Below are 72089 nucleotides of genomic sequence, written 5' to 3'. Positions count from 1 at the left end.
AAGGAGAAGGCACTGTAAAAGTCAGGAGACATCAGACCTACCAGAATCAAAGGAAGGCAACATCTGTACTAACCCAAACTCTAGCAGTACAGGGCGGAGGCGAGGAATGAAGACTAGTCAAGGTCATGATACCTCAGGTATTTCAAGACATCGATTAGTTAGCCGCTCGGGCAGCCCACAGTACGCCAGCTAGTATAAGACCGAACGACCGAGGCCCAGCTAAGCTACGCGGATCTAGGCCAAACATTGAGGCAGGGGTGGCCACGACCACTTCCCTCTGCCTTCACCGCACGCAGTGCAACGCCTCATGACCTTCCCTCCGTCCCAACCTCTAGGAGGGACGGGGAGAGATTAAGCCACGCCAAGCACGCCTGCTCTGACAAGAGCACACATGCCGTACTAACCCCACAAGGACCGAGGAGACAACAGTTCCCTCAGCTCGGTCAGACACCATCCCTGCACCACGCATCGTGGACAAGACAACATCGCTGAGCAGTGACGACCAGTACGGTGGCCCATCGTCCAAACACGGCCCGATAGGACAGACATACGACTCCACCTACTATGGGATGGGGGCCACGACAGCGACCTAGACTTATGAGGCCAACTAAGCCAACGAAGGCCATGACCCTAGAGCTCGGGATCATGGCCGCCGGCTCCACAAGCAGCAAGACGACTAACGACCTTGGGACGGCTACGAACTCCTATACGACGCCCCCCGGGAGATCAGGAGGCGATGACGAAGGCCACGGTGAGACCACGTCACGTAGGACGACTAGCGAAACACCACCGTGCCTATAGTGTCGCCACAACCAGCACAGTAGCACCACGCCACACCATGCCGCGATGTGGGCACAAGACCACGATGACAACCATGGCCGGACGTGCACCACAAGACGGCGTAACTTGCAAGCCAAGTTAGCTAGGCCGTCTCCCTTAGGCTCACGACCCCTCGGTCGAGAGAACCTTCTTCTTTGTATGTGACCTGACCCCAGACTCTATATAAGGCATCTAGGGCACCCTTCCAAGACATGATCGGACTCTCGAAGCTCTCATTCGGGCTAAGCCTGGGCATTTGGGTTACCCAAAAATTTCGGGTCAGGTAATTCAGGTTTTTAGAAATTTGGATTATCAAAAATGCTACCTGATGTTTGTCCCAAAACAGTATTACCCGAATTCTCGAGTACCCGATATTTCGGGTTCGGGTTCGGGTAGTACCCGTTATACCCAGAATTATAAAAAACACCAGTTTTAACAAAATTCTGGCTGCACTTTACAGCAATAAACAACAATTTTCTAACAACATTGCTAAGTAAAAAATATACAAGCACCAAACATTAGTTTTTTATTACATTTCTAGAAGACCAGAATAGATAAACATTACATAGATAACTAGATAGTCTCATGGACACTTCACAGTTTGGAACGGCCTTACTTAAAATTTGGGTCATATGGGTAGTTCGGGTACCCAGGCATATAACCCGAATTACCCAAAATAATTTTGGGTTTCCAGAGTTGGTATCCAAATTAGTGATTGGGTACTTCGGATCCGGGTTCGGATATTTCGGGTTTGGGTAATGGGTAACGGGTAATGTGCCCACGTTTAATTCGAGCAGTCCATCTCCTAGTTCTAGCTCTCCTACCTCTTCCACCATTCTTGCACCCCCATTGTAAGAACTTCAGAGCATTCAAGCGAGTAACACACACTCGATCATCTCTGAGACTGGACGTAGGACTCTGGCCTGAACCAGTATAACTTCTTGTGTCTTTTGGATGCTATCATCGTCTTCCTAGAGCAGCGCGATATTCATATAAATTCACTAGTCGATCTATAAAACACCGACAAGACCTCTCGGCTCCCTCCTCTCAGACAACTCCTCTCTCGGCCGCTTCTCGTTCGCCATTAGATCAGGGAGCGTCAGGACAATAAAGATAGCAAGGGGAAGGTGAGTTTGACAAAGATCGAAACACAATCGTACTTACCTCTCCTCTTCCTCTGTTTTATAATAGGAAATGTAGAGCGGATGATTGACTTCCTTGCGGTTACACCAGGAAACAATGGTTGTTAAGGCGAGGCCACGTCCCCACGATCTCAGTAGTGCACGCTTTTTCTACCGGGGTCATAACCCTGGGGTGCCTCAAGGCATCAATTAGTTAGCAGGACACGTGGCCCTCAACATAGTAGCTAGCAAAGGCCCGAACGACCGAGGCCCAGCTTTGCCAAGCAAATTAGGCTGAGTGATAAGCCAGGGCCAGCTATAGCCCCTTTCTCCTGCCTTAGCTGCATGGCGCTGAAAGGGCACATGACCTCTCCTCGTCGCGACCCCTAGAAGGGACGGGGAGAGGTCGAGCCCAGCCAAGCGTGCCTACCCCTGATAAGAACAAGCACACCGCACTAACCCCGCAAGGACCAAGGGGAAACAGTCACCTCAGTCCTATCAGACGCCATCCCTGTTCCATGCCACACAGACAAGACAATACTGCCCAAAGCAGTGACAACATGTACGATGACCACCGGCCAGATACAGCCTGACGAGACGAGAGTACGATCCTGCCCACTATGGAATGGGATCCGCGATGAGGGTCTTGACTTAGAGGCCATCTAGGCTAGCGGGAACCATGGTCCCAACGATAGAGATTGTGGCCCCCCGCTCCTCAAGACAACAAGGTGATCAATGACCTGGGGGTAGCTACCAACTCTTGTACGATGCCCTAGGAAACTAGGAGGCGGTGATGAAGACCACGACGGAGACCATGTCGCTTAGGACGGCTGGTGAACTACCATCATGCCTATAGTGCTGCCATGCCTGGCACAGTAGCATCATGCCACACCATGCCGTGACGTGGCCACAAGACCGTGATGATAGCTATGCCTAGACGTGCTCCATAAGATGGCGTAGCTTGCAAGCCAAGTTAGCTAGGCCCTTCCTCAGGCTCATGACCCCTCGGTTGGGAGAACCTATTGCTCTGTATGTGCCCTAGCCTTGAACTCTATATAAGAGCAGCCAAGGCAACCATCTCGGGGGATTCTCATCCTCTACCATTTCATTCATTCTCCATAGTAGTAGGTGATGAGGACATGACCTCCATACATATGACCATGTTTGGAGAACCATATAGAGACCAAGGAGATCAGCGAGGGTGTCCTAAGCAAGAAGGAGGCCCGAAGCTCATCCTGTTTGAGTCACCAAGGTGGAGGCCCAAATCAAGTTCGAGTCCATCTCGGCCTCTAGGACCAGTCTGCCTTAAACTGGTCACCCAGGACGCATCCGGACTCCGTTTTCGATGATCCACATATGGTTGGAAAGCTAATTTGATAAGGAAGCCAATCCAAGTAGTTTCACGTCAAAATACCTTAGGAATCAACAGGAATTGTCGAAACAAGTTAGCATCCAGAATCTGCCAGGGTGCTGCGACATCGTCTTTTGGTCTGTTGGACCTGTATCGTGTTTGGGCCCATTAGGGGGCGCGTCCAGGGGGGTGATGCCCAAGACTCTATAAATACCAGCCATCGCTCTCCTTAGGGTTTGGGTTTTGTTTAGTTCTTGATTTCCTCATGAAACAGACGTTGTTTTGCTGCAACTGTCGCCGCCAAGGCTGCTTGCTGTGAACCAGGGCCCCAGTTCTTGATCTTGTTCGCCTGTGGCGATTAGTCCTTTCGAATAAAGACTTGAACTCCTTCTTGTTATTATAAGCCTCATATTTATTTGCAATTTGAGATTGCGTTCATCTTGTTCTTGCTTGTGTTCTCGATTCGCTTGCTGGAAAGCCTTCTCGACGAGGTCAATCGCGTTCGCGTGATTGATAACCAACGGAGCAGTGGTGTAACGGTTGCGGGGGTCTGAATCAGTCTTGGTTCAAAGCCTAGATCATGAACGTCGAGTCTCCACTAATCGACGCTATCATACCTATCGAAAGATCGGGCCTAGTCTACATCAAGTGGTGTCAAAGACCTTGTTGCCCGTTAGGTATAACTTTGTTTTCCCCTTTAGATTGTTACTGTTTTTGCATTACCTATAGTCCACAAAAAGCCAAAAAAATATACATCGTCACATATTCCCTGTCCTATAGCCTCATTGTGCCGTGCAATTTCGTCTCTGTTTCGCGTTGTTGAGTTTGTGCCCTAGGTCAAGTTCTGGTTGCTGGTTTTAGATCGTTTTTAGTCCAGTTTGTGTTCTCCCTTTGTTTTTCATCATAATCTGTGAACATCTCCAAGTCTTGTTGAGTTTCCTTTGTATCCATCAAACCCTAGTCCACGCCATCTAATTTCCTACACTTGTTTTCACTGTTTCCATCAAATCATTGCTGTTGTGACCAATTTTGCGCGCATTGTTCCCGTTTTGTCCTCTAATTCGGAGTCCGTTCATAAAACTGGTCTAGTTTTTGCATACGAACTCGGATTTTGACGTTCCATATATCAAAATTGATCAGAAAAAATTTTTGGATCCGTCCATCCCCAAATTAGCTAGGGTCAGAGATTTTTATTTTGGTCAAAAAGTGGTCACAAGATCCACTTTTCATGATCATAGGATTTTTATCGATTTCGAGCACATCTTCTAAAAATTCCACAGGCCACGTCTTTCACTTGTTTAAGCTCATATTTTCTATGGTTACTTATTTTGTGCTCCTAAGTGAAGAAAAAATATCAAAAAATAAAAAGAAAAAGTCAAAAATTTTTCAAAAAAACAACGACAGCCCAAAAAATAGAAAAAAGAGAGAGGTAAAAGAGGAACAATATCTAGAGGAGCACATAGAGAGCGGCATTTGAGCTATGTTTGCGTGTGTTGATTTCTACCTTGTTCCTAATCATATTGCTGCTGTTCACATCACTTGATACATCTAGTACTTGGAACGTGAGTAGGTCAACAACTAAGACAAGTACTCGGGATACTTATTCAGCTTTGCTATTCAGTTGTAAATATTATTTTTCCTTGCTACTATATTGTGCCTGTCCAAGCTCCACTTTCTTCTAACCAAGTATAGGTTCGCCTTGTAACTGTTACACTCAAGCTACAATGGTATCACAGTCACCGACCGATTGCACCACCTGTTGCTTTGGTAAGAACACTTATAAGACCATGGTAAGACGCTTGAGAGTTGAGTGCCTTGTTTTTCCTTGTCTACAACCTAAGTAGTTGGTAGGGATAATACTGTTGTGTTGTCTTTTGCTATCTTCTAACAATGACAGGTTGTTCGTATCCATCAACTTATGATGGTATAGGTGCTGATGAGTACATGGAGTGGGAAATTGCCATAGATAACATATTTGCTACTCGCTTTATGTGTCCAAGGAGGAAGGTAAAAAATGCAGCTAGTGTTTTGAGATATTCTGCTTTATCTTGGTGGGAGTATTTAGATCCTTCTGATAAACCTCAAACTTGAAATGATATGAAACATCTTATGAGAGAAAATTTTGTTAATCCATCTCTTGTAATTAATTCAAATGATGAGGTACATCAACTAGATAAATCTCTTGTTATTCCTCCTGCTATGCCTAACCTTTTGCAGGACAATGTACAAAAGAGCGAGGATGATGTGACAGAAAAGGAGATGCTCATAGCCTCATGTGAAAATTCAGAACCATCAACTATTACTCCTGCTGAACATGAGAGCAAAGGTAATGCCCACGATTAGGGATGAAAATGGATCGGATACGGATGGATATCACCGATATTACATTTGTTTTCATATTTCTGTCCGGATTTGGATTCGAATACGGATAGTGTCAACTATGTCGGATAGGATACGATTGGATATCGACATCATAAATATGCGATTTGAGTATTTGGATACGGATACGGTATCGGATGTTGGATATCCAGACTCGGATACAGACAGATCTCAACCCCTCTAAACGGATTCGGTTTCGAATACGGTTGGAAAATATCCATACCGTTTTCATCCCTACCCACGATGCTAAACTCGTGGAAGGTGAGAGTTCTCTTGATGTGCTGAATTTTTCTACCAATCATGCTATGATAGAGCAAATTTTAGTGGAGCCTTCGCTTGATTTACCTTTGTCACAAGATGATTTGCTTGATGTTTCTTGTGATGAAGATGACTTGCATGATGATATTTATGTTATACCCATACAATCATTGAAGAATGATCATGCTATATGGGTGCTAAAATCGAGCACTTGTGATAAAAATAGACTTGTTATTCATAATGCTAGTGAAGTTGATGAGCTGAAATTGTTGTCTTCTTTAAATACTTTGGGTTACATTGAATTTCATGTTCCGTGTAATCTTAGTTCTTTAGAGGAGAAACTTTATGCATATGTTGATTTGCCATGGTTCTCTAGACATACATATCATGTTTTTGGTAAATATAATAACCAATGGCAATATTTGATACAACGAGTTTACATTTGTACAAATCCAAATTCTCCTTTTGTTGTGCAAAGTAATGATCAACTAGAGAACAGTAAAAATCAACACTGTTGTTATGCCATATTCCTCTAGTTTTGCTTTTCGAACACAAGTGGAATCCAAAGAAAGGGAGCATATGTTTCTTGTTAGTACTAATCTTTTGCAGGATAGTATTGGCAAAGATCATGTGTATTTCAATCGAGCAGACTACATGTCTGTAGGACAAGACATGCTACAAACCTGGACATATGGTCATATTATTTCTCACAACATTGTCCATTTCCATTATTTTGGAAACCTCATTTGTCCTCATGTTGTGCAGGATCGACTTCAAACAAAATCGACGTCGAGGACGGCTTTTCATCAAGAAAGGGAGGATGATGAGGACATGACCTCCATACATATGACCATGTTTGGAGAACCATATGGAGACCAAGGAGATGAGCGAGGGTGTCCTAAGCAAGAAGGAGGCCCGAAGCTCATCCAGTTCGAATCACCAAGGTGGAGGCCCAAATCAAGTTCGAGTCCATCTCGGCCTTCAGGACCAGTCTGCCTTAAACTGGTCACCCAGGACGCATCCGAACTCCGTTTTCGACGATCCATATATGGTTGGAAAGCTAATTTGATAAGGAAGCCAATCCAAGTGGTTTCACGTCAAAAGACCTTCAGAATCAATGGAAATAGTTGAAACAAGTCAGCATCCAGAATCTACCAGGGTGCTGCGACACCGTCTTTTGGTCTGTTGGACCGTGTATCGTGTTTGGGCCCATTAGGGGGCACGTCCAGAGGGGTGACACCCAAGACTCTATAAATACCAGCCATCGCTCTCCTTAGGGTTTGGGTTTTGTTTAGTTCTTGATTTCCTCGTGAAACAGACGTCGTTTTGCTGCAACTATCGCCGCCAAGGCCGCTTGCTGTGAATCAGGGCCCCAGTTCTTGATCTTGTTCGCCTATGGTGATTAGTCCTTTTGAATAAAGACTTGAACTCCTTCTCATTATTATAAGCCTTATATTTATTTGCAATTTCAGATTGCATTCATCTCGTTCTTGCTTGTGTTCTCGATTCGCTTGCAGGAAAGCCTTCTCGGTGAGGTCAATTGTGTTCGCGTGGTTGATAACCAACAGAGCAGTGGTGTAAGGGTTGTGGGGGTCTGAATCAGTCTTGGTTCGAAGCCTAGATCATGAACGTTAAGTCTCCACCAATCGACGCTATCATACCTATCAGAAGATCAGGCCTAGTCTACATCAGTAGAGCTCCTAGAGCTTCTCTTTAGGTAGTCCATCTCCTAGCTCTAGCTCTCCATCCTCTTCCACTATTCTTGCACCCCACTGTAAGAACTTTAGAGCATTCAAGCGTGGAACACGTACTCGATCATCTCTAAGACTGGACATAGGGCTCTGGCCTGAACCAATATAAATCCTCGTATCTTTTGGATGCTACCATCATCCTCCTAGAGTAGCGCGATAATCATATAAATTTACTAGTTTGGTTTACAAAATACCGATAGTTAGCGCGCCAGGTAGGGGATAGTCGTGCATTCTTGATTGTTGAGAAGGAAGAGATGGCTCCTCACACCGTCGGTGGATTCACCCATGGAATGGCCCATGGTGGCCACATCTGCCATGAAAACTGTGAGTTCATCGGCGCTGAAGGGTCAGCGCCCGTATCCGCTTTTAGTCATGGTCCTAACCTCTGCTTTGGAGAACTGGATTCTATAGTCTATGGGGCAGACTCACTCTAGGAACTACCCTCCACGGCAACATCCTAGAGTTCACCTATGTAAGGGGGCCATTACCCTCGCTCATCACCGACCATGGTCAGGTCTTCCGTCTAGGAAACCAGAGGTCCATGGTTTGTGATGAACTCCCTAGGGAATGGCCTCGTCCAGCCACATCCTTTTAGGAAACCATGCAGTTAACCACACCAAAGGGCCAGTGCCCGCATCCACCTTTAGCTGTGGCCTGGACCTCCACCCTAGAGGTCTACATCCCATGGTCCATGGTGGACATACTCTTAGAACTGCCCTTGGGGACTGCATCCTACAAAGGGGGACCAACACCCTCTTTCATCGCAGGCCATGACCAAAACTTCCACCCAGGAAGCTAGAGACCTGTGGCTCATGGTGAGCTCACCCAAGGAATCACCCACGATGGCCACATCCTTCTAGGGAATAACAAGATCGCTCAAACGAACAGATCAACGCCTGTCACTGGCTACTACCTAGTCCAGACTCGCCACGTGGGAAAATTGAACCCTATGGTAGAGCCATGCCTCAGACAGCGTCACCGCCGCCGACCGAACGCAACGAGCCAGGGCACACACAAGCAACAAAACTACAAGCCGCCATGCGGCATCATCACTAGTGATTAGGGGGCTAGCCAGCACCACGCCATGTAGGACCAAGCCTAGAACTAGGACCCCCCTGCATAATGGACAAACCGCATGACAACGTCGTCGCGCCATGAAGGCTTGAACATCAGAACACATAGGCCCTCCCGGCTAGAAGCTATAGCGGGCTGGACACAAAGAGGACGCCCTTGGGGGCTCATAGTCCTGCCAAGGATGTCAGGCCAGCAAAGGCTGACCCAAAGCCAACCGAGAGGTCGATCTGCACTGGTTACGTTCGCTCCAAGCATCGAAGAAGCACCTTCATTAGCTCACGGCCCAAAAACCACAACGACTTCATCACGAGTAGACACTCAGGGGCTCATTGCACCCCGAGCAATGGCAACCAATCCCACAATAGCTTCTAGTACATCGGTCAGTCACATCCACTTTGTCCTTAACCTCCTTGCCCAAGCACGTCCACATACACATACAAGCCCATCAACGGTTGTGGAAACTCAGGGCCAACCCATAGAGCAAACCAGATAGCATGAAGCCCACACACTGTATCTTAGTAGCGCTTAACTCCTGAGTGACTCGATTTGACTCATGCTCAAAAGCCGGACATGACTCACTTGCGGGGGCTACACACATGGGTATATACACGCAACCTGCAGCGCAACACTGCTTGTCATCATCCTAGTGACTGGTCCATTTCAAACCCCTTCTAATCATGCCTCTCGTCATGATGAACCGATGACCTGCACCTTGATTTCCTGCTTGTATGGGTCTGAAAGGAAATTGGGAATTCGCTCGAACAAGACAAAGGAAGCGAAAGGAAAGGAATCTTTTACTGCTCGATCGCTTTCTTGTCACATCATATAGGATCTGCGATCTACCCTCAATGCCTCATTGCTCCAACAATCACGCACCTTTTAGCCTTGTGGGCTAGCCCTCAGGTTAAAACATGCACCCACGAGGATAGGGCTAAGGGGAACAAAGCACATTCCAACTCGAATGAAAGGAAAAGCAAAAAGGTAGCAAGATAACAAGCGAATGTGCCAACCATGCACCATACACACATAAAACAAGGAACATGTCCACCATAGCTAGGTAATCCACACAACATCAAAACATCCACATCAAGGACATTCACACACCAGAAGACTAGTACTAGAGGCGGATGCTCGCAGCTGACATTTTTCTCGCAAGGACCTCTGTGCCTCAAGTGGTAGCACTGCCGATGGCGAGGACATCGCTCTTCCTCGTCCGATGGCATCAAAATTGATGCCACCATAATATGAGCCGACCGACATCAAGGTAGCATGAGCACCACAGTGAATTCCCTTAGAAATGAGAGAATCCACTTGGAAATGGGCCTCATCAAGGCGAGGCACTAGCTAGGCACTGCCCCGGCCAACACCAAGCACGACGTCACAAAAAGCCCGCCCAAGGGTGGTCAACGCTGCTAACTAATTATCCTTCTCTAGCACTCTCTGGTTCTTGGTCGCCTTCTCCTCCTGATCTGAAAGCACCCTCTTGCGCAGCCCTAAAGAAAGACATACCGGTTCACAACCAAGCACAATGACAAAATAGGGGCACAATGCAGAGTTGATGAAAGCTCACCACCATAGGCGGAGCATAGTCTCTAGCATTCAGCTTCGAGGTGTTGGCGCCCTTGCTCAGTCGCGTCCTGAGCAGCGCCAGCCGAGGTGAGCTCCATCTCTTGGGTAGCCATCATTCCCTTGAGGTCGGCCATCTAGGATGTTAGAGCCTTGATTTGGGATCAAGCCTACGCCTCATGGCGATTCGATTCCTCTTTTGACACCTAGGAAGCCTCCAACTCCTCGCGTAGGCGCCGCACTTTGGTCTCTGTCGCTTCTAGATGGCCATGGTCGGTGGTACCTCCTACCCATGTCTGATAGGCCAGGCGTAGGAACTGAGACTTCACCATCGAAGTCCTCATCAGCCCCTACATAATAGATGGGCGATCAGACGACAACAACATGAATAGAGCAAGCATGACGAAGATGGGAAGACCCATCTGTGCTTGGACCTCCACCTCGTTAGCCATCTAACACTGGGCCTCCACGCCCAGTCGAGCAACCATGACAATTGTGTCGCCCAATTTGGACAAGGTCTCCTTGACACCCTCATGACTCTATGAGGTGGCTTCCCCCGTGGCTCACTCGGCCACACCATCCACCACGAACAGAGCCTTTTGAGGGTCCATGGGGTACGACCAAATGGAAGGAGAGGGTCGATATGGCTGGCCCATCGAAGACCACATCCACAAACAAGGGGACAGTTGTGGGTGGCGGGCCTACATCCCCCTATTTACACCAAAATCTGGGAAGAAGAACGTGAGAACTTGAAGTTTCCAGGATTGTGTCATCAAGGAATCGATTAGATGTGAATCGGTATCAGCTGATTTAGATGCGATGTTAGAATTGTCTATTTTATATATGACGTCAGCAGACGACGTCAATGGGCTATGCTTGAATGGCGCAAGGAAGATGTGTCGGACTCTACAAATAAGGAAAATTAGGGTTTAAGTTATTATTAAGTTAGGAAGTTTTCTTTTATTCTAGGAATTGTAATGAGTCGTATTTGAGTAGCAGCTAATACTTAAAAGACATAAATCTAAAGACATACCTCAGGAATGCGATTGTTGGTCGCCATTGCAGTCGAATGGGATCTGAATCTAAGGAATGTTGTAGAAAGGTGGCTTGAACAACAGTTTGGCAGAGCAGAAAATTAGCTAGGGTTAAGGCTTTGGTGGTGGCAGTTTTGACTATTGAAGCTTGCTTAAGAGAAAAGGAGAAAGTAAGCAGGCCAAGCAAGTTAGAAATGATACTATTGGGGTATTATATAGAATTCGGCCTGAGAAATCAGGAGTCATGCGTATATTTCGGAATGAGTAGTCACAACACGGTGAGTAGATAAATAGAAATTTTGGAATAAAATTATTTTTATCCCAAAATTGGGGGCATGTGTTTACACCAAAAATTGGGAAGAAGAACGCGGGAACTCAAAGCTTCTAGGATTGTGTCATCAAGAAATCAATTAGATGTGAATCGGTATTAGCTGATTTAGATGCGATGTTAGAATCAACTATTTTATAGATAACGTCAGCAGACGGCGTCAATTGGCTATGCTTAAATGGCGACAGGAAGATGTGTCGGACTCTACAAATAAGGAAAATTAGGGTCCAAGTTATTATTAAGTTAGGAAGTTTTCTTTTATTCCAAGAATTTTAATGAGACATATTTGAGTAGAATCCATATTTAGGTTCTGGATATAAATATTAGACCCTGGTTATTGTAAAAAAATGAACACTCAATCAATACAATCTTTTTGGCTTTCGCCATCGCATTAGGAGTATGAGTACTATAGATCTCAGCAAGTTCTTCAGCAAATAGGGCTGCATCGACTGATCGACCTCCAGCTTGGTTGTGAGTACTGTCATGACTTGTATTATGCTTGTAAAGCTGCATCAGCTGATTGATCTTTTATGAGCCATAATATAAGTTAGTTATTGATCTGTATCATAGTTTGTAAGGATGCATCAACTGATTGATCTCTTACAAATCATAATATAGATCAAAGTTATCGATCTTGTGCTAAATAACTTATTGTTTAATACAATATCACCAGTTATCGAATCTACTAAGATTAGTAAGATTTTCCTTGCTATTTTTGGTTGATTCACCAGTAATCAATCTTGTTATAATTAATGTTTTATTAATTATAACAAATCATCTAATTGAGATTGAGATAGATCGGCATCATATCGTCTTAATTGGCCATCCTTTGATCTGGTCATGCTTTAAATCTTATAATTGATGGCTTAATTCTGCTAGATCGGCTGTTTTATCTCTATTCCAATCAAACATAGTATGCATCCAAAGACATGTTTCAATGTTGAATAAACTCACTAGTTAATGAGATCTAATCTAATGATACTACTATTGCTGCATCGATCCGGTCGAACCTCACCGGTAAGACTTTAAATTAGAAATTATCGATTAGTGGTTTTGTTCATGATCAAGATATGTACTCTGTTTGTTTGCTATGACTACATCGGCTATTTTAGCCGATTTGTCTATACTCTCATGCATATAGCATGTTTTTATGAATCTGTCAATATATAGATGGTTTTATAGATTCTTTGGCTTTGGTGTTATCATTATCATAGATACATCGATCTGATCAAACCTCACTATTGATGATGATAGATTAGATTCAAACTGTTTGTAGATTCATTTATATTAGACAGTCGATTTGTTCGCATGTTATACTCTTTTCATCAAAATTATCGGCTCGACACTTTATATCGATCATGTTCTATTTAGCCGATGATGCTTTCTTATATCGCTTCTTATGGATACGCCGGATATCGACTATTTAGTCGATAACCTTATTGAATCGGCTATCGAGTCGTACATTTGGAACTGTCTGGTGCGACACCGACATGTTCCACCTTAAATTACTGATAAGATTTTCTCTCCTTGTCAATTGCAGGTCAAATTGACTGGCATGTTGTTGGGTTTTTAGAATCGACTGGTTCTATATTGAAGCCAAGCAGATCTCTGGTCTCGTTCCACTCAGATCATCTGGCTTGCTGTGTGTTGATCATATCACCATATTTTGTGTCAACACCCCCTCCAAACTAAAGGCATCTTCGGGCCCTTCAACTCCATGCCAGCGCAAGGGCGGTCCCCCCACTAGAGCGGGACCCTCTCTAAGGGGTGAGCATAGGGTCACAATAGAGGGAAGCCTGGCCAACAGCCCAAAAACCACACCCTCGCTCAAGGACGGCTTCGGCCACGCAGGAGAACACACTGCGCCTGGCAACAGCTTTAGGGCCACGAGTTCTACTAGGGGTTCGCTGCATCGAGAGGCCATCAAGATCAGCTAAAGAAAAAACATTAGCAACCCCAACCGAAAGGGGAATAGTAGGAGCGTGACACACCTGGTGGAGCGTTCCACAAAAGGCAGAGCAATGCACCCTCCCTCGTACGACACTACTAGAGGAGTGAAACCACAGGGCCAGAAGCCGACGAGGCTACTTTGGCTGCAGTGGCGGTGCCAACATCTCCTACACCATGCCCCCTGCGGCCTCTGCCTCCACCATTTTGGACCCCTCTAAATGGGGTGCCGAGGAAGTAGGGCACTCAGTTTCCACATAAACAACAGGGAGCTAGAGTAGGACACCATGCTTCCCTCTAGACCCCTCTGAGGAGCAGCAGCCCAAGCTGTCCGCCCCTAGCCCGGTCCTCATCGCCATAGTGCCCTCAGCATCCTCCCCTTGGATGGAGACTTCGTCCCCCACAAAGGAAGGATGGACAGGGGCCACAGACAAGGAGCTTCGACCACCACCCATGATGGCGTAGGGGCACTTTGGACTTGACCCCCATGGTGGGGACATAGGCAGACACTTCCGCACGACACTCCCATCTAGAGCGCCCGCTGAACAACTAATACCGCTCGGTCTGGCAGCATCGCAGGATCCCTACAGAGCATCAAGGACCGCCAGGTCCTCATCCTTATCCTCGGCATCCTCGTCATCGTCACCATCATCATCCGATGGTGAGACCCCATGCTTCTAGCACACCTCTTATTTCCTCGCCTTCTTGTGGCAAAGCCTTTTCTTTTCCCCAGTAGTTGCCTTCTCCTATGTGGCACGCTTGGCACCCCCATGGCAAGGAAGGTGGAATCGATAGATGAATGAAGGCATAGGCTATGAAAATGGGACCAATGAGGTTAAGCACCCCAAAAGAAAGGAAGATACAGAAGAAGAAGACTCAACAGATTCGGTCGATAGGTGGCCGAGAAAGCCTCCATGACATTCTCGACAGTGACAATGGTGGCAGGGGTCACCAACCTAGTGACCCGCTTCATGACCTCACCGGCCTTGAGCACCTCCCGGGTCTACCAGGTCGGATCTCCAACCCTAGCATAGTCACACAACAAGCGCGCCCATAGCTTTAGTGGCTGAAACCACACCTCCTAGGTCTACTAGGTTAGATCTTCATTCAACCATGGTGTGCAGGACCACAACACCATTTAGGCCAGCTTACACATGGCCTTCAAGGATCTTGAGGGTCTCCAACACCCTCTTTGACTGACTCCACTCGCACCCCCAACTCCATGATTCCATCCTCATCGGTGCCATGTTGGAGAATCAAGGAAGAGGGGAGACGGCGTCGTCACAAATGTAGAACCAATTCTAATACTAGCTAGAGTTTGAATTCCTCAATGGTAGACATGGGTAGCTGCGTGATGCACCGTAGCGCATCTAGATGTTCATCCCACCCACTGGGGTGAGCACACCACCATCGGAGCCATGCGCCTTGCGGGTCTTGACCTCAAACACCCACCAGAACAGATCCTTGTTAGGCTCAATCCCTAGGAAGGCCTCACAGACAACAACAAAGCCCGCCAGCTACAACACCATGTTAGGAGGAAGGTGTGCAGTTAGATGCCATACTCGCTGAGGAATCCATGGAAGAAGTCAGATGCCGGGATTGTGAACCCACGCTCTTAAAAGTCGGTGAACGACACCACCTCACTAGGCAATGGGAATGGGAAGACATCCCCGGTGGTAGCCTTCCACATGGCGACCTCCTTCAGAGGAAGAAGGCCTTTCTCCACCAACCGCTGTAGCCTCGCCTTTGTCACCTTCGAAGGTACCTACTCACCCATTTCGCCGAGCAGGAGGAAAGCATGGCGACGATGATGGAACCAATAGGGGATGGCAAATATACCGTATGGTGGCAGGCTACAGCACGCTACCTAGGTAAAGCTCTCAGTCCCAACCTCCCAGTTCCCTTTCGCTCTTTTGCTTGCAATAGAGGGCAGTAGAAGGCAAAAGCAAAGGTAAGGGATGGGTCTAGGAAAAAGGGGCTATCTAAGTGGCGGCACCCCAAGACACATGAACCACATCCGCATGGAGTCTGTCCTAGAGCAGGTTCCATGGGCCCTAAAGAAATGAGGCGGCACACCACAACTCATGGTTACACGTGAGGACACCAGTAATAAGTCATGAAAAACCAGGGAGGTCAACTACCCCTAGGATTCACATTGAGTGACCCGTCGTTGTCATGACCAAGTGGCATAGCACCCGTTCACATGCAAGTGGTCACCATTTAAGCCGCGTAGTGACTAGGGAGGCAACAATCCCTTGAGTCCACGCGTAGAGCGACCACCACGCTCATGACCCCATGTTGTGTCTAAAAAAATTTCCCTTCGGCCAGCCCTTAGAAAGGCTTGAGGCCACCAAGAGATAGGGGTAGGATGAGATGGGCCCTAGTGGCTCTAATTAGTGGTGCGGAGCCTTGCAACTATCTCTTCCTATATTCGAGTCATCCACTGGGACGTCTCTAGATGAGGCACAACTGAACTCCACATCTATTGGGGAGGATATCGGGTCCCACTCGAATTACCCATTGACCTCGACAAGGCGCATCGCTCTGACCACCTAGTTATGATGGACAAGCCTCTCCTTGCATGGGGCAAAAACCAGATATGCCTGTAATAAGGCATCATGGCCCCTCAGGGTCAAAAAGAGCACTAGGAAAAAAGGAGTAAGGACCCCTTGATCCCATCCAAAGAAGGGACCAATCCATGACCAAACTCCTCCCTGTGTTTAGAGTTCCCAACCCATGGCTCACTCCATGACCTCACAACCAGGCAGGGGTCATCAACCCCTTCGAAGAGAAGTCAATGGGGCAAAGTGGCCAAAAACTCATGGCGACACTCTCTTTTGCAAGAGCAATACTTGCCCTATGAAAGAGAGGCCGCAACCCAACCTTGCATGATCAAAAGCATGAGATGGGCGCATTCAAGGCCAGGACGCTCAGGCCAGGATCGGTTGAGGACGACCCCACCACACGTGGTGGTAGACCAATGACCCACTCAAAAGTCCTAAAACTGAACTCTAGGTGCCCACGCTCGAGGACTCACTGTGGTCTTATGATGAATGTCACGACCTTCGAACAAAGGGACATCCTTTGCTCAAGGGCGGTGACCACAAGCATGGCCAAGCCATAAACTGCATCGAAATCCTGATGACACTAACATGGTGGAAGGGTTGTTGGCGGTCACTAATGACAACATTCAACCACCAATTATTATCCAAAATAGGAGAAATAAACAATCTTTTAACACATACGCCTTTACTATTGACCTAGTTCCACTTGTATTGGAGCAAACATGTTTTGCAGGACATACATTCGAATACAAGTGGAAAATAAACAAAACCAAGCAAAAGGCATAAAGAAGAAAGCGTAAAGCAGAAATGCGCAAAGGAAATACATGAAGAAGCCCACCTACACATCAAATCTGGGCTGAGCACCGACGTGTAAGGGGCCTAGGCCCACCTAGGAACCAACCACACAAAGGTGATCGTGAGCTGGCCCCACCTAGGTGTAGGCGCACCAGGGGTGCGGCCACACCCCTGCTGCTGCCTCGTGGGCCTGGCTTCCACCGACTGAAGCATGGCGGCATGGTATGGCGGTTCAGCATTGATTCCTATTTTTTCTACACCAAACCAACCATGCTTCACTATAAAAGAAGGGCTAGAGCTCATGTTCAACACACACCAACATTTGGAACCTCTACCTCACTACTCATCTCTTGAACACTTTTAGTTGTAGTAGTAGTATTGTGAGCAAGGCAAGAGCTACTAGGAGAGCTTTGAAAGCATCTAGACCCCTAGTTGGGTTTCGGTGATTAAATACAATACGAGATTACTATGACTAACGTGTGTTTTGCAGATACAATTAAGTTAGGTCATGGTAATGGCAATTGATTAGGCAATCATGGTGGTCATGCCCCTACGATGGAAATCGTTTTGGTTTTCAAAGGATGGATGACAAGGTTAAGGATGGACTATTTCTAAGTGTCGTTTGGTGTTGAGGAGACACTTAGAGTAGTTTAGGACTTTGTTTTTCCTTTGGCCATACTATTAAGGGGGGTATGGATGGGTAGCTTGACTTAGGTGAGTCTAGTGGGTTAGGTGTGGTGCACACTTGTCAAAACTAGCACTAGGTAGCTCTAAAATAGCCATAAGATCAATTGGAGCAAACTTCATTCACATATGATTGCGAGTTGGAAGGTAATGGAGGGTCAAATGCTGACCGAACGCTGGTTTTGGTGTGATCGGACGCTGGCGCAGAGTCCGATCAGTTCATTTGATCAAGGTGAAGTCGTCTAGATACGACCGGACGCTGAGAGGTGAGTGACCGGACGCTGGGTGCTAGAGTCCAGTCAACTCCAATAAGGTTCCAGAGAGGGAGAATCCTGATCAGATACGTCTGGTCAGTGCTGACCGAACGCTGGTTAGGTTCCAGCTACTGACCGGATGCTGAGCAGCAAAGTGACTGGACATTGGGTGCCAGAGTCCGATCAACATCAATAAGGCCCCAGAGGGCAGTTTTTGTGATCAAACATGTTCGGTCAGTGCTGACCGGATGTTGGCCAGTGTCTGGTCACAACTTAAACTGCACAGAGGTGGGTGAACTGACCAGAGCGTCCGGTCACCCCGTAGAGGCACATAATGGTTCATTTTGAATGAGGGGTTATAAATACTTCCTTTATTCACCGCAATAGAGTGTCAAAGAATCAACCCGTAGAGAGCACTTGATCCTTGCGCAGATCAAGGGGGAGCTACACCCTTGCATGGGTGCTCCAACGAGGACTAGTAGAGAGTGGCGACTCTCCGATATCTTGGCAAAACATCACCGCGTTCCTCCTTCTCTCTTTACTTTAAGCAATTCAATTCTTGTCTTTACATTCATAGAATTGCCATGCTAGAGTAGGATTGGAACATATGTTGCTAAACTTTTGTGCAGTAGAACAATAGAAACACTTTCTAGGCACAAGGGGTGAAGTGGGCTAACCGTAGGGTTTAATTATTGCAAAGAATTTTAGAATTAGCCCAATTCACCCCCCTCTTAGGCATCTTTATCCTTTCAATTGGTATCAGAGCCTCGTGCTCATGTATTTAGGCTTAACCACCTAAAGAAAGATGTCTCACAGGGATGGACCTCCTCCTATCTCTAAGGGGGGTGATTTTCCTTATTGGAAAATCTACATGGAGGCATATTTAGAAGCTCTAGGTATTCGAATACTTAGAGCCACCTCATAAGGATTCTCAAAACCTCGGGATCCCACTCACCTTCAAGGTGATGACGTGAACTATGAGAAATGGAATGCAAAGGCTCGAAACACCATCTTTAGAGGACTTTGCAAAGATGTGTTTAACCGGGTGAGGAACCACAAGGACGCCCATGCACTATGGTCAGACATTTGCGCACTCCATGAGGGAACTAAGAGCGAGCGTGAGGAACGCTATCATCTTGTTATGAAAAAGCTTAATTCTTTTGAGATGCTTCCTAAAGAGAGTGCTAATGAAATGTACTCACACTTGAATATTCTTGTAGAGGAAGTCAATGGGCTTGGACTCACTCAAATGCAACCATCCGATGTTGTAAGAAAAATCTTGAGTGTCCCCCCCATTGATAAATATGGGCATATTGTGATCGTGCTTCATCAAGGTGATCTTTCCACCGCTACACCGAGCCAAATCTTGGGAAAGATCAATGCTCATGAGATGTACATGCACATCACACCACAAGATGGCTCATCCTCTACCAAGAAGAAAGACAAAGACTTAGCATTCAAGGCTAGCTAAGAGAAGGGCAAAGCAAGAATTGAGTATGAGAGCTCAAGTGATGATGCAAGTCTTGCTCTCATGGTGAGAAGAACCACCAAGATGCTAAAGAAGCTCAATAAGAGTGGCATCAAGTTCGATGGCAAGAAAAAGAAGTTCTTCACTAGCATAAGAAGGAAGCCTATCTCCGAGATGGATTGCTACAATTATGGAGAACTTGATTGTCTAGCACACCAATGCACAAAGCCCAAGAAAGACAAGTACAAGAACAAGTACAAGGGCAAGAAAGATGACTCAAGTAATGAAGAAGAAGATGAGAAGAAGAAAAACAAGCCATACAAGAAGAAGGATGACAAGAAGGACTTTCACAAGAAAAAGAAGAATGGCAAGGCATACATCGTTGGTGATTAGCTCATGGACATTGATTCATCAAGTTGCTCATCCAATGATGATAGTGATAATGAGAAGGTGGCCGCCATTGTGATTGACTCTTCTTCATCTTCACCGACACCACCTCCATTATCCTCTACACACCTATGCCTTATGGCCAAAGGTGAACGCAAGGTATCAAATGATGATGATAGTAGTGGTGATGATCATGCTAACAATGATGATAGTGATAGTGATGAATATGAATCACCTTCTTATGATGATCTTGTTAAATTGCTAAATCAATACACTAAGATCATTAGAAAGACTAGAGCTAAGAATGAAAATCTAGAAGCTAAGAATGATTCTCTTTTAGCTAAATGTGATATAGCAGAAAAGGCTAGTGTGGAGCTTAGAGAAGTAAATGATGCTATGTCATCCAAACTTAAGGAGCTCAAATCTTCTAAGTAAGAGCTTAAAGATAAGCATGATAAACTTGAGAGGATACATAATGAGCTCATCACTAGCCATAATATGCTAAAAGAAGAATATACATCTCTCAAGATCAATCATGATAATCTTGTTATTGCTCAAGAATTTTTATCCAATGAGCCACATGATGGTACTAACGATGTTGTTAAGATTGATATAGCTACATCATGTGATGACTTAATTGTTGAGAGCATTAAGCAAGGATCTAGTGGCAAAGGCAAGTAAGTGGTTGAAACCAACAACTATGATGAGTATGTCAAGCTCAAGCATGATAATGAAAAGCTCAAGGAAGATCCTGAAGAGCTCAAAACCACCAACACTATAGTGCTAGAAACTCTTGATCATGATGGTGATTTGATTCTTGAGAATGAGAAGCTCAAAGAAGAGAACAAGAAACTCAAGGAAGAGAAAAATAATGATGCACTCAAGGAAGAGAACAAGAAGCTCAAGTTGGAGAAAAAACATCTCAAGATTGGATTGAGCAAGTTCACAAGAGGCAAGCATCTTCAAAGTGAGCTACTAATGAACATCGTCATGAAGATGGATAGAAGTGGCATTGGGTATTTGGCAAACCAAGAGAAGAAGGCTCAAGCTCAACAACAACAACACAAGTCAAAGCCAAAGCCAAAGAGATGTTTTGAGTGTGGACAAGAAGGCCACTTTGCCCATGAGTGTTAAACTCCACCACCACAACCCTTGCCCAAGCATGCTAGACCCTTTGCTTTCAATGCTCATTACATGCTTAGAAAGGACTCTAATGGAAAGATGAAAGTTATGTTCTTAGGACCTCCCAACAAGAATAGGCCTAAGAAAATTTGGGTAGCAAAGTCACTTGTTAAGAAGGTGAAGGGCCCTCAACAAGTTTGGGTTCCTAAAGCTTGATCTCTTGTGTGTAGGTAAACTACAAGACCGGTGGAAGTTATTGGGTAATTAATAGTGGTTGCACACAACATATGACCAATGATCCTCGTATGTTCACCTCACTAGATGAAGAAGTAGATGGACAAGAAAGAATTACATTTGGAGATAATTCAAAGGGCAAGGTTAAAGGATTGGACAAAGTGGCAATATCAAATGACCATTCAATCTCAAATGTGCTATATGTTGCTTCATTGAGTTTCAACTTGCTATCCATTGGATAATTGTGTGATCTTGGCTTTCAATGTCTATTTACCGAGAATGAAGTGGTTGTATCCAAGAAAGATGATGATCAAGTGATATTCAAGGTATTTAGATACAACAACCTATATCTAGTGGACTTCACCTCCGAAGATGCAAATTTGAAGACTTGCCTATTCACCAAAACAACACTTGGGTGGCTATGGCATAGAAGACTTGCTCATGTTGGGATGAGCTCACTGAAGAAGCTAATGAAGAATGATTTGGTGAGAGGGTTGAAGGATGTGAAGTTTGAGAAGGACAAGCTTTGTAGTGCATGTCAAGTCGGCAAACAAGTTGCAAACACTCATCCTACAAAAGCTTTCATGTCAACCACAAGAGTGCTAGAACTCCTTCACATGGACTTATTTGGACCAACAACATACAAGAGTTTGGGAGGAAATCTTTATTGTCTTGTGATTGTTGATGACTACTCAAGATACACATGGGTGTTCTTTCTTCATGACAAATCAGAAGTTGCATCATGCTTCAAGAAGTTTGCCAAGAGAGCACAAAATGAGTTTGAAGTGTAGCTCAAGTAGATTAGAAGGGACAATAAGAAAGAATTTGACAACACAAACATTGAAGCCTATTGTGATGAAGTTGTTATCAAGCATGAGGTCTCCGCAACATATACTCCTCAACAAAATGGTGTAGTTGAGAGAAAGAATTGGACATTGATCATACTAGCAAGAACAATGCTTGATGAGTACAACACTCCCAAAGCTCTATGGGTGGAAGCTATCAACACCGCATGTGATGCATCCAACTGCCTATTCCTTCAAAAGTTTCTTGGCAAGACACCTTTTGAGTCGCTCAATGGGAAGAAGTCGGACATCTCCTTCTTTAGGATGTTTGGTTGCAAATGCTACATCTACAAGAAGCGGCAACACCTAGGAAAGTTTCAAAGACATTGTGATATTAGCTTTCTTGTTGGTTACTCATCAAAGTCCAAAGCATATAGAGTATTTAATCATACCATCGGCTTGGTTGAAGAAACATATGATGTGGAATTTGATGAATCTAATGGCTCCCAAGGAGCACATGAGAATCTTGATGATGTAGGTGATGAACCATTGAGGGAGGCTATGAATAACATTCTAGTTGGAGACATCAAGCCACAAGATGATGAGGATGATGTACAAGTGATTAATCCATCTTCTTCATCAAATGTGCCACAAGATAGTGATAAAGATGGGAGAGTAGAAAATAAAGACACTCATATCTCCCAAGAGCAAATGGTGACACAAACACATGATGTTGATGCTCCACAACCTCCCCTCAAGTGGTTGATAGAAGAAATTCACCTCTACTACAAGCTCATCCATAAGATCTCATCATAGGGAGTCCATCAAAGGGAGTAATGACTCGCTCTCAAAGCTTGCTTTGTTTATTGAACATCACTCTTTTGTCTCTTGTTTTGAGCCTACTAAGGTAGAAGACGCTCTTCAAGATCCGGATTTGATAAATGCCATGCATGAAGAGTTGAACAACTTCACCCGCAATGAAGTTTAGACTCTTGAAGAGCGACCATAAGGCGCAAGAGTCATTGGAACAAAGTGGGTGTTCCGCAAACAAGCAAGATGATCAAGGCATTGTTGTGAGGAACAAGGCAAGACTAGTTGCAAAGGGGTTCTCTCAAGTTGAAGGGTTGGATTTTGGAGAGACCTTTGCATCGGTTGCAAGACTAGAAGCCATTCGTATCCTCCTTGCATATGCATCACATCATGAAATGAAACTATATCAAGTGGATGTGAAAATTGCATTTCTAAATGGCTTTATTAATGAACTAGTCTATGTTGACTAACCTCCAAGGTTTGAAGACCCTAGATATCCTAATCATGTTTATAGGTTGTCCAAGGCGCTATATGGGCTTAAGCAAGCCCCAAGGGCTTGGTATGAGCGTCTTTGGGACTTCCTCATTGAGAAGGGCTTTACCATTAGGAAGGTCGACACCACACTATTCACCAAGAATCTTGATGGATATATCTTCATTTGTCAAGTGTATGTTGATGATATCATATTTGGATCATCAAATGAAGATTCTTGCAAAGAGTTTGGTGAATTGATGTCGAAGGAGTTCGAGATGTCAATGATTGGAGAGCTTACATTCTTTCTTGGTTTTCAAGTTAAGCAAATGAGAGAAGACATTTTTATCTCTCAAGAGAAATATACTAATGATCTTCTCAATAGATTCAAAATGGATGAATGTAAGCCAATCAAGATACCAATGCCAACAAATGAACATCTCAACCTAGATGAGGGAGGTAACACGGTTAATCAAACTCTCTACTGCTCTATGATTGGTAGCTTGTTATATTTAACCGCATCTAGGCCCGACATCATGTTTAGTGTGCGTATGTGTGCTAGATTTTAAGCTAATCCTAAGGAAACTCATTTGATTGCTATTAAAAGAATCCTTAGGTATCTTAAGCACACACCAAGCATTGGCCTTTGGTATCCCAAAGGAGTTATATTTGAATTAGTTGGCTATTCCGATTCGGATTATGCCATTTGCAAAGTTGATAGAAAAAGCACATCCGGAGGGTGCCATTTGCTTGGTAGATCACTTGTGTCTTGGTCCTCCAAGAAACAAAATAGTGTGGCTTTGTCCACCGCCAAAGCGGAATACATTGCCACGGGTGCTTGTTGTGCACAAATACTTTACATGAAGCAAACTTTGCTAGTCTATGGTGTAGTTCTAGAAAAGGTACCTCTTTTGTGTGACACTGAGAGTGCGGTAAAACTTACTAATAATCCGGTTCAACACTCTCCCACCAAGCATATAGATATCCTCCATCACTTTCTTAGAGATCATGTTGCTAAGAATGATATTTCACTAGAAGGTGTAAGGACCGAGGATCAATTGGCAGATATCTTCACTAAACTGCTAGATGAGGCAACATTTTGTCAGTTGAGGAATGAGCTCAATGTGCTTGACTTTAGCAACTTCACTAGAAAATGAGCTTGTGTTGTCCCTTGCATTGCATTGTAGTATACAACATGTTTAATCTTTTGTAATGCATATAGGGCTTGTCTAACATGGTTAAGATAACCGCCGAAAAGCATGTGAAGAAGCTTAACCTTAGATCAAACTTGACAAGCAACTAGAATTACTTTCAAGTATTGCATTGAATATGCATGATGTTGTTTTGTCGTTTCTCTTCAAATCACTCTTTTATTGCCTATTTTCTTAAAAAGAATTATAGCCTAAGGCAAAATATTTTGAAAAAATTGAGGGTTTGAGAGAGGTCACTCACATCAGTCCCAATTGGTGTTTATTTGGATCTTATTGAAGTTGGGACTCGATTGGGAACAGGCAGCTCAAAGGACTTTGAAGAATTGCTAAAAAGGAGTGACCGGACGCTGGACCGGACTCTACTCCCCTGCATCTGGTCAGTTCATACGTGGTGAACCATTGCTACAAAGAAGTGACCAGATGCTAGAATAGTGTTCTCCCTACGTCTGATCAGAAGGTGATCCTGCGTCCGGTCAAGCGAAGGAAGAGAAGGCAGGATCGACCGAACTCTGGCCGCATCTGATCAGTTAGGATCGGATGCATTCGGTCACGACTCTAGGGGATTTGGACCTCTCTAGAGTCGACCAGACTCTGGGTGGCAGCATCCGGTCAGTAGAAAACGAATGGGATCTGAACTCTTTTCTATTTCCTTTTCTATTCTGTCTGGGGGCCACCATATAATGCACCGCCATGACCTAAGGCCACATAAAATATGCCATTGCGCCATCATCACTATCGTGCCACATGCCCTAGCTGTGCTCCACCGCTCGTTGCGCCGCCCTGCTCCCATGCACGCGCACTGCTCCCACGCTATCGTGCCCGTGCCCTTCACCAACGCCGCCGCTGAGCTCGTGCCCTGCTCTAGCACCGCCATCATGCCTGCACAGCCACGCCACAGCACCAGCCACCCGTAGCTCAACAGTGCCACTAGAGCCACCTCAATCACGCTGTTCCTCAACAAGTGCCGCTGATCCACATAACATTGCGCTGATTGGCCATCACCGAAACCCTAACCTACCGTTGCCGATCCGGTGATTCCCTGATTCGTTCCTCTTCTCATCGATTCACTGGTTCATTAGGTAGCAAGCCCTCGATTCTAATTTCGTATCTAATTGCTTGCTTCTTAGGGTTTCACATCTCTAGTTGTTTGTTTAAAATTATTCATATATATCCGATATATTCCATCATGTAGTGAGTCGGTGTTGTTGAGGTCTCATTGGCAGTTGTCAGTCAACTCAGGGCCAAGTTCACGAGTACGGATCAAGGCCAAGCCTCGGAAGTGTCAGTGATAGTTGTTTCTTGTCCAAGGCAGCAGATTGTTTCAGATGGCACGTGTCAAGAACACCAGAGGTGGTCCCGGTGATGAGGATCCGAGGCCTCTGTCTCGCTTGCCTACTGATGTGAAAGGCAAGGCGATGAAGAAGCTGGTGACAAAGAAGAGAAAGTATGCAGATGCTGACACACAGAGAGCAGCAGCAGTTGCAGCTGCTACAAATCATGTAGAGAGAGGAGGTGCTAGGAGTGGAGTACAGATTGCAGATCAGCTTTCACCAACACAGAGGGTAGCTATTGAGCAGGTTGAGCGTCATCATGGTAGTCCAGCTAGGACTGTCATGCTTGAGGGATGCCATGTTGCTCTGGAGGAGCCTCTCCCTTAGGGGGAGCCATAGCCAGTAGAGCAGACTCAGGAGGGAGAGCAGGCCAAGCAGGCTGAGGAGACAGAGCTAGCACCATAGCTTCGCCACTCTAGTCGTACCCATACCTAGGTGACACTGAGGGCAGAGACACAATGGAGGGGTTCTCATCTGCCTCCCATACCATAGGGTCCACCTCTAGTGACTCATCTGGATTTGAGGGCCGCCACGGGCAAGCAGGTGCAGCAGCTCAGATTTGTGCAATTTGAGGAGTGGTTCCCGCCTAGGAGGGATGAGCGTGCATTAGAGGGCTTCTACACACCATTGTAGGAGGATTTTTATAATGCATATCTTAATAGTGGGGCAGCATTCAGGTCTTAGAGGGTTTGCTCCATTGAGTCCATTATAGCAGCAGCTGGAGAGCATATTCATCCTTACCTATCTTACTTGCTAGGGCTAACAGACTTACTCGGATGGACAAACAGATATGTTCCATCATGGGTCCAAGAGTTCTATGCTACACTTTATATTGACCAGCAGCACAGATTTATACATTTTGCATTCACAGGCAGAGACTACAGGCTAATGAGCTTTAGGGTCAAGGAGATTCTTAGGCTTCAGGAGCAACCCATCTGGCTACATGAGGTTTGCTATGGTCAGACAATGCCTCCTAGACGTCCTCATGGTGGTCTTATGCCTCCTACAGATTTGGTCTGCCATTGCTTCATAGAGCCATTCGATGAGGGGTCGAGTAGGACACCCAGTGACCTCACTCCTACAGCTAGAGTGCTTGATGCTACCATGAGGAGGACCCTACTTTCGAGGATGGGATATCATGAGGGCTTGACTTGCATTCAGTTATGGCTACTAAACTCTCTGATGCAGCAGACTGTATTTGATATTTGGGATCTCTTACTATCAGAGATGGAGGATACTATTGCAGAGGGGTATAGATGTCATAGGCAGCTGCCATATTCTCACTGGATTACATTCTTGATTCATAGGGTAGTTACAGTGAGGCCTCCTAAGATGCTGGTTGTCACGGAACCGACCAATTTATAAGAGCACAAGTACAAAAACAATCGCCGGAACGATCAAATTCTCGAACTTAAGCCCATATAAACCCGGTAGTCAACCGAAATCTCGAAGGATTTCAAACCAACTTGCATACAACTAAGATCACAGTAATCCAACATAACATATCGTACGTTACAACATTTCACAGATGTTCGCAAATAGATTACATCATCACAGAGTCATTGTTATTACAAAACGAGTCTTGTAAAACATGCGGAAGCAATTAGTTTAACTCACACACCGAGTTCAAATACACATACTGGTTCGCTGATCACAGACCGCAAAAGCATTCAGATAAGAGAAAGGAGATCATGCCCATGATCTAGTCCTCATCACCCGCCGGGTGGAGGCAATACTTGCAGAAACCCTGATATAGAAGGTCATCTGCAACAAGAGGGAATAAACCCTGAGTACGGGAATGTACTCAGCTAGACTTACCCGTCGAAAACCAAACAAATGACACCAAGGATTATGCATAGCTTAAAGTAGTGGAGCTGGCTGACATTTTCTCTTTGCAGAAAAGCATAAGTAATAATGATCAACTCTTAACCTGAACTAGCAGTAACTTTTTAGCCATTAACCTGTCATCTATATTAGCACCTGTACTAAGCAATCATTTTATTAGGGTGCAAACATTAATAACCATATAAGGTATTCATTGTGGCAACCTTATCATCATCCATTTAACCATATCGTTAAATTAATTGAATCTACGTTGCCGCTGCTCAGTCAAGTTCTCACTATCCGGGAGAGACGGCGATTCGAATCGATTCCTATCCAGCTGGAGGGGTATTCCTAAACACAAACCCTGCTTCCCCCGTCAGGGTCGCAACAAGTCACCTTTGGTACAATTCAGGAGTCACGGGTCCGAACAGATCGGCATTCTCAGAGAACCACTCTGCCAAGGTTGTTCGGGACTCCAACCCGCCTTGGACTTATGCCAATGGCTCTCCGCACATCCTTACTACCTCTAGAGTGCCGCCACTGCTCGCGTTCCCAGCCTGAATCGAGCTACTAGGCTTCGCGGTCGGAACGACTTATCCGGCCAGCTAAGTGTTAGGCTGCGTTCAACATGACATGAGGACGTACAGCGTATCGGTCCTTAAACGACTCAGACGGAGTCACTATGTTCAAACCTACACAAGACCCCGCCCGGTCTTAATTCATTATTTACATGGTTCTTTTCCACGATAGCAAATATAGCCAACCGTGATCCACCTCATCCTAAGCTCGCAGGTGACAGGAAATCACCTAACTTCTACCGCACTAAGCATGGCTAAGCATTTAACCCGTCCTGGACTTAAATGGGATTCCAGTGCGATATCTGGACAAGGAAGGATATATAATGCAGCAATTGGTTCCAACCAATTCCTATACTTAATGCATCATCAACAATAAAAGATACTCAATGTATTTGTGAAAACATAGGAGGCTTAATATGCTCCGGGGCTTGCCTTTCAGGAACGAGGAAGGCTGGTGGTCAGGGCACTCGGGCAATTCCTCCGCGACGACTGCTTCGTCGGCTTCCTGCACTTCGGGTTCCTCCTCCTGGTTGGCTCCCTCGAACTCCAGCAACGTCACTCCCTCCGGCACACCTATTGCATGAATGCGCAAGATAAATATCATGGATGCACATGTACGAATGTCGGGGATGCTCGGGGAATGCACATGTTCGCTGTAGTTTGCATATTCCAACTTAAGCCCTATTCAAATCACTTTCACTTACCACGTTTATACAACCTAAGGTATAATTGCTCATCTTCCGTTAATGACCTAGCACCTGAACCTAAGCATATTCTTAAGTTAGGCTAACCCCTAAACAATCAACGAGAACCTTGCAACAACATACATTCAAGCATTTGTATTTCAGCAAAATAAATACTATGTAGCGGCGCAGTAAACTAGTCATAACTGAAGATTTATAAATCCAAATGATATGCAACAAGACAATCTGGAAAGCTTATAAAATTGTCTACAATACAATTTCAGACCTCAAAGCATGATTCAAACCTTTACCAGGTCGAATCCATCCATCAACAGAAGTCTATCCTCACAAGGCAGAGAATAAGCAAAATCTGCAACCTAACTTTAAACAGCTGTAGTTTCTAAACTACAAGGCCAATTGCCCTCAAATTTTGATAGGAGCTAGACACATACATTATATACAACTTTTGTATTCATCACAATCATAGAAAACCAAATTATCATGGGGAGCTTTCTAAAGTCCCCAGATCTGTCCAGAGGGACATAATGCAAACAAGTAATTAGCAACTTATGATGTACACATATAATTAGACAAAACCAACTTTACTATCTCATCACACATATCATAAGAACACCAGAAAGTAAAGTGTTCATCACCAAAACATTTCTTTTAATACCTTTCTTAATTTATTTAATTAATTAGTGGAAATAGTAAACATATATGAAAACTACCCCATTAATTCTACAAAAATTACAGTAGACACTACATGCTCTAAGTAGACTACCATAAAAATTTCACACCATTTTAGTAAGTACAACAGCCTACACAAAAATGGTAAGACAGAATGGCTTAAAATGGCATAATTAGGAAACCTTAGTGAAAAGTGTCAAGCAACAGATTTCATATTTTTCCTAGCATCTTTCAGGTACCAAGATACTACCTACCAAGTTTCATGGCCATAGGATTCATAATTAATTTACTAAAATTCACCCAAGTATCTACCAATGATAAAAGGAAAATCTATAACTCAAAAACTACACATGCAATGACTCTCAAATTTTAACCAGAGCTTCTACTATACAATACTAGCTTACCCACAAAATTTCATAATTTTTGGATCACAGAAACTCAAGATATGATTTAAACAATTTTGCATGCATACAAAAACACATTTCAAGTTCCTATTTAATTCATCCAAAATTTCTACATAAAGTGCTCAAGACATATTTTTCTTAAATACTAGACCTAACTGTGAGTCTAACAAAATTGGAATTACTCAATTTGGATCTACAAAACAGGAGATACAAAAATATCAAATCAGCATTCAAAACTGCATTTTTGAACTAGCTTAAGAATCCCTAGCCACTGACGTGTGGGACCCGGCTGTCAGCCGACCCCACAGGTCAGCGACAGCGAAGCAGAGGAGGCGGCTGCGACGCACGGAAGATGGCGTAGCTCGCCGACGGCAAGAGCTCCGGTGACACTAGGGTTACCTACATGATCTACGTGATGCGGTGAATCGATTGGTGCGACTAGCTCGAGCTATGACCTAACGGAGGTGGCTCGTCGCCGGTGATGGTGGCACGGCAGAGCTCCGGCGCGAGCTGCCGGCGATGGCAAGCCACGGCTAGCTCAACCAAGCACGGCGTGAGCTACCAGAAGTCGCCACGGTGCTAACACGGCAAAGAAACAGGGATAGGACGATTCCTAGCTACCCCGGCCACGGTGGCCTCATCTCCGGCGAGGTCACGCCCATGGCGGTGACGGCGGAAATGGTCACTGTGACCTTACCAAAGCACGAATGGCACAGCTAGGAGGTGGAGAAGGTAGAGGAGGACACGGCGGAGCTATGGTGAAGACGGAGTTCGCATTTTTGCAGTGGTTCGCGAGCTCGGCGACGGCGAAGCTCGCTCGGCAGCAATGGCGGGCGCTGAGCTCGGTCGCTGCTTGCGGTGGAGGCGATGCAAATGAAAATTTGAACTGCGAACTGGTCGGGCAGGTGCGTGTGAGTGTGCCCGTCGTGGCTGGCCTTGCCAGGGCGTCCGCGGCGCGTGGCAGCAAGCTCAGGCGACCGGCGACGCGCGGCACACACGCGTCGAGCGTTTTCTGAATCGGTGAACACTGTAGCTCGCCATTCAGTGCTCCATTCACCGACTGACAGCGTTAATTGATTGTGTTTGATTTCTCAATTCGTGGCGAATCAGTGGAAACAATGTTCATGAAAGTTGTAGAGTTATAGTAGGGCTACAACTTTGGTTTAGCAATCAACAGCCAGTTCTCCATGGATTAAGAGTTATATCAAGCCAAAGTCGGCCCATTCAAACTGAAATGGCAGTTAAGACTTAGCAAAATTTTCAAGTGTTGACTCCACCTTCAAATCTGACTTGTGGGACCTTTTTGAACATGTTGTGCACATTTTCAAGACTTGACTTCTAAACAAAGTTTGTTCCTTATATAATTCTCTACAACTTTGCTTTAGGTTGTCCAGACATGCAAACATCCTAAGCTACACTTTTTAAACAGTCAAACACAGGAGCTCTAGGGGTCCAAAATTGGTCAACCATGACTTGAAAACCTAATTAGTTAAAGTGACCAACATGAACAATGTTCCAAAAGACATTCTAGGTGTAACTAAGTTACTTAAGATGATTATTAACCACACCACACATTGGTCACACAAGAATCAAGCAAGGTATGTACTGAAACAATTAAAAACACATGAGATGTTACAATTGTTTCATAGTCATGTTTCACACGTTTCATGATCTTGTTGCATAGTATTAACTAATCTTGTTTCACTAAGTGAGTGGCACATGTTGCACTTATGTGTTGCACACTTTACATTTCATAAAAGAAACAACACACATAAACTATTCAACATGTTGCAATGTTTCGAAATCATGTTTCATGTGATATAAGCTCACGAAGGGATGCATGATGCTCATGTTCATGAAATGTAGTGCAAATGTGGAAGCTAAACACCAGGGGTGTTACAGCCTTCCCCCCTTATAAAAATCTCGTCCCGAGATTTGAAAAGTGTACCATTGTTGATAGAATTCCTTATAACCATCCCTCAATAGTCTTCCCTTTCCCACGTTGCATCGCGTTCACTACCCTGATTGCTCCACATGACTTTATAGAACTTGACTACCCGACTCCGAGTCACTCGCTCATGAGTGTCAATCACTCGAACCGGTTTTTCTTCAAAGGTCAAATTTGATTTTAACTCGATATCCCCCAATGGAACTCTCTCTTTAGGGACGCGAAGACATTTCTTTAATTGGGATACATGAAAGACATTGAAGATAGCACTCATCTCAGGAGGTAATTGAATCTTGTATGCCACTTTACCACTTTGTCTAATGATTTCAAATGGACCAACATATCTCGGCGCAAGCTTTCGCTTCACACCAAAGCGTTGGACACTTTTCATAGGTGAGACTTTCAGATAAACGAAGTCTCCAACTTCAAACTCAATAGGTTTCCTACGTCGATCAGCATAACTTTTCTGCCTAGCTTGAGCTGCGGCCATGTGGGTTTGGATAGTACGGACTTGTTCTTCGGCTTCTTGAACGAAATCAATTCCATAATATCTCCTTTCACCGGCTTCTACCCAGTTCAACGGGGTTCTACACTTCCGGCCATACAAAGCTTCAAACGGTGCCATCTTTATACTCTCTTGATAACTATTATTGTACGAAAATTCAGCTAGGGGTAACCATTTTTCCCATGAGCCCTTAGCCGAGATGACACAAGCTCTCAACATATCTTCCAAGATTTGATTTACTCGTTCAGTTTGCCCATTGGTTTGCGGATGATAGGCAGAACTTCTTACGAGCTTAGTCCCTAATAACCCGTGTAAGTGCTCCCAAAAGCGAGCAGTGAACTGAGGTCCTCTATCTGAGATAATAGTACGAGGGATCCCATGAAGTCGAACTATCTGGTTGAAGTACAACTCCGCGTAGTCGGTTGGACGAAAGTCTATGCGGACAGGAATAAAGTGTGCCGACTTGGTCAGTCGGTCCACAATTACCCAAATTGAGTTAAAATTCCTCTGAGTGGTAGGGAGTCCAACTATAAAATCCATACTTATCTCTTCCCATTTCCAACCTGGAATAGAGAGTGGCTGAAGTAATCCAGCTTTCATGTGCACAGCCTTGACCCGACAACAAGTGTCACACCTAGCCACATAAGCGGCTATCTCTTTCTTCATTTTGGTCCACCAAAATCGAGGCTTTAAATCATGATACATTTTACTACTACCAGGATGAATAGATAGTTTAGAGGAATGAGCTTCGGATATGATTTGGTTTCTGAGCTCTCTATCCTTCGGAACTACTAACCTATCCTTGAACCATAACACGCCTTCCTCATCTACTCGAAAATGTTTGGTTTCTTGCTCTTTCATCTTGCGCTTGATGTGAAACACACCTACATCTGTCTTCTGTAGCTCGATAATTCGACTCTGTAGAGTACAACTGACAGTGATGTTGTGCAGGACTGCAGGATGAAGGAGCTTTGACAAAGGGACATCACTCTCAATCAACGAGTGGTAATGAGACTTTCTGCTTAAGGCATCCGCGACGACATTTGCCTTGCCAGGGTGATAGTGCACTTGAAGGTTATAATCCTTGATCAACTCGAGCCATCTTCTCTGACGCATATTTAACTCTGGTTGAGTGAAGATGTACTTGAGGCTTTTGTGATCAGTGTAGATGTTGCACACATTGCCAAGCAGATAATGTCTCCAGGCCTTCAAAGCATGAACAACAGCAGCGAGTTCCAAGTCATGCGTTGGATAATTCACTTCATGCTTCCGAAGTTGGCGAGAGGTATAAGCGATGACTCTACCCTCTTGCATAAGAACACCTCCTAACCCAATACCTGATGCATCACAGAACACATCAAAAGGTTTCTCGATATCCGGTTGTGCCAAAACCGGAGCCGATGTTAGAAGAGTTCGCAGGGTATGGAAAGCCGCATCACACTCAGGAGTCCAGACAAACTTCATGTCTTTTTGCAGCAATCGAGTCATAGGCTTGGCTATTTTAGAGAAATCCGGGATGAAGCGACGATAATAGCTAGCCAACCCCAGAAAACTCCGAACCTCATGCACCGAGATGGGAGCCTTCCAGTTCAATACTTCTTGCACCTTGGTGGGATCAACCATAATTCCACCATCGGACAACACGTGTCCAAGAAAAGGTACCTCACGAAGCCAAAATTCACATTTGCTGAACTTTGCATACAGCTGGTGTTCTCGCAATCTAGTAAGAACCACCTGCAAATGTTCAACATGATCTCCTTCATTCTCAGAATAGACCAGGATATCATCTATGAATACCACCACAAATTTGTCCAACTCAGGCATAAACACTGAATTCATCAGATACGTAAAATGTGCGGGGGCATTGGTTAATCCAAAAGACATAACAAGGTATTCATACAGACCATATCTTGTAGAGAATGCAGTTTTTGGGACATCCTCAGGCCGAATTTTGATTTGATGATACCCAGATCTCAAATCAATCTTGGAAAAGACTTTTGCTTTAGATAACTGATCAAACAAGATATCTATGCGTGGCAGAGGGTACTTATTCTTGATTGTAACTGCATTCAAGGGTCTATAATCTACACACATGCGTAGAGATTGATCCTTCTTCTTCACAAAGATGGCTGGGCACCCCCACGGAGATGAACTAGGGCGGATAAGGCCTTTCTGTAGCAGTTCATTCAACTGGGTCTTGAGTTCAGCTAGTTCATTGGGAGGCATTCTATATGGCCTTCTAGATATGGGAGCTGTACCAGGAAGCAACTCTATCTTGAACTCTACTTCTCGATCCGGGGGCAATCCAGGCAAATCATCGGGAAAAACATCCGGAAAGTCACACACGACAGGGATATCTGCCATAGACTTTGCTTGCACCGCATTGGTCATGCAAGAAAGATTGATGTCCTTGGGTAACTGTACTAGAAAACCCTCCTGATTACCAGGATCTCTGAGCATGACTACTCTAGTTGACGTATCAATAAGCACTCCATGATGGCTCATCCAGTTCATTCTCAATATCACATCGATACCTAGCCCCGGTAAAACTACCAAATCAACCTGATAACTTCGCCCCTCTATCACAAATTGTACGTCCCCAACTACCAGCTTGGTTGGGATAATACCACTGGCAGCCCTAATACAATAACCCTCACCCTCAACAGTATATGTTTTTTGCATAAACTTAGATGCAAATGATGGACTAATGAAGGAATGCGAAGCACCTGAATCAAAGAGTACAACTGTGGGGTGTTGGTCAATCAGAAACTTACCGGCAGTCACTACCTCACCTGAAGGAATCTCAGTAATATTAGTGTGGTTCACTTGTCCTTGACGGCCAACCTAGTAATTATTCTTCTTAGGGTAAGGGCATTCCCTTGCCTAGTGGCCTGTCTTATTGCAGTTCCAGCACGGCATGTTGCTTGGTGGAGCCCTGGAACTGCCTTGACAGGTAGTGCCCTTGGGAAGAGCAACTGTAAATGCCTTGCGGAACCCAGTCTTGGCGGGATTCTTCTTCTGCGGGGGGCGAAACTTGGCGGCTGATGCTGGAGGACGGAATGGAGCCCTTTGTGCGACGGAAGCCTTAGATTGTGAGGCGCCCGCCTCATAGGCCCTCTTACGACTTTTTTGAAGCAGCATACACAGCATTGTTGTTCTTTTGCGATAAAGCATCACTCACAAACTCATTAAAATGAGCGCACTTGCAATTTCCCATGGTCTTCATCAGTTTGGGGCTAAGTCCCCGCTTGAAGCTTGCAATCTTCTTGGCATCTGTGTCCACAAACTCGGTAGCATACCTTGCAAGGTTGTTGAAAGCTTGCAGGTATTTGTTCAGGCTCTTGTTTCCCTGAGTCAGCTTCATGAACTCTATATGTTTGATCGCCATAAGACTAGGAGGAATGTAATTTCCCCTGAAAGCAGACTTGAACTGATCCCATGTGATTTGGGCATTAGCAGGCATAGTGGACCGATGATGACTCCACCAAATGCCAGCAGGCCCATGAAGTTGGTGCGATGCATACTCAGTTTTTAGCACCTCAGTCAAGCGGAGCAGACGGAACTTCTACTCGAGAGTGTTCAACCACTCATCAGCTTGTAGAGGCTCCTCAGCCTCCTTGAAGATTGGGGGTTTCGTGTCAAGGAAATCCTTGAAATCACTGTATTGATTTGGATCCGGTCCTTGGCGTGGACCATGGCCATCACGATTCGCAATCGTACGGAGGGCCTCGGCCATAGTGCGCTGTCCTTCCGCAAGCATTGCTATAAGTTCCATGGGTGTGGGTGGTGGTGGCGGAAGATCATCATCATCACTTGCACTGGTGGAACGAGTACGAGGCATCTGCACAATGCGCAACTAGTAATTATTGATGATGTTAGCACATTGGAGAGGAACAATATAATCGTGCCAAACTGTATTTACTGACGAGAATGAAAGCTTCATACAATAAACAGAGGCAATGATTCATTCCCCTAATCGCCACATCATCAAGTAGATTACTAGCGCCATGCGCAGTGCATTCCAACATGACAAGTTTTAAACTTCACCATTACAATATGCATCCCCAAGGGAGTGAATTAAAGTACATTACCAGTATGACTGCAAAAGCTTAACTCGTGAGACTTGCTAACAAACTACTCATCGAAGTGATTACTGTCCACATTGGAGACACCTTGGACTTCTTCTAGGTATTCCTCTCCTTCTACTTCTTGCTGAGAGATTTCACTTTATACTTGGGTTAAGCAATTATAAGGGAGGGAGTAATGCAATATGAATGTCATGAGTGAATATGATGCATGCTCGTTCCGTACGTCCTCCCAAACCTAAGAAAATTTAAGCTTTAGCGGACTATACGGTGGCATACATATGTTCTCTCAATTAGCGGTAACTAGTCGATCTACACGGTGCGTTGTTAGCGTACCTGCAGAAAAACTTCATTGCAGCCCAACCCAACAAGATATAATGCTAATTACACAAGTCATACTAAGATACTCTCCATATATACATCCCCCAATATATATACTTCGGTATCCAAGCTACCCGAGAAATGTACCCACAATTAAGTACTTTCATATATACATGTATGCAACATGTAATTACTCCAGTAACCACAACTAGCTCTCCCCTAGACCGACGGTTGGACGGTCATGCTCTCTCAACTCACACTTACCTTAGCGTAGAGGCAATTGATCCATACATTACCATTCAAACGAATGGCATCCATGCAATATCACGCCGCATGGACGACGAAATAGAGACAATCAATTCCCCCAAGTCAGTAATTATATATAAGCCACCTAGAAGTCCTTAAGTGGGCTATAAGGGATGTGATCACTAGTATACCATAAAAATTTTGATTTTTGAATACTTATATATATAATTATAAGTTTGAAAACCATTTTTACAACAAAAGCTTTTGTTTTAAATAGCCGTAAGACATGTTTAATGTTGAATCTAGCTCTGATACCAGCTGTCACGGAACCGACCAATTTATAAGAGCACAAGTACAAAAACAATCGCCGGAACGATCAAATTCTCGAACTTGAGCCCATATAAACCCGGTAGTCAACCGAAATCTCGAAGGATTTCAAACCAACTTGCATACAACCAAGATCACAGTAATCCAACATAACATATCGTACGTTACAACATTTCACAGATGTTCGCAAATAGATTACATCATCACAGAGTCATTGTTATTACAAAACGAGTCTTGTAAAACATGCGGAAGCAATTAGTTTAACTCACACACTGAGTTCAAATACACATACTGGTTCGCTGATCACAGACCACAAAAGCATTCAGATAAGAGAAAGGAGATCATGCCCATGATCTAGTCCTCATCACCCGCCGGGTGGAGGCAATACTTGCAGAAACCCTGATATAGAAGGTCATCTGCAACAAGAGGGAATAATCCCTGAGTATGGGAATGTACTCAGCTAGACTTACCTGTCGAAAACCAAACAAATGACACCAAGGATTATGCATAGCTTAAAGTAGTGGAGCTGGCTGACATTTTCTCTTTGCAGAAAAGCATAAGTAATAATGATCAACTCTTAACCTGAACTAGCAGTAACTTTTTAGCCATTAACCTGTCATCTATATTAGCACCTGTACTAAGCAATCATTTTATTAGGGTGCAAACATTAATAACCATATCAGGTATTCATTGTGGCAACCTTATCATCATCCATTTAACCATATCGTTAAATTAATTGAATCTACATTGCCGCTGCTCAGTCAAGTTCTCACTATCCGGGAGAGACGGCGATTCGAATCAATTCCTATCCAGCTGGAGGGGTATTCCTAAACACAAACCCTGCTTCCCCCGTCAGGGTCGCAACAAGTCACCTTTGGTACAATTCAGGAGTCACGGGTCCGAACAGATCGGCATTCTCAGAGAACCACTCTGCCAAGGTTGTTCGGGACTCCAACCCGCCTTGGACTTATGCCAATGGCTCTCCGCACATCCTTACTACCTCCAAAGTGCCGCCACTGCTCGCGTTCCTGGCCTGAATCGAGCTACTAGGCTTCGCGGTCGGAACGACTTATCCGGCCAGCTAAGTGTTAGGCTGCGTTCAACATGACATGAGGACGTACAGCGTATCGGTCCTTAAACGACTCAGACAGAGTCACTATGTTCAAACCTACACAAGACCCCGCCCGGTCTTAATTCATTATTTACATGGTTCTTTTCCACGATAGCAAATATAGCCAACCGTGATCCACCTCATCCTAAGCTCGCAGGTGATAGGAAATCACCTAACTTCTACCGCACTAAGCATGGCTAAGCATTTAACCCGTCCTGGACTTAAATGGGATTCCAGTGCGATATCTGGACAAGGAAGGATATATAATGCAGCAATTGGTTCCAACCAATTCCTATACTTAATGCATCATCAACAATAAAAGATACTCAATGTATTTGTGAAAACATAGGAGGCTTAATATGCTCCGGGGCTTGCCTTTCAGGAACGAGGAAGGCTGGTGGTCAGGGCACTCGGGCAATTCCTCCGCGACGACTGCTTCGTCGGCTTCCTGCACTTCGGGTTCCTCCTCCTGGTTGGCTCCCTCGAACTCCAGCAACGTCACTCCCTCTGGCACACCTATTGCATGAATGCGCAAGATAAATATCATGGATGCACATGTACGAATGTCGGGGATGCTCGGGGAATGCACATGTTCGCTGTAGTTTGCATATTCCAACTTAAGCCCTATTCAAATCACTTTCACTTACCACGTTTATACAACCTAAGGTATAATTGCTCATCTTCCGTTAATGACCTAGCACCTGCACCTAAGCATATTCTTAAGTTAGGCTAACCCCTAAACAATCAACGAGAACCTTGCAACAACATACATTCAAGCATTTGTATTTCAGCAAAATAAATACTATGTAGCGGCGCAGTAAACTAGTCATAACTGAAGATTTATAAATCCAAATGATATGCAACAAGACAATCTGGAAAGCTTATAAAATTGTCTACAATACAATTTCAGACCTCAAAGCATGATTCAAACCTTTACCAGGTTGAATCCATCCATCAACAGAAGTCTATCCTCACAAGGCAGAGAATAAGCAAAATCTGCAACCTAACTTTAAACAGCTGTAGTTTCTAAACTACTGGGCCAATTGCCCTCAAATTTTGATAGGAGCTAGACACATACATTATATACAACTTTTGTATTCATCACAATCATAGAAAACCAAATTATCATGGGGAGCTTTCTAAAGTCCCCAGATCTGTCCAGAGGGACATAATGCAAACAAGTAATTAGCAACTTATGATGTACACATATAATTAGACAAAACCAACTTTACTATCTCATCACACATATCATAAGAACACCAGAAAGTAAAGTGTTCATCACCAAAACATTTCTTTTAATACCTTTCTTAATTTATTTAATTAATTAGTGGAAATAGTAAACATATATGAAAACTACCCCATTAATTCTACAAAAATTACAGTAGACACTACATGCTCTAAGTAGACTACCATAAAAATTTCACACCATTTTAGTAAGTACAACAGCCTACACAAAAATGGTAAGACAGAATGGCTTAAAATGGCATAATTAGGAAACCTTAGTGAAAAGTGTCAAGCAACAGATTTCATATTTTTCCTAGCATCTTTCAGGTACCAAGATACTACCTACCAAGTTTCATGGCCATAGGATTCATAATTAATTTACTAAAATTCACCCAAGTATCTACCAATGATAAAAGGAAAATCTATAACTCAAAAACTACACATGCAATGACTCTCAAATTTTAACCAGAGCTTCTACTATACAATACTAGCTTACCCACAAAATTTCATAATTTTTGGATCACAGAAACTCAAGATATGATTTAAACAAGTTTGCATGCATACAAAAACACATTTCAAGTTCCTATTTAATTCATCCAAAATTTCTACATAAAGTGCTCAAGACATATTTTTCTTAAATACTAGACCTAACTGTGAGTCTAACAAAATTGGAATTACTCAATTTGGATCTACAAAACAGGAGATACAAAAATATCAAATCAGCATTCAAAACTGCATTTTTGAACTAGCTTAAGAATCCCTAGCCACCGACGTGTGGGACCCGGCTGTCAGCCGACCCCACAGGTCAGCGACAGCGAAGCAGAGGAGGCGGCTGCGACGCACGGAAGACGGCGTAGCTCACCGATGGCGAGAGCTCCGGTGACACCAGGGTTACCTACATGATCTACGTGATGCGGTGAATCGATTGGTGCGACTAGCTCGAGCTATGACCTAACGGAGGTGGCTCGTCGCCGGTGATGGCGGCACGGTAGAGCTCCGGCGCGAGCTGCCGGCGACGGCAAGCCACGGCTAGCTCAACCGAGCACGGCGTGAGCTACCAGAAGTCGCCACGGTGCTAACACGGCAAAGAAACAGGGACAGGACGATTCCTAGCTACCCCGGCCACGGCGGCCTCATCTCCGGCGAGGTCACGCCCATGGCGGTGACGGCGGAAATGGTCACTGTGACCTTACCAAAGCACGAATGGCGCAGCTAGGAGGTGGAGAAGGTAGAGGAGGACACGGCGGAGCTATGGTGAAGACGGAGTTCGCGTTTTTGCAGTGGTTCACGAGCTCGGCGACGGCGAAGCTCGCTCGGCAGCAATGGCGGGCGCTGAGCTCGGTCGCTGCTTGCGGTGGAGGCGATGCAAATGAAAATTTGAACTGCGAACTGGTCGGGCAGGTGCATGTGAGTGTGCCCATCGTGGCTGGCCTTGCCAGGGCGTCCGCGGCACGTGGCAGCAAGCTCAGGCGACCGGCGACGCGCGGCACACACGTGTCGAGCGTTTTCTGAATCGGTGAACACTGTAGCTCGCCATTCAGTGCTCCATTCACCGACTGACAGCGTTAATTGATTGTGTTTGATTTCTCAATTCGTGGCGAATCAGTGGAAACAATGTTCATGAAAGTTGTAGAGTTATAGTAGGGCTACAACTTTGGTTTAGCAATCAACAGCCAGTTCTCCATGGATTAAGAGTTATATCAAGCCAAAGTCGGCCCATTCAAACTGAAATGGCAGTTAAGACTTAGCAAAATTTTCAAGTGTTGACTCCACCTTCAAATCTGACTTGTGGGACCTTTTTGAACATGTTGTGCACATTTTCAAGACTTGACTTCTAAACAAAGTTTGTTCCTTATATAATTCTCTACAACTTTGCTTTAGGTTGTCCAGACATGCAAACATCCTAAGCTACACTTTTTAAACAGTCAAACACAGGAGCTCTAGGGGTCCAAAATTGGTCAACCATGACTTGAAAACCTAATTAGTTAAAGTGACCAACATGAACAATGTTCCAAAAGACATTCTAGGTGTAACTAAGTTACTTAAGATGATTATTAACCACACCACACATTGGTCACACAAGAATCAAGCAAGGTATGTACTGAAACAATTAAAAACACATGAGATGTTACAATTGTTTCATAGTCATGTTTCACACGTTTCATGATCTTGTTGCATAGTATTAACTAATCTTGTTTCACTAAGTGAGTGGCACATGTTGCACTTATGTGTTGCACACTTTACATTTCATAAAAGAAACAACACACATAAACTATTCAACATGTTGCAATGTTTCGAAATCATGTTTCATGTGATATAAGCTCACGAAGGGATGCATGATGCTCATGTTCATGAAATGTAGTGCAAATGTGGAAGCTAAACACCAGGGGTGTTACACTGGTAGAGTATTCTAGTGCTACTACAGAGTTTCCAGCTTATAATATGACCCAGATGCTTTGTCACAGCAGGCCAAGTGCACCTAGCCAGTCACGCCATCGCCAAGAGGTGCCTAAGACTGCAGCCCAGTAGGATGAGACCATTAGGGGTATAACAGCTACAGAGGAGGAGCAGCTTGATGCTCAGTAGGAGGGGATGGTCGAGAGCGACCCTAGTGACAATTCAGATGATGACTATCAGGATATCCCTTAGATGCCTCCTCGATGTCATGACCATGAGGCCGATAGCTCTAGTTTAGCTCCACCTGCACCATAGACAAACCCTGCTCTCCTTGCTATACTTGAGCAGATGAGGTAGGATCAGGCTTGCTAGGCTCAAGAGACCGCTGCTACATTTGCACAGTTCAGACCAGGCAGGATTAGTTCTAGCAATAACAACAGGCTATACAGTAGCAGTAGCAAGCCATGCATCAGCAGCAGCTCATCATGCAGCAACAGTTACTCAAATTTATGCAGCATGTAGTTACTGCTATTGGGGCTCCACCGCCACAACCTTCACCCTAGATCAGCCAGCCTGCCACCACTTCTATGACTCTAGCTTACAGCTCAGTGGGCTTCAAAGTCAGGGATAGCTAGCGACATAGTTTTCTTCACCTATAGAGTAGGTGTCCTAGTGGTTTGCCTCGCTAGTGCCAACCCCGTAGTTCACACCTCTTTAGATGGGCTTCACACCAGCTCAGACTTTCTCGCTGCTTGTGCCAAATACCTCAGTCTCCAGGAGCCTTGGTGCGACATTTAGTGAGTTAACAGGGTAGCCTACTCCACCATATCTACATGTCCCTAGTCTTTCCATAGTTGCTCCTATTATGGGGACTATAGAGACACTCCCTTCTTTAGTTGCTTCATCAGAGCCACCTGCTACAGTCATACCTGCAGAGTTATAGGCCGCACCAGTCCCTGATCCGACCTAGACCACTTCAATGTCACTTCTAGCTATAGAGGGTTATACAGCTCAGAGCTCAGGATCAGATGATGATGGCACACAGTTCCAACTTGCTCCTCATACCTTAGTGCCTGACTCATCCGCTGCAGCCCTGTCGACCGACCCTTAGGTTTTGGTGTTTGACACCAAAGGGGGAGAGGGATCGAGTATGTTAGACTTAGGTGAGCAACATATTTAGGGGGAGCTTATCTATTATATTTGGCTTTTTATGTGTGATACACTATTATGCATTCATGTGTTTACTTTCATGCATCGAACTATATTTATGTGATAGTGATATCTACGTGATCGTGATATTTATGTGATATGTGACATGTGTGCTCTCTATTTTGAATTATTTATGTCATATCACTTGTGTTATGCTCATTTGCTTTGCTTCCATGTTTTACTCCGATGCAAATGAGCTTTATTACTTATACTCATGCTTATTTCATATCTATTGAGTACATCATATTGGCTTGGATCATATAAGCTTGCCTAACTCTCTTGTTCTTATTATCAAAAGCTTATATGAACCAAGCATGTTGAAAACCTCATCTCTTTCACATACTCGAGATTGTATTGTCATCAATCACCAAAAAGGGGGAGATTGAAAGCATCTAGGCCCCTAGTTGGGTTTCGGTGATTAATGACAATATGAGATTACTATGACTAATGTGTGTTTTGCAGATGCAATTAAGTTAGGTCATGGTAATGGCAATTGATTGGGCAATCATGGTGGTCATGCCCCTACGATGGAAATCGTTTTAGTTTTCAAAGGATGGATGACAAGGTTAAGGATGGACTAGTTCTAAGTGTCGTTTGGTGTTGAGGAGACACTTAGAGTAGTTTAGGACTTTATTTTTCTTTGGCTATACTATTAAGGGGGGTATGGATAGGTAGCTTGACCTAGGTGAGTCTAGTGGGTTAGGTGTGGTGCACACTTGTCAAAACTAGCACTAGGTAGCTCCAAAATAGCCCTAAGATCAATTGGAGCGAACTTCATTCACATATGATTGCGAGTTTGAAGTGAATGGAGGGTCAAATGCTGACTGGACGCTGGTTCTGGTGTGATCGGACGCTGGCGCATAGTCTAATTAGTTCATTTGATCAAGGTGAAGTCATCTGTATGTGACCATACGCTGAGAGGTGAGTGACTGGACACTGGGTGCCAGAGTTCGGTCAACTCTAGTAAGGTTCTAGAGAGGGAGAATCCTGATCGGACATGTCCGATCAGTGCTGACTGGACGCTAGTCAGGTTTCGGCTACTGACCGGACACTGAGCAGCAAAGTGACCAGATGCTGGGTGCCAGAGTTTGGTCAACATCAGTAAGGTTCTAGAGGGTAGTTTTTGTGATCATACACGTCTGGTCTGTGCTGACCGGACGCTGGCCAGTGTCTAGTCACAACTTAAACTGCACAGAGGCAGGTGAACTAACCAGAGCATCCGGTCACCTTGACCAGAGCGGCCGGTCACCCTATAGAGGCACATAACAATTTGTTTTGAATGAGGGGTTATAAATACTTCCTCTATTCACTCAAGAGATTACTTTTACTCATTCCAACAGTTGAGAAACACCCTTGAGAGTGCCAAGAAGAGCAAGGTCCTAGTGAGGTGATTGAGATTTGAGAATCCAAGAGAGAGACCTCATTAGTGAAAGCAAGAGTAGCAAAGTGTGCATCCACCCTTCTCATTAGGCTTGTCGTGGTTAAGTGAGAGTTCATGCTTGTTACTCTTGGTGATTGCCATCACCTAGATGGCTTGGTGGTGATTGGGAGCTTGGTGATCATCCGGCAGAGCTTGTGGATGACCCAACTCAAGTTGTGAGCGGTTGTGGGTGATTCACCGCGACAGAGTGTCAAAGAATCAACCTGTAGAGAGCACTTGATCCTTGCATGGATCAAGGGGGAGCTACACCCTTGCGCGGGTGCTCCAACGAGGACTAGTGGGGAGTGGCGACTCTCCGATACCTTGGAAAAACATCACCGCGTTCCTCCTTCTCTCTTTACTTTGAGCAATTCAATTCTTGTCTTTACATTCATAGAATTGCCATGCTAGAGTAGGATTGGAACATAGGTTGCTAAACTTTTGCGCGGTAGAACAATAGAAACACTTTCTAGGCACAAGGGGTGAAGTGGGCTAACCGTAGGGTTTAATTATTGCAAAGAATTTTAGAATTAGCCCAATTCACCCCCCTCTTGGGCATCATGATCCTTTCAAGCTTGTCTCCTTGGAAGAAAAGAAACACTTGGTATGAATATAAAGAGTTCTTCCATTGTCACGCTCTCATATCATTTATATAGTAGTGCATATGAACTAGAGATAGTTGTCTTGTTATAATCATGATATATGAACTAGCATATAGTTTGTGCGTCATGATCTTAACATGTTCAACTTCATGCTTAATCATTCATATGATTTGTGTGAGTAGAAGTAGAGCTAGCGTTGGGGTGATGGTTTGTTGTTCCTTCGAGTTTGCCCATATTCTTGCTTGTCGAGTCCTAGGGGGATATGGGTAGTTTCCTTGTACATGGGTGTTGACGATCATTAACGTTCATCATAAACTATCAATATAACTTATATAAATGCATGAAAATGATTACCAAGATAGGTTTAAGGGTTTAAACTGACAAATTTCATGAGTTTTGGTGAATTTGTGTTTTGAGATGGGTTTATCTAGAAAATCGGCAAGGCGGACTTATTCATTAAAGCAAATCACGTTTATCCGCAACAATACCCATGTGGAAAGACTCTAGAACACTCCGAAAGGCAACTCACCAAAGCAGACCACAAGTGGATGACATGTGGGGTTAGTCGGCTCCACCTGTAGGCCAACCAGCCTGGTGGCCCCACATGTTAGCCTCCCTTTGTTACATCTATTCTCCACCGCCTCCTAGATTGCATCTCCGCCGTTCTTTCAAGTCGATTTGATCTGAGGGTCCAAAATTGATGCTTCGACCTATATATAGTAGCCCCTACCCCCCTCCCTAGAGGCATCCTAAAACCCTAATTCATATCTCTCATTCAGATCAACACACACCAGGAGGATTAGGATTAGAGCTCTCCAATGTAGTAGATTAGTAGCTCGGGAGTGAGGGTCGAGTTGGGCCCATGCTCAAGTTCCAGATCTAGTCTTGGAGGCTAGGCAAAGCCTTGTATCTTCACTTATACATCTTGTAAGACTTATTATCAATTTATCATATTCTTATCTATATGGCTATACTTACTTTGAATATATATCTTGCTTAGTTATGGTTATCATTACTTTTGTGTGTGGTTCATAGAGCGCTTAGCCTGCTAGTTTAGCGGTTAGGCTGAGTAGTCGAGTCTCATGTAACCATGGTGCTTATACGATGATCTGCCTATGAGCGCACCCTGTTCTCTAGTTGGGTGGTAGCAGCAGGAGGTGATAGCCCTGTCTATCCTTTGTAGTCCACTCTGAATTGAGAAGGTTCTAAAATTGTAGGACCATAGTCGCATCAGTAGAGTTATCTATTGTGGGTGCTCTACCATCTAAGCAGCATCCCAAAGTGCACAAGAGTAGAGTTACTCTTAGCTATAGTTGGATGTATATATACTTTGACCATGTAATAGGAATATCATATGAATCTACCTCACGCGTTGTTCTCCTGAGTTGACTAGTTTATATTATCTTAGTGATATATCCCCTGAGTGTCATTATGCTTTATTCCTATCATTACATTCACTCCTGCTTTAGCTATGCTGGTATGTTGATTAGTAGACATTCCTTTGTTATCCAATAAATCTTTACTCCATTGTTTCCCTATGATAAAATATAAATAATGATACCTAGAATACTCTAGGTAAAATGCTACAATCATATTCTATGTGCTTGTGGAAATCTTCATATTTTATTTGCACTTAATAAATACCAACAAACATTTTTGGCGCTGTTGCCGGGGAAACAATTGGCGTAAAGATTTAGATCATTAACATACCACTAGCTTTAGTAGGATTACTCTTGTTCTATTGAATTGTGGAATAAGACAGGACAACAGACGCCATTTCGACCTTTTAGCAAACATCCAAAAAGAAGAAGAACCTTAAAGAACCCAGGGTACCTGAACATTCAAGATTCATCTCACTGGTTTGTATAGACATATATATATATATATATATATATATATATATATATATATATATTCTCTAACCATATGTAGATTGGATAAAAAGGTCGACGTCACAAGAATTCAAATCACATCTCAAGTGATGAATATAGATGCTGCACTGCTCACAAATTTCATCACATGAGTCATGGTAAGTTTGATCAAGAAAGGTGAGATAGTCTTGCTCATGGACTTTAAACTTGATGAGTAGTTATCTTTAATTTTTGCATTCCACGTCATGTTTATAATCCATTCAACTATTTTGTTTAGTTTAAATGTTCTTCTATCAAACCTATAGCATGATTAGTTCCCTGCATATATCCATGGCACTTGCATCCTTTATAAAAAAATATATAAATATAATATTCCTCACCATGATCATACTTTTTCATCTCCAATTAAATAAATCTCTATAGTGCTTTCATGCTACCTTTGTTTGCCATAGTAAGTTTTGGTTTGGAAGTACTATACATACTTCCATTGGCTTTTAAATTAAGTGTGGTGCTTAGGTTAAAATGCCTTCCTTAATTAAAATTAGACATGGAGTCCAGTTTTGTTATTGAACTAAAAATTGCTTTAGTGGAGACTGGTTATTTTTGTTGGACTAACCCCTACAAGGAACTCTCAAATTTAATCAGGGTAAGTCAAGAGATAAATTTACATCAAAGATGAATCAAGGCATGTGATGAACTTCAACAAACTTTGCGCAGAGAAGACATAGCTCATCCTTCATGGATGGATGATCTATAAGTATCAAAGTTTATTTACTTTGTCTCTTGCTACAAGTTACTTTTTTCTTGAACCATGTTAGAATGCAACGGACAAATAAAATTTGTTATAAAAACATGATAAACAAAACCTATGCTAAAGTAATCCTAAAACCATCCTTTCATTAGCATAGATGAAAATCACACAAATTATTGATAACAACCCGTATTTCAAATTTGTTGTATTCTCTCGGGTATGTGTCCATTAGTATTTTGCAAGAAGAATGAATATAAACTATGCCTGTTCAAGGTTTGGTGTGAACCTACTCAACCACCACTACAGCTGTGGAAGTGAATGAACAAATCGCCAGGCTAAGAACAACGTCAAAAGATAACCTAGCATTAAGTTTTCCCAAGACTCAAGCTTGGATGCTGATGAGAAGCAGGATGCAACCCACCTTGTATTAGCTAGAATACACCTACTTTCATCATCTTTGAAAAGACCAGCTCGCACATCGACAATAAGGACCAAGATGACGGGACACCACCACATCATGGCATACATTCTCGATCAATGGTCTGCCTACGATGTCTCGTAAGGCCGTGAACGACCATGAACACACAAAAGACATGACTATGCCATTGGAGATGAAGTTGTCATGCGAGTACCAATGAAGTTCCTTCCTTGATCATCAAGACAGCTGGCGTATCGCTAACAAACAAAGAAGAACAACTCTCCACCATGCCGCTAGAAGATAAAGACAATCAAGGAGGAACTTAAGTTTGCATCTCCAATGAACCCCAACTCGTCGACCAAGGATCAACAAAAATCAAGAAAGGTTGATGGAAGAAGAGCATGCAATTGTTCGTATCTTCATCTCCAGGATTGGAAGGTGCAAAGAAAAGCTAAAGGCAAGAAGTGGTCCTACTCAATGGACCTAAAGCCATGAAGCCCTCACTGATTAGTACATCGGATAAGTTTCCTTCAAGTATATTTGTCACTAATCATTTCGATAAAACAAAGGAAAACATATGGTAGATTCAACCAAGTATTATGTAACATGGAATCACATTCATAGGAGAATTCTATCAGCCAAAGTTGATTCTGCATTCTGCAAAATTCAAGTATGGGGGATAGAGTTCTCTAAAAACATCTCATGTCATGTTGCTAATTTGTCTTGGTCAGCTCTACCTTTATGATGTGCTCAACCTACTAAATCTCTAATAATCATGCTCTTTGGGTCACCATACATATTCTTGTTTCTACTTAAATGAATCTATAAGCTTCCTTGTTCTATTATAAGTATGCTTTGGAATACTATTCAAACATAATCATTGAATCAAAACATATTTGTATAGAATTTGGTTGTATATGTGGACTAACCCTTGTAGGAAAATATTTAAATTTTGTTGGGAATATTTGGAGATCATTTGCAAAAACAAATCAAGGTTAGAGGAATTCTTCAAAACAATTTTGCTTACTTTGACCTTAGCCTTGTTGAAAGATTAAAGTAGTGGTGAATAATAAAGGCACATTATTTAAAATATGGGATACAGATGACCTTTAGCTCTATGACAACACTATCCTTGTTTTGAATCATTTGTATACTCTTTCGAGTATGTGTTGTCCACTAATCCTTTGTAGAGAAGAAACAATGAGTAGAGCAGGAGGTCCAAACAGAATGACAAGATCCACAAAAGAAAGAACAAAAAGATGGCATGACAAAAGAATGAGAAAGCAGGAGTGCAACATGGGAGACCAGATGCTCATGAACAGCTCAAGCAAGGAAAGCTTCAAGAGAAGGATACCACAAGTCATCTACCCTTCATCACATGGTGTCATCACACTCAAATAATGAAGGTAACATCTGAAGGTAAGTGGTCATCATTTTCCTCTTGATCTTGGTATGCACATAAATGAAGAAACAAACATGTTCAAGTTATAACTTTGCTTGATCCAACCTGATTAACTCAACATGTCTTGTTCCTTAATTTTGTTCATAGCACTACTTTCTTGATCTCGATCTTAATCAAATGAGCTAAAATGTTGCATATCTTATCTTTATAAGATGATAGTCATAACCATGTGATGAAGATGGATAATCTTTCCATAGGTTAAGCAACTCCACTCTTTTTGTCACAATCAAAATGCTACATTCATGATCATCCTTCTGATCTTATCACCCATGTTATAAATGAACAATGCACACAACATCAATCTTATCATAATTCAATGTGCCTAAGGCTAGAGAAGAATAAATAAGGTTTGGGTTCTATTGGTGTTTTCCCACCAATAGAGCCCATGCACTTGATCTCTATCTTGTCTTTATGAGCAGAACACACTTTGAGTAAAGTGTGTGGGCGTCGATCCCCCAAATTCTACAACTAGAAGTTCTAAATTCGACAACAGGCTCACAACCATTGATAGGAGGACAGCTGTAATCCAAGATATGTTACACAATCACATGTAATGGCAGGCTACTATGGGACACGAGGTGGCCAGCCTCCAGCAACAACAACAACAAAATCAAAATTGGGAGCTCTGTTCTAGCACCTCCACATCCGGTCACCTCGTTGAGCAACCACGACAACAACCAGCTTGGGGAAAAAGGCATTCCCCACGTATCTAGATAAGTATTTCTTTTCCTTTTTATTATTCTTAGTTTGCTTTATATATATATTAAAAAAATAAATAACTAAAAACAAAATAAAAAGTTATCTTTATAGAAATATATATATAGTTATAATGTGTGATCTAAAAAATGAAAACAAAATAAAGAGAGTGTGTCTAGTTTGCTTTAATCTATTTTTAGGAGATGAATAAAATAAAAAGGTCTCTGAAGATAATCTCTTAAAATAGAAATGATGAATAGTTGCTCTATTGTAATTCTTTTCAAGTACCTAGTTTTCAGCCTTGAATTCTCCCAATTTTTGGATAAGATTGTTTTCATATAAGGATTTACTCTGAACTTGAAACTCATGGGTAGCATATGCTTGATCTAAGTCTAGGTAATTGACAGATATGATATGAGAAGGTTTGAGCTACTATTTATCTTGTTCCAAGTAACACTAAAGTTTTAGAGATTTATCTTTTGAAAAATACAAAAATACTATATGATGAGGTCCTGTATGACAAAACTTGAATTCCCACCAGAGCCATACATGTTATTTAGGCTAGGAAAACTTCAACATATATGCTGCTTGCTATTGCATTAAGTTTTGTCAAGATTTGTTGACCCTTATGAGAGTTTTTTCATGCCCTTAAAATCAAGATCACATACACACCACATATACCTGCTGCTCCTACACTAGGAGTACGCAAAAGCATGTCTTCCATATAGATCCACCAAAAAATGTTCTACTCCTATATTGGGGGTGAACACAAAAACATGCTTGATAGGTTTTTCACCTACCAAATAAATGCTCCAAGTTCTTGTTACTATCTCTCTAAAGTTTTGTTATTGAAAAGAGACATGGGGCTATGCAAAAGTTATTCATAAAAAAAGAAAGAAAAAAAGAGATGAGAAAAATAGACAAGTGTCCAAAATATTGAAAACAATGGGTACTCAGATGCCCGCCTAAAAAAAGAGAAAGAGATGAATAAGATAGCCCCTGTTCTCTTGCAAAAATATTTCCAAGTTCCAAAAGAGAGATATATTTTCAAGGAGCATAGTAGAATTAGGTTAGCCACCATATATATCCACTATACATCCACACACATGCACATCTTGATTTAATTGTATGACTCAACTCTCTTTGAATCCTTTGTTTGACTTTATAATATATGCATTGCAAGTATGCTCTAGCTTTCTTCCTACCCAAGAACTCCACATAAGCCTTACTAGTAGGAAGAAAAAAGGCATAACATCATTACTGCCTTTGGTGAAGATCCACAAATACCACATATATTGAGAGACTTGAGAGTGTCATACAATGGAGTCTCTGAGTTTTATTTTGAAAATTTATAAAAACTCCAGAACAATGGTTGAACAAAGAACTTGAGACATAGTGCTTGACTTGATCGTTCTGTCTTTCAGTTACTCAAGACCCAAGTGAAGGCTAAGAAGCCCCATGGTTGAAGGTAATATGGGTAAGTTTAAAAGTCAGATTAGTTTATTTTAATCTAGTGGAGAATTTTTGATTGAACACCTGTGTACTTTTGAGGAGTGAAAGCATAGTAGCAACTCCTAATCCATTGCTGAGTTTAGCTTTGCTCAGGGACTAGTAAAGGTTAAGTGTGGGGGAGCTTGTTGACGGTCATTAACATTCATTATAAACCATCAATGTAACTTATATAAATGCATGAAAATGATCACCAAGATAGGTTTAGGGGTTTAAACTGACAAATTTCATGAGTTTTGGTGAATCTGTGCGTGGGTTCATAAAGCGCTTAGCCTGCTAGTTTACTGGTTAGGCTAAGTAGCTGGGTCTCATGTAAGCATGGTGCTTATATGATGCTCTGCCTATGAGTGCACCCTATTCTCTGGTTAGGTGGTAGCAGCGGGAGGTGACAACCCCATCCTTTGTAGTCCACTCCGAATTGAGCAGGTTCTTAAATTGTAGGACTATAGTCGCCTCAGTAGAGTTATCTATTGTGGGTGCTCTACCATCTAAGTGGTGTCCTGAAGTGCACAAGAGTAGAGTTAGTGTTAGCTATAGTTGGATGTATATATACTTTGACCATGTAATAGGAATATCATAGGAATCTACCTCACCCGTTATTCTCCCGAGTTGATTAGTTTACATTATCTTAGTGATCTATCCCCTAAGTGTCATTATGCTTTATTCCTATCATTACATTCACCCCTGCTTTAGCTATGCTGGTATGCTGATTAGTAGACATTCCTTTGTTATCTAATAAATCTTTACTCCATTGTTTTCCTGTGGTAAATATAAATAACGATACTTAGAATACTTCTGGTAAAATACTACAATAGTATTCTATGCGTTTGCGGAATCCTTCATATTCTATTTGCACTTAATAAATACCAACAACGGGCATGGTGCTCGGGTACACGAGAACCTTTGGATATGACGGTATCCCACGATTGAGGGATAGGCGGCAGGTGGTGACAGCCATGTCTGTCTCTTGTAATCCCCCACATCCGGGTATTGTGTAGGAGTTTTAAAGTCTCTCGCACTTGCTAGCAGACCAGTGCTCGGAGATCTCCCTATCCATCTCACACTTAGTTCTAACTTTAGTCATGTAACTTGTAGATCATTAACTATTCTTTGCATGGCTATATTAGAACATGCTGGCTTCGCGTAGGAACATTCTTTTATTCTTTGTTTTCCTTTTATCCTTGAGGTTGGCCCAGATGTGTGTCCACTATCATCAATATACCATTTTTACCCCTGTCATGCACTATGGTTCACTATGCAAGTATGTAATCTTGTTCATGCTCATGCTAGACTCTTATACCGTGCCCTCCTTTGAGATAATATAAATAACGATACCCTAAATACTTCTGGGTGAAATGCTACAACGATAGATCCGTGTGCTTGCGGATATTCTCTGTAATCGTTAAGAACTATCATAGTTGGTGTTTCTTGGTGGCATTGCTAAGATTAACTATATCTTAGTAATGGTGTTAAGAAATACTACCAGGCAAAGCTGACCAAAAGCCCAGTAAAGAGGGATGCCTCACAAACTCCGTCCAAGCATCACAACCAGCAAAGCTGAAGAGGCAAGGCGAAAAGTGGTAATGCCACTTTCGTCAGGATGAGGACAGGGTGATGAAACCATCCGAACCTTAGGACCACCTCGCTTATCTGGGCCAAAAGCCATGGAAGGCGAGGAGGCCACAAGGATACGGATTCAAGGGCCGCGCCCACTCATCCCCCCTCGCCTGCAAGTCCCCTTCTAGCACCTACTGTAGGAAGGGGTAGAAGACAACAACCCCCGAGGTCACATGCATGAAACCTTCATAGTTCTCGCCTAATCTCTCTCTCATCCCTTCGATAGGGAAACAAGGAATGATTTGTAGTTACAACAAAGAGTAGTTCAAACTGTAGGAAAGCCCTAACTTATAGGGCCAAGGGTGGATCAAATAACCTAAGATCCCCATGCCACGTGGTGAACAACGAGGGCTCATGACCAATGTCAGATGCCCACGTAAGGTCAAGGAAATTGGGACCCTCCCAAAGGTAGGGCCATGATAGGGTCGATAAGACCACTCGGCTCTTCCTAGGTCATGAACTCTGAAACATGGCACACTAACACGACAAGGCTCAGTAGTCACATACCACATCGTTAGGGCATCCTGACGGGGCAAAATAGAACGGCCACCTACCGCATTGAATGCACCAAGCCCGCAATGGGGCGAGCAACGAAGCTCGAATAGGCCACGACTATGAACCCACGCACAATGCACTCGCATCTCAATGCTTTTACGATCACTTCATGATCGTAAAAATGCTCAGGGGCTACTATCACGGTCATAACCCCGGGGTGCCTTGTAACACCTCTGGTGTTACGAGCTCGTTTAACACTGAGATTTAGGCCTAAGAAAAATTTTTAAAATGAGTTTCTCGGATTTTTGATTTAAAACATACTTGATGTGATAAGTGAATCTGCCATGACTTAGTTTTGTGGACTCAAATAAACGCCCAGGTTAAATTACTCAGTGCGTAAAGATATTTAGGAATGTCGGACAACAATTCTAGCAAATAGATAGTGAACGGTTTGTTCTATTAGATTAAGCATGAAAAGTAATTTTTATAAACAAAATAAAAATATAACTTGTATTTAGTACTTGAATAAATCTGGAGCGCAAGTTTAATAGATGAAAATGCAACTCTTGTTTTGGTGACATAGGCGGTGATGACCGAGCACCGAGGAGCGAGGAGTCCTCGGCGTCGCTAGCGATGACCGAGCACCGAGGAGCAAGGAGTCCCCGGCGTCGCTGGCGATGACCGAGCACCGAGGAGCGAGGAGTCCTCGGCGTCGCTGGTGATGTCCAAGCACCGAGGAGTGAGGAGTCCCCGGCATCCCTGGTGATGATCGAGCACCGAGGAGCGAGGAGTCCCCAGCGTCGCTGGTGATGACCAAGCACCGAGGAACGAGAAGTCCCCGTTGTCGCTGGTGATGTCCGAGCACCGAGGAGCAGGGAGTCCCCGGCATAGGCGGTGAGGTCCGAGCATTGAGGAGTCCCCGGCGTAGGCGACGATGTCCAAGTATCGAGGAGTCCTTGGCATAGGCGGCGAGGTCCGAGCACCAAGGAGTGCCCGACGTAGGCGGCGAGGTCTGAGCACCGACGTAGCTGATGACGTCCGTGTGGTGAAGTGTGCCCACTTAGTCCTCGAGCACGAAGAATCCGAGGGCCGAGGAGTAACCGACATCGCTGGCGATGAAGCACGAGCGACGAACAGTCTGGTCGACTGGTCGGCGGCGAAGTGAACATTGAGTAGAAACGACCAGTGAACAGTCCGATCAACTGGTCGGCGACAGAGTCCATGAACCAAGCAGGCCGACTAGTTGATCGGTGGAGAAGTCCAAGCACCAGGTGGTCCGATCACCTGGACGATGATCCTACAATACAAACATGTAGAACGGGTAGTACATGATGTACAAATAAATAAACTCCAGAGAAAAATCAGCAATGGTGATGAAATAGCATATGCAGTTCGGCGATTAGTTGGCATAAAAATACATTTATGTTTTAATATAAACCACTCGAACAGTTAGTGTATAGCTGAGTCTCTAGCCCTAGCTAGCCCATAGTCCATAACATCGAGCGCGGAGCCCGTGCACGTGTAGGAGGAATAGGCGTGATCAAGGAGCCACTGCCGACCACCCATAACGCAGAGCGCGGAGCCCGTAGCACGTGTAGGGAGGAGCCAGAGACAGGGCCATCTCTGGAGGCGTCCGAGCATCAACACAACTGTTCGGGGGTTCGAAAAATCATTTGGAGAGCAAATATGGAGAAAATAGTTCGAAGAAACATTGCGGCGATATATAAAGATTGGAGAATATTTAGAAGAATATTAAAGCGCGACTTAGCTTTAGATGGAGCGTCTAGTTGGTGACGTATGGTGTTATCTGGTTGGCGTTGATAGCGAACACCTGGTGGGCAGTGAGTTGTTGGTGAAGGCGACCTCGGAGGTGGTTCGGAGATCGGATCTGCTGTCGCAGGGGCTGGTGTAGCAGCGATGAATCATCATCGTCGACCGGCATGGATCTCCATGATGAGAATGCGTTATTGATTTGAGGTCCATCTGGCTCACCATGGATCAAGCGCACACCTCTACCTGGCGCGCCAACTGTAACAACCCAAAAATCCACACACCAAAAACCCCAACTACAATTTTTTTTTCAAAACCCCATGTGATGATGAGTGACATTTGTAGGAGCTAACCCTAAGTGTTGCATTAGTCAAAATCTAACTAAACAAACTCATAAGCATAGCATGTCACTTGTTGTATATGTGTGTGTTTAAGATCCCTAACACCTACATTCTTGCATGCATTTTAATTCTAAACAAGTGAGTTGCCTTTTTATTGATCTTTTGTTGTGCAAGTAAAAGTGACCACTTATAATTAATTTATTATGCAATAAATTAATCACCTAAGTACCACCTAAGTATGTGGGCCCCACCAACCAGCCCTAATCTCCACCCTTAATCAAGGTGCACACTTGTACATGAAACTAAATAAATCAAACCCTAACCAAATTGGCAACAAATAAAAGAGAAAGGAAAACAAATTAGAAAAAGAATAAGAAAAAGAGAAAGGAAAGAAGAGAGAGCAGTAGCAGCCCAGGCCTGCTCGGCCTTGCGAGCCAGCCCGCCTGCCCTCCCACCCACGCATGTGGCCCATGAAGCCGGCCCAGCAACACCCTACCGCCCGCACGCGCACAAGCCGCTGACAAGCCGGACCCACCCGTCAGCCGTCACGCACCACACGCCGCCGCATCAGGACAAGCTAACAAATGGGCCCCCTCTGTCAGCCGCCCAGCTACAGCGTCGTCGTCTTCCCCACGCTCCCTCTACCACACAACTGGGAGCCGACCGTGGAGTAGGCGCGGGCCCGGGGTCACGCACATCACATGACCCTATCCCCCACCTTAGCGCCACGCCCATGCAACCACCCCCACATGCGAGAGCCGTCCGATGCGCTCGGCACATCACCAGTCGCTCCGCCATCCACCATGGATGAGCATGGAGCTCGGCCTATAAAAGAAGGACCCCGAGCCCTAGCCCTCCATTCACCTCACCACCGCCATGTAGTTCGCACCAACATACTAAGCCGAGGGATGGGAGGAGAAGGAGTGGCACGGAGAAGGACGTCGCCGCTGCTACCGAGGCCCTACCACTGCCAGAGCCGAAGAAGGAGGGAGCACCACCATCATCATCCCGGGAGCTGCATGGCCACCACTACACGGCACCGCCACCGCCTTCAAACTCCCCACGGTGAGCACACTTCACTGAGACCACTCCTAGCCTCTCGTACGCCATGAATGGACCACGCCGGAGCACGAGCTCTTGCTCCGGCTTAGCCAACCGGTAGCCTAGAAGGACCACCACGACCCTCTTGTTGAGCCAAATAGAAACACGAAGCAAAGGGAAGAAAGGGGGTGATGCCGAGCCCTCTGCTTGGGAACGCTAGTGCTGAGCACACACCCGAGCACGCACCCGAGAATGCTAGCACCGATCACGCACCCGAGAACGCCAGCACCGAGCACGCACCTGAGCACGCACCCGAGCATGCACCCGAGCATGCACGCGAGCACGCACCCGAGCTTGCACGGGTGCACACACCATAGCCACGAACACGGCCATGGCAAAGCGGTTGCATCACCACGGTAGAGGTGACGCCACCACCTTGGCTAGCTCCTCGCCGCGGAACACGCCACGCTCGCGATCAGGGTAGATGAATCCCACTGGAGCACGGTGTTGCCGCACCGCACCTTGTCGGAGCACCACCGCCTCTACTTTGCCCCCACCACCATGGCCGAAGCCACTGGGAGCACCAGGAGCTCCTTCAACACGCCCACCATGGCCGTAGAAGCACCGTGGAGCTCACACGCTCCTCCAACTAGGCTCTCGCTACCACTGCAGCCCTGTCCATGCATGCCACCGAACCCACACCACCGTTCACCATTGCCAGAGCCCTAGGAAGCCCTAGCCGTCACCCTGACCCTACCGTCGTAGTCGCCATGGCCTGGCAATGCTTTTGCCTACCTTAATCGCGCACCAGTACCGCCCGTGAGGCTCGTCGGGGAGCTCACCACCGGTGGGAGCATGCCGGGAGGAAGCAGGGGATTTTCCCCTTGCTGGCCACACGTCCGTGCACTTGGTGCACGTGAACCGAACCCTGGGAAGGAGTAAGTGGACCAAGTCCTTCATGGACCGGCTCTGCGGTCTATCGACCAACGCAGGCGGGTTCACCATGAACCACGCCTCACCTGCGCCCATGGACCATGGCCTATTAGTGGCCTAGTAAGATGATGTGGTCGCACCAACGTGCGCCACGTGGCGGGCCAAAGCCCAGCCCGTATCCAGGCCCAACCGGCCCAGTTTGGACCCAGCCTGAGCTGACCATTGACCGGTCCCACAAGTCAGCGACATAGAGCCGCTGGGCCCACTTGTCAGTGGATGATGTTATGCTAACGTCATGCTGACATCATGCAGGTCCCACCTATCAGTGACAAACACAGACGAGCTGACGTCATGATGATGTCACGATGACGTCAGCTGCTGACGTCAGCAGCTCTAGACCCACCTGTCAGTACTAGAGCCGAGATGATGATGTCATGCTGACATCATACTGATGTCAGCATGCCACGTGGACCAATGGGAGCGTGACACGTGTCAGCACGATATTAATTCAGCCTTTTCCCATTTTTGGAAATGATTGAAACTTCGAAAATCCATAACTAATTCATACGAACTCAGAAAAATACAAGACCAGGACCAAAATTCATATAAAATCGATCTCTACGCAATGGACCCATGTTTGTGTGCATTTGGCTCTTTTGAATTTTTATTACTTCTTTGTGCTATTCTATAGATGTCGCTAACGCAACTATAATGCGATCGTTTGCAGACTCAGAGGAGAACCAGACGGACGAGGACTAAGAGTACCGTGAGGAGTATGGAGACGACTACACAGAAGGTGCCACATCCCACCCAATCTCGTAGCACCTATTACGCTTGGCTAATATAGAGCTGCTGTTGCTTTACTTTATTGTTATAATCACACTATGATAGGACTTGCATGGTAGTATGCTTACTTGATGGCCTTTACCTTGATGCAACCTTACCCCTGCTTACCCTGCTATTAGGCTAGACACACGCTTGCTGCTATATTTCATTACTCATTACTTCTACTATGCTTGTACTACACTAATGCGTGGTGGAAACTAGAGTTATCTGGACTATGGGGAGAGTGTTGCGTGTGTGACTTGGGTGTATAGAGGGTGAGGGTTGTGTCGACCAAGTTGGAGTATATGATGAGCCTAGGGCAAGTCTTGCCGTGGGGTGCTACCTGGGCACCCCTAGAATGGTTACCTGTGGTGGGTAAATGGTGATATGAGGTGGCCCTGGGTGTGAACCTATGACGGGAGGAGCCCGGGGTGGAGGTGCTATGGTGGCATGGTAAATGGAAACCTTAATGAAGACATTCTGGCTTGGTCATCCCTAAGGACTTACTAGTACTCAGATTCACCAGGAAGCCTTACGTACCACTCGCCCTATATGGTGCGGGACGGCCGGACTACTTGGTAGGATATTGCCACTACTGCTAGGTTGATAGCGGACAGTGCAAGGAGGTACGGGGGCACGGAGGATTTCCCCCCCACCCTTCTGAGACTTCATGGAGACCTTGTGGACCCGGCTCATGACTCACAGTTTCAGCCACCCCAGACTGGACTTAGGGTGTACCAGGGCTGAATGGTAGGGTGGCATTATCCTAGGCTAGCAAGTGGCCAGAATCAGCCTAGTTGACGACGGTCAGCGAGGAAGGCGGATCTTGTGGTTATGTAAAACCTTTACAGAGTGTATGGTTGATCGATCGATACATATGCCGACTAATCGGCTCTAGACCTTTCTTGGGTTTCGCTTAAACTAGATAGCGAGATGAGTCCTTCTCTTCTTCCCCAGTGAGAGAGTGTCGGTCATAGCCAGGGGCTATAGGCCATGAGACAGTGCTGAGAGGGAGTTGGCCTATCGACTGAGCGATGGTATGGTGGTGGTATGGAGATGGTGGTATATCGATCCCAAGATCGAAACCTAGCTCTGGACATAAATGGGGTGGAATAGGTGTGGGAATGGTGTTAAAACTTGACTAAACTATTATATACTTGATATGCTAATACATAGGGAACCCCAGCCTTATAGGTTCCTTTTGATTATATCCAACTTGCATCCAATTTCCATAAAGCATAGCTCATAGGGTGGGAGTGGCTAGTACAAATCGTACTGATAAATTTTGGCACACAGGTTCTGCTAAGGAGTATAGCTCTGAGGAGTTTGATGGTTGAGGGGTTCGTTCCTATGCTCGAGTTTGGCGATCTTATCTTCAAGCTGTTCTGAATGAATGCTACTTTTGATTCCGCCAATGCGGCGATGTAATAATTTATGTAATTCTGCACTATTTGTACTCTGATATTATGTTGTATGGATGTGATATTCGACTGGAATTTGGGTAATATGATTTACAATGGTCGTATTACATTTCAACTCTGTGGATTTTCCTTCGTAGAAATCAGGTCGTTTCAGTTGGTACCAGAGCCATACTTGACCCTAGGACGAAACCCTCAGAAATGGATGATAGAATAGGACATGGACAGCCCTTCTTTCGGTTATATACCGACCCTGCATTTACTTTTATGCAAGGTTTATCTATTTATTGACCTGCTAACACCTATTTCCTTAAAACATGTAGATGGCAACGAACGTCAAATGGCCGCCTCTAGGACCGCTACCTCTGGACCACGCCAAGCTTACCTTCGACCTAAATGAGCTCGGGGGTTTTGTACAGACCCTATGCCGAGTTCTCATCATGTTAGAAGTCCCTGATGAGCTTGTTAAGGTCACCTGCATTGGGAAGTCAGCTCAGGAAGGAGGAATCAAAGGACCGATTGTCACCTCAATCAAGTTCCTAGCTAGCACTACCTTACCTTCTGTCCTAGCTTTCACTGAGTTGACTATAGAGGACACAGTTGAGGAGGGACTACGAGCTATCTCACACAAGGCACTTCGTAGAGTGATGAGGGACCATTATGAGCACCTGAAGACGATAGAGTTCCATCTACTTCCCTAGGCCCTCGACCTCAGCCTTACCCCTAGTGAGCAGAGTTTCGTAGCCAGCAGAGTTATCTTTGTAGAGGAGGACAGATGCCTTCGCGTCTTGGCTATCCACCTATTAGAATAGGACAGGTACGTGACCTAGCTTGAGCAGAGGAGACATTAGGACCAGGCCCTTTTGTGGGAGTACCAGGAGTGAGCTAGTCTGCTTGAGACAGTTGCCAAGCTATAGGATGAGCTCAACCGTCATGAAGAAGTCCATAGAGCCAAGGTCGCTGACTTACAGAACAAAGCCGCTGACCTAGGCAATAGGAACTACTACCTCAACAGCAAGGTCTTGGAGTTGCAGAGAGAGTTGGACGACAAGAAGGCCGAGTTCAACTGTAGAGGAGACAGAGAGAGGTCCAAGGGGATTGATATGCTGAAAATCCAATCTAAGAACAAGACCATGACTCAGGAGATAGAGGAGTTCAGGAAGAAGGCCGTTCGCAACCAGGGTCACCTAATCGAGGCACTCAGGCAGAACGAGTATGTACAAGACAAGTGTGAGAGGACTTGGCAGGCTTGGCAGAAGTCTGACAAGAAGCGCCTTAGGGAGATGAAGGGTATGTGGGATTAACTACCTAAGGAGATTCGCAGCAAGACAAAGCCTAGGATAGAGGAGTTTGAGTTAGCCCCGACTCGCCTCAACCTAGACGCCTGCCCTACCCTACCTAGAGCCAAGCCTACTGAGGAGCTCGCTGAGGCCTTGAAGTACGTGTCCCGACTTCACAAGTCTAACGAGGAGATCGAGATCGAGAACAGTCGTATCCCAGCTACGGTGTACGAGTTAGAATAGATGACCCTGCGTGGTCATGAGTCATGTCAGTGGCTTCCATAAGTTGTACCCCATGATGTACCCCTTATGAGATGTAATATGAGACACTATGCATAGTACAATTCTCGTGAGTCTCCAAGTATAGCTACTTGAGATGATGCTATGTAATAAAACCCATGTAATGAATGTTTTGGATCTTATTGCATCTTATGGATCTTATTGCTTCTTTGTAATGAGTGTTGGATAGTATAAATGTTTTTCTTTAAATCATCAAAATCATGTAATCATACTGAATTATAAGCACTTATGGCACAAACACTAAAATTCCTATGATCCGTGTTGCAGATGTCGAACCACCGATCTGCTCGCCTAATGAACCATGGACGTACGCCCACCCCCAAACCAGTCAAACCAAATGGGGGGCATGGTGGCAACAACCGTGGCCGTGGCTGTGGGCATGGGTGTGGAGGGATACCCTTCAACCTAGAGAATACCCCACCGCTTGTTGAGGAGAATATTCCGCCACCACCACCACCGAACCTGGCAGAGGTGATGGCACAGCAGACCCCACTTCTTGCAGCTCTTGTTGATGGAGCAAACCATCACCAGGGAGGTCAGCATAATGACTTCTAGAGGAAGTTGGAGGGATTTCTGAAGCTAAGGCCACCTACCTATGATGGAACCGACCCTGACCCGCTTGTAGCCGATGACTGGCTCAAGGAGGTGGAAAAGAAGCTCAACCTCACCACCTTCACCGACGATGAGTGTGTTGGAGCTGCCACACACCAGCTCACAGGTGCAGCACGCGCTTGGTGGGACAGTTTCAGTGATACCCATGAGGACCCTGCCAACATATCGTGGGATGAGTTTGCCGAAGCATTCACTGAGTATCACATTCCCAAGGGTACCATGGAGGCCAAAGCCAAGGAGTTCCACAACATCAAGATGGGAAAGGATAGGGTGACTAAGTACACCACTCGCTTCACCAACCTTCTACGATATGCACCTTCCTATGTTGTGAACTCTAAGAAGGAGAAGCTGTACTATTACCACAAGGGACTTAACCTGCACATCAAGCTGAAGTTTGGCGGTATTAAGAGTAGCACGCTGCATGCTTTGGTGGATCACTGCATCCAGATCAAGAAGGACCATGCTAAAGCTAGAGAGGAGTATAGGGAGAGGAAGCGTAAGCCTAAGGAGTCCTTCCATGGCCGTGATTGCAAGAGGTTCCACAGAGATGCACCATCCAGGGAACGCTCGTGCCACAACAAGGATGACAACCCTAGATCGAGTAGGGGTGGTGGAGGCTACACCACCAAATACTCCCACCCTGTTCAGGATCGTTACACCCAGGACCATTATGCTCAGGACTACAACACTCAGGACCGTTCCAACCGTCCCCGCTCAGTGAATGAACACCCAGCACAGAACCGCTCTGCACCAAGCACTGGAAACTAGAAGGCACCCACGCCAACCCCTATAGGCGGTGCACCTTTCACCTGCTTCGCTTGTGGCTAATCAGGTCACAAAGCTACTGAGTGCCCTTAGAACTCAGCCGCTTAGAAGTCTTAGTTCAAGGGATCTGCTACTCATGGATGTCTCAACCATTTGGACGCTGAGGAAGCACAGGCTGCCCCTGACGTAGTGTACGGTATGTTTTTAGTTAATGGTAATACTACATCAGTTCTATTTGACTCTAGAGCAACTTGTTCTTACATATCATCCAAGTTTGCACAAGAGCATGACCTGCTTGTAACCCCATGTGGAAAGCCTATCATCACTAGCTCGCCTTTAGGAGACCTAAAGTGCACCCACATCTGTAAGGGAGTGAGTCTTACCATTGAGGGTCTTATCTTTGAAGCCGACCTAACCCTATTACCTTCCATGAGCCTAGATGTCATCTTAGGTATGGATTGGCTAACCATTCACTGAGGTATCATATCATGTTCACCTAGATACATCCAAATGACCCACCCATCAGGCCAAGTTATTAGGTGTGAACCTCAGTTCGGAAAGTCCACTTCTATCCCATGTGCCCTTAAAGCCAGTTCAGAATCACAAAAAGAGGAGAAGATAGTTCATGATGTGCCTATGGTCAGAGACTATCCCGGTGTATTCCCTAAAGAATTACTGGGTATGCCACCAGACCGTGATGTAGAGTTCATCATTGATCTTTTGCCGGGAACAGGACCCATTGCCAAGAGACCCTATCGCATGTCAGTTGATGAACTGGCCGAGCTCAAGAAACAGCTTGATGAGCTCATCTCGAAGGGATATATCAGACCTAGTGCTTTACCCTAGGGATCCCCTATTCTATTTGTTAAGAAGAAGGATGACTCAATGAGAATGTGCATTGATTACTAGAACTTGAACGCAGTCTCCATTAAGAACAAGTACCCCCTACCAAGGATTGATGATTTGCTTGATCAGCTTCGAGGTGCCAAGTATTTCTCCAAGATTGATCTCAAATCTGGCTATCATCAGATGAAGATTCGAGAGAGTGACATCCCGAAGACAGCTTTTGAGACTAGGTATGGGCAGTTTGAGTTCACTGTGGTGTCCTTTAGACTCACGAATGCTCCCGCATACTTCATGAATATGATGAATAAGGTTTTCATGGATGAACTGGATAAGTTCGTGGTAGTATTCATTGATGACATCCTTGTCTATTCACCCACCGCTGAAGAATATAAACATCATCTAAGAACTGTGCTTGAGAAACTAGCCCAACATCAGCTCTACGCAAAGTTCAACAAATGCAAATTTTGGCTACAGAAAGTTGCCTTCCTAGGCCATGTACTATCAGCTGAAGATATCAGAGTTGACCCAGCCAAGATTGAAGCTATGAAAGAATGGGATCAACCTCGTAACATGACAAAAGTCAGAAGTTTCTTGGGATTGGCTGGATATTATCGCCGATTCATTGAAAACTTCTCCAAGATAGCCCGTCCGATGACCAACCTTCTAAAGAAGACCAAGGAGTTTGAATGGACGCCTGAGTGCGAGCGAAGCTTCTAGGAATTGAAACAGAAGCTTACCACAACTCCTGTGCTAGCATTGCCTGATATCAGTAAAGATTTCGTGGTCTATTGTGATGCATCCCGTCAAGGACTTGGCTGTGTATTGATGCAAGGTGGAAGAGTGATAGCTTATGCTTCTCGATAGTTGAAAGAACATGAGAACCGTTACCCTACTCATGATCTTGAGTTAGCAGCAGTTGTGCATGCTTTGAAGATCTGGAGGCACTACTTGATAGGCAACAAGTGTGATATCTATACCGATCACAAGAGCTTGAAGTACTTTTTCACTCAGGAAGATTTGAATATGAGGCAACGCCGATGGCTAGAATTGATCAAGGACTATGACCTAGAAATTCACTATCATCCGAGAAAAGCTAATGTAGTCGCAGATGCTCTCAGTCGCAAGAGTTACTGTCACACTTTGATCACTGAATCCGTACCACCTGAGCTCAAGGAAGAGATTGAAGATTTCCAGCTTGAGATACTACCACATGGCTTGTTGAATGAGCTCCACATACAGTATGATCTCATAGATCACATCCGTTAAGCTCAAAAAAATTGTGAAGAGATCGAATATCTCCGTGGTCTGATGAAACTAGGCTACAAGACCAACAACCATGAAGATGAACAAGGAACCATCTAGTTCAAGGACAGAATATGTGTACCTTTAGATCCAGTGCTATGAGAGGAAATTCTGTCAGAAGCCCACGATTCTAAGTACTGTATTCACCCTAGAGGTTCAAAGATATATCAAGACTTGAAGAAACACTTTTGGTGGAAAGGTATGAAGACAGACATTGCAGGACATGTGGCACAATGTGACACCTGTAATAGAGTCAAGGCTAAACATCAAAGGCCTGTAGGATTGTTAAAGCCCCTTGACATTCCCGAGTGGAAATGGGAGAGCATATCCATGGATTTCATAGTTGGATTGCCCCGTTCACAGAAAGGCAATGATTCCATTTGGGTGATCGTTGATCGTTTGACCAAGGTTGCTCACTTTGTACCAGTTAAGACCAAGACCGATGTTGAAAAATTAGCAGATCTATATGTTGAGCATATCCTCAGACTGCATGGAGCTCCCTCTAGTATTGTATTTGATCGTGGTCCTCAGTTTATGTCCCGATTCTAGGAAGCCCTGCATAAGTCCATTGGAACCAAACTTGATTTCAGTACCACTTATCACCCACAGATAGATGGACAGACTGAATGAGTGAATCAGATCTTAGAAGACATGCTTCACGCTAGAGTACTGAATTATGGCTCTGATTGGGAGAAATGCCTACCCTATGCAGAGTTCTCTTACAACAACAGCTACCAAGCCAGCATCAAGATGTCACCGTTTGAAGCTCTGTATGGCAGACCTTGTAAGACACCTTTGATGTGGTCCCAACTGGGAAAAAGATCATTCTTTGACTCCACAAAGGAGTTGCTCAAGTAAAGGAGAATTTGAGAATTGCCCAAAGTCGATACAAGAGCTATGCTGACAAAAGAAGAAGAGAACTTGAGTTCAATGTGGGAGACTTCATCTATCTCAAGGTATCCCCACTATGTGGAACTGTAAGATTCCATGTGAAAGGAAAGCTTGCCCCTAGATTTGTTGGGCCATACAAGATTTGCAAGAGGATTGGAAAGCTCGCCTACAAACTTGAGCTACCTGAGGAATTGGCGGGTGTACATCCTGTATTCCATGTCTCACAGCTACGCAAGTGTTTGAGAGTGTCTGATGAAGTAATCCCAACTGATACACTTGACATTCAGAACACTCTTGAGTATAAAGAACATCCTATCCGAATTCTAGGTAGAGATACCAAAGAGACCCGAAGCAAAACTATTCCTATGTGCAAGGTCCAATGGAGCAATCACACTGAGAGAGAAGCAACATGGGAGAAAGAGTCTGACCTCTGGCTACAATATCCTTATCTCTTTGAAGAGTACATTATGCTTTAATCTCAGGGACGAGATTCTGTTAAAGGGGTAGGACTGTAACAACCCAAAAATCCACACACCAAAAACCCCAACTACAAAATTTTTCTTCAAAACCCCATGTGATGATGAGTGACATTTGTAGGAGCCAACCCTAAGTGTTGCATTAGTTGAAATCCAACTAAACAAACTCATAAGCATAGCATGTCACTTGTTGTATATGTGTGTGTTTAAGATCCCTAACACCTACATTCTTGCATGCATTTTAATTCTAAACAAGTGAGTTTCCTTTTTATTGATCTTTTGTTGTGCAAGTAAAAGTGACCACTTATAATTAATTTATTATGCAATAAATTAATCACCTAAGTACCACCTAAGTATGTGGGCCCCACCAACCAGCCCTAAGCTCCACCCTTAATCAAGGTGCACACTTGTACATGAAACTAAATAAATCAAACCCTAACCAAATTGGCAACAAATAAAAGAGAAAGGAAAACAAATTAGAAAAAGAACAAGAAAAAGAGAAAGGAAAGAAGAGAGAGCAGCAGCAGCCCAGGCTTGCTTGGCCTTGCGAGCCAGCCCGCCTACCCTCCCACCCGCGCACGTGGCCCATGAAGCCGGCCCAGCAACACCCTAACGCCCCCGCGCGCACAAGCCGCTGACGAGCCGGACCCGCCCATCAGCCGTCACGCACCGCACGCTGCCGCATCAGGACAAGCTGATAAATGGGCCCCCTCTATCAGCCGCCTAGCTACAGCATCGTCGTCTTCGCCATGCTCCCTCCACCACGCGACCAAGAGCCAACCACGGAGCAAGCGCAGGCCCGGGGTCACGCACATTGCATGACCCTGTCCCCCACCTTAGCGCCACACCCACGCAACCGTCCCCGCACGCGAGAGCCGTCCGATGCGCTCGGCGCATCACCAGCCGCTCCACCATCCGCCATGGATGAGCATGGAGCTTGGCCTAAAAAAGGAGGACCCCAAGCCCTAGCCCTCCATTCACCTCGCCGCCGTAGTGCGGTTCACATCAACACACTAAGCCAAGGGATAGGAGGAGAAGGAGTGGCGCGGAGACGGACACCGCCGCTACTGCTGGGGCCCTGCTGCTGCTAGAGCCGAAGAAGGAGGGAGCACCACCGTCGTCGTCCTGGGAGCTGCACGACCACCGCTACATGGCACCGCCACCATCTTCAATCTCCCCATTGTGAGCACACTTCACTGAGACCACTCCAAGCCTCTCGGACGCCATGAATGGACCACGTCGGAGCACGAGCTCTTACTCCGGCTTAGCCAACTGGTAGCCTAGAAGGACCACCACGACCCTTTTGTTGAGCCAAACGGAAACACGAAGCAAAGGGAAGAAAGGGGTGACGTCGAGCCCTCTACTCGGGAACACCAGCACCGAGCATGCTGTTGATGCAAAAGTGGATCTGCAAACACAAAGGGCTAATACCCGAATCGGTATCCAAGGCGTGCCAGTCGATTTGACCTGTTAATCGACAAGGATGAAGATACGAGCACTTTGGTCCTGACAACAGCGATACGCCCGGAAGTCACGGCCAAGAGGTACTCACGCGGAACTCGAGGATCGCCGAAGGTCGCACTGAAGCGATGCAGCTCGCCGAATCAATGAGAACTCGTAAAAAGAAAATAATGCAAATTGACGAAGTCGCCGAAAAGTAAGTAGATGCAAATAGGAGTAAAAATTGGTTTTGATATTGATTGATATATCTATTTACATTGCCCCTCACTCCATATTTATACCCTGATCTAAAGAGACACAACCAAACACAACTAGGACACCAAGCCCATATCTAAGGAAACACGTGACTCTTACATGAATCATACTCTAACAAATATAGAAAAGGAAATCAACTCCTATCTATTTCCCTATCCGCCTTAATTACGATGGAAATCTCACTGTCCTTCTTCCCATCGGCATACCCTCTATTTCATCGGCAATAGTCTTCAAGTCTTCCCTCATCAGCATACTCCTTATTTCATCGGCAGAAGTCTTCAAGCCTCCCTTCATCGGCATCACCAGCTATCGGCAACCATCTTTACAAGCTGGCTTTCATCGGCTATCAAAGTATACAGTAACTTTCCCCTCGCCGATTAGTCCACTCCGAACATTTTAACACGTGTAAAAAATGGTGTCAACACATGCCCCCCAATTTCGGAGTATAAAACCATTAATGCTCCGAAATTTACTCCAGATTACCGTAACTTATTCTCCAAGCCAAAACCTGATCTGTTATCAAATCCAATCAAATCTAATCCTGATTCACGCACTTCAGTAAATATCGCACAATCGCCAACCACTCTTGCCTTGATTATGGTTAAGATACTGAAACAATAACCCATCGGCAAGATCTTAACATGATAATGCTGTCATTTTCAGAATTAAAATATCCTGTACCGATATCTCTTCCAAGTCATGATTACTTGCCATCAACCCATCTGTACAATCCCCTGATCATCGTGCAAACAGTTACCATATCCATCTGAACCACTTCGACCTACATGCGTGCGGCATAGAGATAAGTCCGAAATACCCCTACTCCAAGCGGCTTATAAATAGATTCCTCCGGAACACTTGTCTTCTACCCTCAGACTCCATTCTTTGACATTTTCTCTCTCCGGCGGCGACTCCGATGAACCACTGCACGACCTCAACCAACAAGAACCCTTCTCCAGCGTTACCTCAAGTCTCCAGCTCGTGCCCTCATCTTCCTCAAGATAATGGCAATTAACTTCGATGTCCCCACGGTTCGCTTCACTTCCATTACCTTTTACTTTGATTCCCCTAGTTTTTGCAAGTCTACACAGTTGGTGATTTTTCCTTTCTTTTGTTTTCTGGATTCTTTAAACTTTAGGAACTGCGCAACAAACTAGTTATTCCAACCGATCAGCCACATGTCCAATGCCTAGGACCAATGGGCAACCCAGATCCAACCGATCTGATTAATGCAGAAGTTAACAGAATCCCCTTTAGAGCCCAAAATTTCTCTCTAAATTTATGGAAAGACACATTCCGATCTTGGCCCAAAACCACCAAAGGGTGGAAAGATTGGTACTTGAGGGTTAATAGATTGATGCAAGTATACTGGGCAGAACGGAAATTAGACCAATGCATTAGGCTATCTATTGCCGATATGTAGAAGAATGAATCGATGATGATTGTAGCTGCTTACTTCTGGTCAGACACAACAAACACTTTTATGTTTGGACATGGCCCAGCTACTCCTACACTTGCTGATGTCCACATGCTCACTGGCTTGGATATTTCAACTACCAATGAATGCTCCATTTATGGTAGAAAATCTGAATATAGGGTGAATACCCGCAACATCAGCGGTTGGACGGGATACATTCAAGAATACCAGAAGACTGGGACACTTAACCAGAGGGAACATGCCACATTCTTGAATATGTGGTTAGAAAAATTTATTTTCTGTGGTCGATCAGTAGGACCAACCAACGCCTTCCTCCCCGCAGCTGAACTTTTGGCTAATGGCGTAAGGTTTCCTCTTGGCCGATACCTTCTGAGCTCCACTTATCATCTTCTTCATCAAGTGTCTCAGAAGAAACTTCTGCTTGGCGAACCCATCAGCAACCTAGGAGGCCCGTGGGTGGTTTATCAACATGTGGCTGAATGCCCATATGCCCACAACGCTTGCAATGGGACTTTTTTGCCCAACAATTTCCCACGAGAAATTGCTGAAGACCATGTGCTTGGGGATGATGAATCGGCAACACGCTCACCCCTTAATTTTGGTGAAGTCATAATTGTCCTTCCCGGAACAGAGGCCAATGAAGACCAGATCTTGCAGATTCTTCCAAAACTTCTACAATGGTCTTTCTCGTGATCATAGGGCCTGGGTACCTTATATTGACGAGGACAACAGATTTCCCCTTCTTTTCAACTTTGCCGATGACACCCTGAATCAGGATAAGGAACTCATGATGGCCATCATTACTCCTAGGGCAATTCCAGTGAATACATTTTGGTAGCGGAAAAAAACACCAACATTTCATATGAATTTTACAACCCATCGGCAGTATCCCATCAATTGGCTTTGGGCAACTGCCAATCAAACTTTGCTTTGCCGATGTGATCAAACCTAGGGAAACAATCACCTGTGGAACAGATTGGAACAGGTGTATAACTCTCCCCCCGATTGCCGATATCATAGATGTTGATATATCCACCTGGATGCCAGTATCCTTCATCACCGAGTCATACAAGCAATGGTGGCGAGAGTGGAAGGAACAACTGTTTGCAACTTCTGCTCACACATATCGGCACATGATCGACCCTGAATATGCCATCCCTGACGACGCAGTAAGTTTCTTTTAACTCCTTTTTGCTTTTTCCCTACATATATCAGTAACTGACTCTCTCATGACAGGTTAACAACCCAGCACCATCGGTGAGCAAAAGTGGGAAACCCTTCGATCTTCAGCCTATTTCCCCGATATCACCGATCGGCTACAACGCCCCCACCTTAACTGCTTTGACCCACCAGAAGATCCGTACCAAGACCATCACCTCTAAGTCTAGATTGGCTACAGCTAGGGCCACTCCATCGGCTGCTGCCACAACCTTGGTCAAGGCATTCAAGGTAACAACCTTGTTTATTTCTACTTATACCGATTACAAACTGTATTAACATTAATCACCAGGGGGGTAAGAGCTGCCACTGGATCGTCATCGGCAATTCCTCTGATATCAAGCACCACTTCTTTTGACAAACCTTCAGAGGTATTCTCTTGACTTCTCATTTTATCCGTTAAATATCATACCTTACACTTGTTTTGCAGCAACAATTGGGTACATCGGCAAGCGTACCAGACGTCCAAGCTTCACAACCAACAAGTGCCGATGCCCCCTAGCCAATTGTTGCCGATGCCCAAGCAAAGCGCAAAGCTTTAACAGATGCCGAGGCACAGCCAAAACGACAAAGGTCCATTGCCGATCCCTACATCTGCCCCAATGTCATCGGTCATCATACCTCAAGAGCCAACCACTGATGAAGTCACAGAGGACATCCCATCGGCAAGCTCAGTCGATCCCTCACACGACACACTCCAGGTTGTTTCTTCCAGTCAAGCACAGGAAATTACCTTGAAACAGGTAAACCGATTAACCTAGCTGATTTACAATATTCATA

The sequence above is a fragment of the Miscanthus floridulus genome, chromosome 12 (assembly GCF_019320115.1).
Source record: "Miscanthus floridulus cultivar M001 chromosome 12, ASM1932011v1, whole genome shotgun sequence".
NCBI lineage: Eukaryota > Viridiplantae > Streptophyta > Magnoliopsida > Poales > Poaceae > Miscanthus > Miscanthus floridulus.
Note: the sequence above shows the minus strand (reverse complement) of the source record.